The following is a 58,081-nucleotide window of genomic DNA, read 5'->3' as shown; positions in this document are numbered from 1 at the left end:
CTTAAGGGTAAGTATTGTGCCCTAACGCTGATTCAACGGCGCAAATTTTGAAATTGGATCCACTCATCTTTGCTGAAGCGCAGTCGCATAACTAAAACATATCTGCGCGTCTACGCCATTAACAGACCAATCAGAGTGTGTTAATCACTGCCATAGACAGGACGCATCCGGCGAATGACGAGATCCAATAAAAGAACTGGAGGCCAGATTCACGAAACGAACTTACGCCAAAAATGTGCGTAAGACAAAACTTAAGAACAAATCCGTATTCACGAAACGAAATTTTCGTAAGTTTTGCGCAGGTTACGACGAAATCCTACGACAGCTCAGAAGCTGTCTTACGCACTTCTTACGATCAAATCAGCATGGCCGACAGCGTCGCTCAGTTGGTCGCGACAACCAACGGATGTTTATTTTTCTACGTGCGCTTCTCACGCGTCCCGACTTCAAGCAGCAAGAAACAAGTAAAAAGTACTCGAAACAGACCACGACGAACGAGCAAGAACGCTGGATCCACAGACACCCGGGAAAAACTCCAAGGGCCACGAGTACGGACTCCGACCGATCGGCAGATAGGCCTAGCAGGCACTCCGACTCGGCGCAGCGATGATCTGACGGTCCTTGGCGAAGACCGTCTGCCCACGACCGGCTGGCGTGCTGAATGGAATATGCACGCACGACCCTTGTGAACCCTTCCCGTATTATAGTTTGATCGCTGACCTCAATTCTAGATTAAGAGGTCAATCTCTTCCTCTTGTCATCTCCTTGTTTTCCGAGGCAACGGTGACGAACGCTGTCGTCGAAAAGGGGCTCTCATCGATTCTATCTCTGTTTTGTGTGATATTAAAGGGACACTGACAGGGTATTTATGCTCGCTGAGGTTTTTAGTTGTACGTGACATATGAGAGCTCAACTACCCAGAACAGAATTTGCGGCTCGAAATTCGGTTTCTTTCCGCCCGAAAACCGCCGATCAAGAACTGGCCGGTTCGAGTCTCGCTCACTCTCTTTTTCGCGGTCACGGGCCGTTTTCTAAGGTATCGATGCGACCACCAAATTTAATCAAAGTCGTGGGTCACTGAAGGTACACAGTCAGTATTAAAAATAGAAAAAAATATGAAACCCATTTTTTGTGGCTTCTAAAAAGCTGTAAATACGTTGATTGAAAAAAAAGGTTCCACAGACAACCGGAAGCATTCTGTGCGTTCGTCGTTTCGCGTATCGTGGGACTCGCGGGGACGGCGATGGCAGCGGACGACGGGCGTGGGACCTCTATTTCAGAACTGTCGTTCGCGGTACCGGCGAATTCTGTCTACCGTTAAAAGAGAAATTTGGGACTGATCAAAAGAATTGGTATTCATCCCGTACGACACGCCCGGCCACCAAGCCGATTTGCACGAAGACGTCGCCGAGCCGTCGCTCCCTTCTCGTGGCTGAAGACAACGCTCGCGCAAACGTCAAGCACGACGTGTCTACTTCGAGTTGAATATGCACGCGTACGAGTTCTTTCCTAGGTGCGAATGTCCCCAAAGCGTGGTGCTTCCCGACTTCGACCCAGGAGTGCTTTTGCTAGAGAAAAATCGACAGCAAGCTTTCCAACTTACAGTTTACCGGCTGAATTGTTACTAAGGAAGGAAATCCTACAAAAAAACGATGCGCCAGTAGCTCAGTGGGAAAGACGTCCGGTTTACACGCGGTGGGACCGGGTTCGATCCCCCGTGGAACTTAATTTTTTTTCTTCAAACATTTTTCGATGTTTACATATGTATATATTTTTTTACCATCATCACTGAAGAAACAAACAAAAAAATAACAAACTAATGTTGTGGACGATACTTCGCTGATTTAAATCGTATGGGATTTCCGTTTCGACACCTGCGAGCTCAATGTAATCACTTTCCACAAAATGCAAGGAGCATATAAATCAGGTAACGTCCGCTTTCCGAGGTGCCCGTATATGTTCTACAGGAATTGCAGCCAGCCGTTGGTCCCGATCCCGTTGATCTTTCGGAAACTCTGTCGCACAATGCCACTTTTTTTCGGATTCAGGAAATGTGAGCCAGCTCTTCACGCAACATCTTGGGTGTATTCTTTTCGGAGCCGATCATGGAAATTCACCACGGGCACTCACTACTCATGTCCAACTCCTCAATGTACAAAACAACTCATCTTGGAGTACAGAACAACGAGCGGAACAAACATAACTGCCAAAATATCGCACGGCGAGCAGTTCCCGCACGCCCCATCGCACGCCGCATGTCCTGTCGTCTGCTACCGGAGAGGAGAAAAAAAACAAAAAAAAAACGCACGGTAGGGTGTAGCCACGTGACTTCCGCCACTCACTCTCTTCTCTCCACTTCTCCGACCTCCGTCGGGTTTCGGTTTCGGTTTCGAGGAGTTGCGTCTTTTGGCTTTATTAAAAAAATACGCTACTCTGTTGCAAAATATTAATTGGGTAGTCCTCCGACACCATAATGAAGCGCCTGGCAAAAAATAAATTTTTTTTTTGGGGGTGTCAGTGTCCCTTTAAGCTTAAATAAACGCCGTATGGATTACCTTCGCAACATGGTATGTACACTTTGTTATTAGAATTCCATTTTATTCTGACACGACTGCACCTCACTGTCGATCGCTGTAACAGTTCGTGGGTCGCAATGCCGGTCGAACCTTTCTTCGCCGGGTGTCACGTCAGCATCGAGTTGCAATTGTAAAGGATCGGTCCCGAAGCGTTAATCAATTCGCGGTCCAACAGCACAAATCCAGCACTTCGATCAAACACGCGCGTCCGCTCCGTAGTGTAAACAAGCATTTACGTGGCTCTTGCTTACACTGTCGTAGTTCAAACGTATCTTTTTTTAACGTCAGCTCGCTCCTGCATCTCCGAGGCCGCAAAAAACGCCGCGGCAATTTGTTCCCATCAACGTCGCTTTGCAAACGACTGCGGGCCGTCTTTTACCAACGATGACAGTTGTGTTGACTTGGTAGCGATCGAGTTCGTAGCAGTCAATGGGGGTGGTTACGCACCCCGGCCTCGGCATTCGGGCGAGTTTAAATCGTGTTAGCGTCGACATATCACTGCACGGATACGAACCCCAGACCAGCGGTGGCAGAAAGGCAGCCTGTGTTTGTTATGAAAAATCCACGTGCTCCGAACGGCTCCGAACGGCTCCGAACAAATGCCGAGCTCTCCGATTGGTTGTTCGTGCAGCCGAAGACGCCGTCGCCATAGCAACAGCACCGGTAAGTTTTAGTTATTCCGTACGACAACGTCGCTTTCCTCCTCTCACTTAGAACGCGTTCGTGAATACCGATTTCTCCTCTTCTTACGATGTTCTTAACTTACGAACTTCTTAGCTAGGTTGTCGTAAACTAAGAAGCTCTTCGTGAATCTGGCCTCTGGCTCCTAAAAGCGATATGGGCGAGGATAACGAGCTTGACTCTTTCCTTGCTCATTGTCCCGTTTGTGAGACAATCAATCATTCAAGTATAGATCTCGTCATTCGATGGTGTGCGTCCACTAGATTGCAATGATTGGCACGCTGATTACTCCGTTGGTAAACTCAATTTCAGCGTAACTCAGCATATTTCGAATAAACTTGCGAGATCAAATGCATGTACTAGCTGCGAGAAATGGTCGTTTAAAAGATTGTCAAAACTTTTCGAACCATCAATAAAAAAATAACGCGCGAAACAAAAAAAAAAAAAAAAAACGGAAATGTAGGGTGTTTACGTTAGGTCGTATAATAATGGGGGTCCGGGTAATTTCTTTTTTTTTATTATATATTTATGTAAAAACATTACGTGAAAGCCATGCTCTTAAGAGTAAAATTCAGCTATATGTGAACGCCGTAGCTAGTTTTCTTCGGGATATGTGAAACTTCGAAACCCGAGGCGTAGAGATTGACAAGGTTTCACCATGGTGTACTTTGCACAGCCGTCAATTTCACAGGGAAGGATGCACGTAGTAAGAATTTCTCTTACTTACGAAATATACCCTAATACTATATATTAAAAATTACAACAAAAACTTTCTATGCAAAAAAAAAAACAAAATGCTACGAAACTTTGTAAGTAAACACGTTTTAAAGACATTTACAAATTACTTACCAACTACTACTACGTATAAAATTACGCAAAATGTATCAAAATATGCATCTTTAGATGTATTCTACGAATACATAAAGATACATGCTTGGCCATTATTGCACTAATATTGATGCAGAAACGCAACTCATTTTTCTAAATGTAACCAAAAATTGCACGTCATTAAAAAAAAAAATCCATTTTATATTTTTTTGTAAACTCTCCTTAACCGTCTGCGGTGCCTCGAACCAACTTGTGATGGCAAAAATAGATTGAGCCAACGCGTGATCTCCAAAGGAGAAAAACAACAAAAAAACCTTAGTCTTCGTTTTAGCGACTTTACCGCACGACGTCGGCTCCAAAGAGACTTTTTTCGAGAACCGACAAAGACTGTAGAGCGGTGCTGCTTCATAGTAGGGTGTAGAAAGTAAAGTGCACGGGCCCTCAAGATGTACTAAATGATGACGACTAAATTAAAAAAAAAATTTAAGTTTTATGAATATTTGAAGATAAAATTACTTACCCATCGCCGTCTTGCGCGTTGATGCTTGGCCTTCGAGATCCGGTTAGAATTTCTGCAAAAAACAAAAAAAACAAAAAGTGCATTAAAAAAAAAAAGCCTACCCAATTGTTTACCTTTTAACAATGAATGTTGCGAACGTTTGCCAGGCAGTGTTGCCAACCCAAAAATTGAAAACCCGCAGTTGGAATTCCGAAAACCGCTAAATCCAAAACATAGCGCAAAAATGTCTTTTTAATAATTTGTTTTTTGCTTTAATTCTTGCCCAAATGTATAATAACAGTATAGATGATATCAAAGTCATCTAAAAGAAAGCTTTCCTTTTGTTTTGACTAGAAATCTGTCACGCCACGCCACAGTTCATCCAGGTGATCCGAAGCCAAAATTGCCGAGTGAGCGCTTACAGACATGGCAATAAGGGACCCTTCAGCAGTGCGTGACCGGTCAGACATCCGTTCAACTTGAAGAGTCGTCTGCCTGCCAGGGAATAAAAGTGCAGCGGCCGATGCACGCTTCTTTGCTGCAGCGTGCTCGACGAAACCCAGGTGCTTCGCAAAGAGTTCCGTTCTGCAATAGCGGCACGTGGCTTCGTCTGCTATCACCAGGAACCCCCAGTAGCCAGTCTTTAAGTTTGGGGTCTCGTAGCCAGTCTTTTCTAAACTTTTGAGCAGACCATTTGACGAAGCAGTGACAAAAACGTCAAAGGAACATTGGAACATTCATGCTGTTCAAACGTGCGCGCACAAAACAGGGAGGCATGTTCCGATATTCGACGCCTTAATGTTTTGATAAGACGTCACAGGCGTTACTGACCAGAGTAAGCAAAGACGACTGTGGTTGATTATGGATACGACAGGTGCATAGTTGACAGTAAATCGATGTAAGACTTATATATCTTTAAAAAAAACGCCAAGATTACATAAAACCGGCTAAAAATCCCTCCGCCAGCCAAACAATAATTTATCCCGCTAAACAGAACCAAAAACCGCGACGTTTAGCCGGAAAACCGCTAAATTGGCAACACTGTTGCCGGGCCTCAAGATTCCGACTCGTTCGACTACTTTCGAACTTAACAGCAACATTTTGACAAAGTTCGACTTACAGACAATGCATCAATAAATGTTCAACAAAAAAGATCGAATTTTTAAAAATATAATTAGTAAAGTATCTTATTTAACACTTTTTGTAAAACTATCCCTAATGTTTAAACACTATAAAAGTAAAAGTAAGCGCTTTTACTGCGTTAGTTAGTATATAAACGTGAAGCAATGAAACAATATCGCCCAAACAAAAACTGCATGTTTCCTTTGCCAAAAATTATCTATTCAACCTGTTTTTTTTTTCTTTTTTTTACGCACGGGCACATTTTTCAAACTATATACTCGAAATTTTTCCATAATTTGCAATAAAATATCGAAAACGTCGAACCTTATAAAACTTTTTTATATATACAGGGTGTTTCTTTTTAAGCTTAACAGATTTGTTTAAAAAAAAACGTGAAAGTTACACTTATGCCGCTTGTGGAAATGAGTTATACGGCCAGGGGGACATATTATAGCGGGCTAATTGTAACGATCAGTCGTCGAATTAATTAAAATTCGTTAATTAACTTTCTAATGAATGAAAATAGACATATGGTTCCACTTAGAAACTTGCTCAGCGTCATCGAAAGCCTCTAAATCAGTCATTTTCAGAAATACTTTCGGCGCGTAAGAAGCGTAGTATTCTACTAAAGTTACCACTCATGGAGCAGGTACAAGGCTGGGGCTAGATAAGAGACGGAAAGATCGCTCGGGCACCTTATCGCAACCGCTAGCTTTGTACCTGCTCCACGATAGGTAACTTTAGTGCACTACTACGCTTCTCACGCGCTCAAAGTCTTTCTGAAAATTACTGATTTAGGGGTTTTCGATGACGCTGAGCAAGTTTCTAAGTGGAACCATATGTCTACTTTCATTAATTAAAAAGTTAATTAACAAACTTTAATTAATTAGTCGACTGATCGTTACGATTAGCCCCCTATACTATGTCCCCCTGGCCGTATAGCTCACCTCCACAAGCGGCGTAAGTGTAACTTTCACGGCTTTTTTTTAAACAAATCTGTTAAGCTTAAAAAAAAACACCAGGTATATATAGACCCCTGGCCCTTCCTAAACAACATATGAAAAGGGACGGGAACAGCACAACGCGCCAAACCTCAGTAACCGTATCTTCCCGTGCAGAACCCATCGGGTACAAAACAGTGTTTTAGTGTCCCGGCATATAAAACCACGAGGCCTTGCTGTGGTGGCACACAATGACGAAACCTAGGTTGCTGTTGTTGTTGCTTTGATTTTTGTCCCGCAAAAGTAAAATACGCATCACAGAAAGCCGAAACTCTGTAAGAACGTGACCCTAGTAATGGTGATAACATGCGGCAGTTCGAGAACGTGACGTTGCGCGGGTCAAGAGACAAACAAAATTCCTGTATAAGCCGACGTCTACCTAAACCTAAAATTCATCGAGCCACAAAAAAAAAAAAAAAAAAAAAAAAGAAGACATTCTGGGCGATTGTAGCGTTAACTGCAATAAAAAAAAAGATATGTCAGCGATATTCTTTTGACAGGTTGATTTTATTAATATAAATGCTATAGTCGCTATAGTCGTGGGCCATTAAAAAAAAAACATTTTTTTTTTACCTTAATCCGTGGCAGGTTAAGAACTTCCGCATTTTGTCACCATCGCTAGGTTCACGTTCACGTCCGCATTTTGTCACCATCGCTTCACGTTCACGTGAAGTTGAAGCTCGCTGCAATGCGTAGATTTCTCTTTTTTTTTTATTGATTGAATTTTTATTCGTTTTATGCAGGCAACTCGTTGGGATACTGCGGTCAACATAGACTGGTAGATGATTTAAGAAGATTTAACTGTAAGGAAAATTGTCACATCAATATTTTCCAAGTGTGTGTGTGTGTGTGTTTTTTTTTTTATGTTTTAGACGCGCTTCGGCAAAGCTCGGAGGCACACCCGCCGGCAATATGAAGGTGAACACCTTACCTGGTTTCCTGTCTGCCTCACGGCTCCCTAAAGCTATATTAGGGAGTTGTAGTAGATCGTTTTTTCTCCTCCGCTACGGTATCCCCGAAGAAAACGCCGCAGCTGCGCATGCGCGCCGCCAGCCTTGTCTGCATAGTTGAAGGTCTTATGGCGGATTACGGAGCGCTATACGGGTGCTTAACGGGCTGCGGAAACGGTCTACTACAATTCCCTAATAGGGAGTTTTCGTAGACCGCGCTGCCCCCTCCGCTAAGCGTTCCGCAACGAAGAAGTCGCTACTGCGCCTGCGCGCCGATAGCCTTGACTGTGGAGTTCCCGCTATCGTAGCGGATTGCGGAGGGCCGTGCGGGACGGCGAAAACGATCTACGAAAACTCCCTAATAGGGAGTTTTCGTAGATCGTTTTCGCCGTCCCGCAACGCCCTCCGCAAGCCGTACACGATACGCGGAACTCTACAGTCAAGGCCATGGGTGCGCAGGCGCAGTAGCGGCTTCTTCGTTGCAGAGGGCTTAGCGGAGGGGGAAACGCGGTCTACGAAAACTCCCTAATAGGGAGTTTTAAGGAACCTTTTTTGCACATCCGATACGAACTGCGCATATGCCACCCTAAACGACTCACACATGCCCAGTTCGTATACCGGGGGGCCCATCGCACCATATGGGACGTGCAAAGACGGTTCCCTAGAATTCCCTATCAGCTTCAGAACTGAGGGAGCAAAAATTAACTTTTGGCGTTGGCGCAAGTTCCTCATATTTTGGTGAGATATGTTGCAGGGTTTTAGCAGGATAAGGAATTCAGGGCAGGTTGGCGCAAATGTCGCGGTGATCACATCCCCGTGATACCTCTTCCTGACGTGAGCAAAAGTGGAACATTGTCGTTTTATTTTTAATAACCCGAACAGTCGGGTCATTGAAAACAAAAAAATAAAAAAAAAATGGAGGGTGGAAAATATTAATTTTGGCATATGGCCCTACTATATGATATCCATCGTACGTATTCGTGACGAAATAAAACTTCCGAGTTCAAAAATTGCTTTGATGCTTCCTTCATTTCGACAGAAAAATGTTTTTAATAAATTCGATGCGCAAGTTTGCTCTCGGTCAGCTTCTTACAAATCGCCTCATACGTCGGTAAAGACTGCTAAAAAAATAAACAACAAAAAATAATAGAGCTTTTTTTTTTTTTTTTTTGCTGAAGTTTTAGTCGTCAGGGGAGCGAGGAAAATCAAACGACGGAATTCATACGACCTCCACGGACAATAACGATAAGAGAACGAATAATAACGGTAATCAAAAAGAATCCAACCCCGTAGCAGACGACGTTCGCACAGTCCGTCTGCGAAAAGCAGACGACGCGTCGCTCGCCCGCCGACATCCATCATCATCGTCTGCTATCAAAGGCGCGACCTCTTTTTGTGCATGCATTACGTCCGCTGACGTGTATCTATTGTGCGTGTAAATCCATTACGTGTTTGTTCGTCTGTTTGTTGTTGGTTCGTCGGGTTTGATCCCCGCCAACGCAGAAGAAGCAACGATCTGCCAGGGGGAACCGTGAAACGCATCTATATCCATAACGGCTGCGCACGAGGCCACAAAGCAAGACACTTCGCAGAAAAATGAACACACAAACAAACAAAGCGTGCCTGCTCGGAGTTAGCAGACGAAGCGACCCTATAGCAGACTCCCGCATTTTATCTATTACACGCACTATCGCCTTTTGTTTCTTGTTTTTCCCAGTCCACGTCAGTTTGCTTCTTTGACGGTGGAATATCAATTTCAATTTTCGGTAAAAAAGAAAAAAAAAAACAGTACGCAGTCGTCCGGTTTTTTTTTTTTTTTTTTTTTTTCTTGTTTATAATGTACGCGAGGATACGAGTATCCCACTTTTGTACCTTCTCATTTCAAGTTCATCTCACGCATCTTGAAAACCTAACGAAACAAGATATTCTTGTTCCGTATGGTTTTCGTTCTCCTCTCGTCTTAAAAACGCTAAACTGAGTTTAAAAAAAAAAAGTAAAACAAATGAAAGCGAAGGGAACACAACGGGAACAACTTACGTTTCAAATAACAGCCTCATCGTCATTGCCTCAATCATGGGACGCGGCGCACCCAGGCGGAAGAAAAACGAAGTCATCATTGCGCGCCAAGAGTGCTGTATACATTTTAATTAGGAAGGACCGGCTCGGAACAGCGGGTCAAAGCGGATTTGTCTTGATTACGGCTTTAATAATGACTACTTTCTCGTACAATCCATGTTCACATTCGAAAAAAAAACTCAAAATAATAATAATAAAAAAAAAAAAAAACAAGTGTCGAACGAATTCAGACCTCAAAATGAAACGCAGCAGACGAACAAAACTTGGAAGACAAAAACGAGGTAGAAAGTAGCAGAAGACAAAAACGGAACCGAGCAGACGGCGACCAAAAGCGCGGGACCGAAAACACGAAACGGGTGACAGCCACAAAAATATTACAAAAACAAGACCAGAAGCCTAAAACGAAGACCGAAGAACAAACGTAGAAGTGTAAATAGCAAACGTCAAATCCAGAAGTCCGACCGATCGGCGGTAACGGTCCCTTGAGATTCGGCGCGGCGTTTGAAGTCCTTATAGTACCTACCTCAATCCTCCTCTCCCAAATCTTCCTTGGGCTCGCTTTCTGTTTTGTTTTGTTTGTGAACTTCTTGCTGATTTCCATTCTCTTTGCTCTCGCGAGTGCAACTACAGACAGGAACTCTCACGAACTTCCATCTTTTTTTACTGCCTTGTATGCCCGGCTGGCGTTCGCTTCTCTATGCTTTAGTGTATGTATGTATCCGAAGCAAATCGGATTTTCTAAATGAAGCCGTCTTTCGGGATCGGCACACTTGGGCCGCATTAAATATTGACGCTATGACGTAGCACCGCCGGAAACAAAAGACGGCACGGCGCGGGAGAAAAGAAAAAAACAGGGGGCGCGGCAGTCGTAATAACGCTTATTATTAATAACGATCGTAGGAACCCCGGAAGACAACAATGGACGATTATTGTAATCGCGGCACACAAGAGGCGAAGGCGATGAACTCTTGCCACACAACAAGACGAGTTAATTCACACGCACGCACGACGTGCACATACACGCACATACACACACATGTACATATACACGTACAAGCACGCACACGCACGCATGCACGTGCAGTACACACACGCGAACACATGCACACACAAAAAGAAATACGCAAATTACGAAAATATCCGGAAGAAAAGCTGAGTCGTCTGCTAACTCAGAAGTCGTCTGCTTTCGCGCTTCTGCGTAGAGCGAGCCATTTGAATGAGTTTGCCAATTCATTACATACATTCATCAGTTACGTCGGCTGAGCGTACTGTAACATTTCGCATATCCAGCGTACTAGCTCGCACTGTACATCTTTAAAATGTCAGTGTGAGCGCAAATTGCCTAACCAAAGCGACGTTTATTTTCATGAATGAATGATAGCGGTGGAAAGCCGTGTCATTTGTCATCCAGCCGCCTTTTCGTAACGCGACGTGCGCTCAAAACATCGGGATTTCGTTGTTTTTGTTGTTTTTTACCGTAAAAAACGTCAAGACTTTTTTTTTTTTTGTTGAAGGGGTGTGTGTGTGTGTGGGGGGGGGGGGGGGGTGAGTTCGTGTCGACCCATGTCTTCCGTGCTTATCCTTTCTTTCACCTAGCTTATCGAGACTCTCAGTCATAAACAGATCCTCCTTCTGCACTTTTATGTTTGAAATATTGTTCGGAGGACAAAACTGGTAGTTGAGACGAATAGCATAAATATGAGCCTGGACTTTTTTTCTTTTTTCGTCTTTTCTTTTTTTTTTTTTTTTTTTTTTTAAGAAAAGAAACAAAAAACGGTTGTGAACATTTTTGGATCTTTGTTATGACACTAATGAACACGTGATGTGTTTATCCTCCGAGCAACAGTTCGCCGAAGTGAAAAACAAAAGCCCAGTGTCGAAACGTTCGATACAAAACTGTCAAAAATATTTTAATTTTTTTTGCACTGCTTTTAAACATTTAGGGCCGTCATAAAATAAGAACCACCTCAAAATCAAAATAGCAAGAAGAAAGACTTTCCATTAAACGCACGCTGCAAATACATAAAAAAGAAAAATCAGTTTCGACCCATAAACAATAAGTAACGAGCAAACTGCAAAAAACTTGAAAAAAAAGGGTTTCCGAGCTAAGCCTTACGGCGACCGTTGCGCCGGATATGACGTTTCGCGTGCGCCGTCGTAAAGAAACAATGGCGTCGGCCGCCGATCACTTCGCCGAGATGTCGTAAAACAAAACTTGCCGCACAGTTGTAAAAAGTGAGGAACAAAGACGTGACCAAGGAAGGGGATAAGGAAGCGAGACTATAGGGTACAGTCAACAAAAGAGTACCTATATACTCCCGGAACGAAGAGTACACACAATAAGTATACATCCGGGACATCCGGAGGGGGTCATCGGTAAAGTAGACCCTCCTCTAGGGGGAACGAGCGGCCTCGGTGTATTGATTGGGGCCTCTTATATGCCGCGGCACTGTACATGTTACACTATGCGGAGAATGTATAAATAAGTGGGTTGGAAGCTGTTGCGATCGTTATACAATAACCGAATGGGACTTGGCACAGCCGTTTAATGGAGACCGAAGACGATGGCAACTTTCCAACGACCCTAAGCTCGAGTGGTGATTTCCAGGGGGGGTGTATTAATAACTGGCCGACCCGTACGAGTGCACTTTTCACAGCGCATGCTCAGAGCGTGCTTACACTTGTAGGCTGCCAAGACTGCATGGTGTGGTATGCATATTGGAAAAGCACTGTGGAAGCTTGCCGTCAGCTCGCGCTCGGCAACTACATTGTGACCGTCAGTGAATATCCGCTCCGTACAAGCAAGTTTGGTTGGGCGGGTAGCGCTCTCTAGTGCGAAATTATCGCAGTTCTAGGTCGTTTTCGGTGTACCCGATACCAAGTTTGACCGGGAAATGCAACGTAATACTCGTATACAAATAAAGATAATCTGTTGGGCAAGGCTCACGTTCCTGTGCCTATTTTTTTTTTTCTGCACTGTAAACATTTGAGATGGAGCATAACTTTCAGGGACGGAAAACACGATCATATAAGACAAGGCCACACAAATAGTATCTAAACGAGATGAAACAGCAAAATCAACAAGATCGATAAAGGTATCAAAAAAGAAATCAATATATACTCATTACTTCAAGCACGAAGGATAGTGTACATGCGTCGCGCAGTGTTCATATACGCTGCAAAAAAATATAGTTTTTGCAAAAAAACAAAAAAAAAAATGTCGAAAAAAGAACGATGCATTGTACGGTGGAAACGCGTACGATTATAAAATTAAAAATAACTGATCCTAAATGCGCATACAAGAAAACTATTTTCCGGGCTAATATTCCCCCCCAAGGCTTATTCCGATTTAAAAAAGAAAAAAGAGAATTTTTTTTTTTTTTTCATAAGTCCGCCCTTGGTGCCTAAGACAGCGCGACAAAAAAATCATCCAAAGCCCAACTTGACAAATGCCTGCTTTATTAGCTCACAATGAAGCTTGTATAGCAAACATAAATTACCGTGAACATACTCTGCCATTCCCAAAATGCGTTCACTTCTAGTCAAAATAAAGAGAAGTGGCAAAATGATTTCTTGCAACGCCCGCGAACGCCTGACCCTGACGAACTTGTTCGCTCTGATGATACCCGTTATCACCCCGAGCACCGAAGTTAAAAAAACTCCTGCTCCCCTCGGAGCATTACTAATTTGGCCCTTTATCTGGATAATTAGGAAATACGTATGCCAATTTCAGATCAGATATATGGTATCTTATCAAGACGTATACGTTTCAAAACGCCAATACCATCGCTTGTTCCTCCGACAAACAAATCTCCTAAGAACTACTTCGCGCCGCGTATGAACAATTTGCAAAACTTGCTTTTTCTTGAGGTGAAAACGGGTAAAATAGTATATACAACTCGTAAAAAAAAAAAAAAAAATACTGCGCTTTTTTTTTTTAATAAGATAAATTACGCATTTTTGAACGCACACTTACGCCCAAATGTAGAGCTGTTGGTGCGGACCAGGCGCCAAAAATTTCAGAACTATAAGCGTCATCTTAATCCAACGTTATAAGGGGTTTTCCGAAACTTTCAATGGGAAAAATGGAGCCCGCTCCCGATCATCGACGCAATTCGTCCCCACGTATTCGTCGCGACCACCATTTTTCCACTGAAAAACTGAAAAACGACGAAACACCATGACGGTGCGCTTTTAACGTTGTCTGACGGATCCCATCAGCTCATAGCATCGGCTGCGTCTAGGCAAACGAAGTATAAACACTTTAAAGCACCTGTGCATGGGCGCCGCCATTACCGACATACAGATTTTTTTGCTTTCTCTCATTCCGTTCACTTCACTTCCATCATTCTCATAGCAGGTCATGTTATTGCCATGTTAGATTGTACCGTGTCCTTCTCCCCAGCATTGGCCTTCGTGGAGCCTCGTCGACGCCCGTTTCGGTGGCTCGGTAAGACAACGGGAAGGGCAGCCATGGCGGCTGCCTCTAATCTTGTTCGCGTTCCAATCGGCGCTGTAAAGTCGTTGTACCCTCTGCGCATACCCGGGTAACGGTTTCCAGCTCTCGATGTTTCACCGAGGGGAGTCATAATAAAGGAAGTAACCTGGAGCTCGCAGAGAGAGGGAGAGAAGACACTGTTGATGGATATATCTGCCCCAGCGTGAGACAGAAGGGCCCCTCGGGGAGGCTACGAAGCCGAGAAGAGTATTGATAGACCGACTCAGTTGTGTCTCCCTGCAACGTAGGCGCAATAACGCGATCGGTCGCTGGGGAGGCATCGACATCGCGCCAACCTCCTCCTCTCTCCTCCTCGGCCTTCTCTACCCCAAACAGGTGCGCGGGGGTGGAAACCGGGATGAAGTATCGGGAGATATCTGGGAGGAGCCCGCTGTGATCGTGCCGACGAGGGTTTCGGCGCGGCTTCCTTCCCGATCAGGATTGTAATCTGCATAAATCTCTGACGTAGTGCGGCAACCCTGAAGACGCCGCTAGGATATAGGGCTGTTGTCATAAGTACTCTAAATCTATACTGGACATGTATAAAAAGCAAGCTAACCTTTTTTTTTATACATAGAGACAGTTATTTTAAATGTTTAGTTTGGCCCTGTTAGCATGCCTTTCTCCAGAATCACCTATTGACCCCAAGCTAACATGCTTGAAGACGCAAGTCCGCTGAAGATTGCAGTGCGTGCCGAAAAAACTGTATACGGTACTGTAAAAAAGTAAACTAGGTTGTTCTTCTTACTTCTTTGGCTTCCTTGGTGCAAATATGACTGTTCATTTAAAGAAGATTAGAAAAGCCCATTTACAACATAATAGACGGTCCCACAATAAAATTTGGAGGGAAGACATCCTAGCGTCAGGAGTCTTCCCCTGTCGTCCTCCTCGTCGACCACACCTCCAGCGTGTGCCCCGACCACGGCCGGATTCGACAAACAAGGGTTCACACAAAGGCGGGCGTATCGAACTCCTCCACAGCCGTAAGGGGTACCAAGCTTGCAAGTCAGCGGGAAAAAGATTCGACAGCCGAAGGCCTGTCAGACGTGCAGGTTGAACTCCTGAGGCAGGGTGATGATCAAGGCATATGGTACATCTGAGAGCCGAGTTCTCCGCGGGCTTCTTGCAGCTGCTCATATTGAGCTTAGCAGCATTCTGGGGACCATCAAGGCGACCAATCCCATGGGCTTCTGGCAGCTGCTCATAATGAGTTTAGCACCAATCAAAAATGCTCGGAGCTTAAAGCAAACTTGAATGTCCCGAAAAGAACAACATACACAAGCTAGAAAAACAAAACATTCGAAGCCACAATTTCAAGAGAAAATACATAAACAACGAAACAAATTTATAAGGTATCCGAAGCAAACCTTAGTCAACGCGTGGCAACGATATATAAGTTCCATGAACATGGCTCGTGCCGTAGCCTCCTCTATGCTCACAAAGCCTCGTAGTTCCACCACGGAGCCATAGAGTGCCCGGTCGCAGATTTGAAGCGCGAGGATCTGGTAGCACAGAGCATCATTTTTCGGAGAACCTGGACGACAGCGCACAGCTTTTGCAGCGGCGAGGACCGGAAACACTTTTGTTCGCTCGGAAGAAATGTGTTTCGGCGTCTCGCCGCAGCGGGGCGCCAGTCACGTGGCTCTCCTCTCATCCGTTGTCTGCCGCTCCGCTCCACCTTTTCCATTTCGGCGGGCGCTTCTCGTGGCCATCTGCCAGGCTTTGTCAGTACAGAGGAGGCTATGCTCGTGCCGACGGCTAGAGCTTCAGGCAGGACGGTCCGGGTCCGTGGTCCAGGGAGCCATAAGCATTTCAAAGAAAGACACACCCCGAGTGGGGGTCTTCGTGAACCACCTCAAGGGGGAGGCCTCATCTGCCTCGCGGCGGCGACCTCCGGCGGACTCGCGAGCCCGAAAACGGGTGGAATTGATACAACAAAGCCGCGTAAGCATAACTTCGCGACAGTATATCGACCAACCAGTGTAGGTTGTTTGGTTGTCTGATGGGAAACTATAGAAAACCCGCCACCCGAAACGTCAAACAAATAAATTTCCGTACCACTTTCTGCGTAAACAATGCCCGCCGGTGAGTTCCTAGTATTCAAAAGCATCGTTCGGATTACGAAATAGACGAGAAAGCGCGCGCTCCGTCTCTAGAACAAGAGAATCAAAGCGCACGCCTGCGCCACAAACTACTCTTTAAAACGTGACCCGCGAAACCATACTCCCTCGGGCATAACACGCTTATATACATATAAACACACACGCGGGCGCAGACACACACACACAGACGCGCACGCACAGTCCCGCACATTAAGCGCGCACACGCACACATACACACAGACGCCCACACCTGACATTAACGAACCGCCTCGTGTACCAGGCTCGTTAAATTATTACTACGGGACGGGCCCCCGGGCCTTAAAAACTCGGAGTTGAGGGAACCGTGCACGCCTCATTAGCCTCCCTAAAAGTTGGGAGACGGAGGCCCTCGCCCTCCCCCTCGCTTCTTCTGCCCTCCTCCTCTCCCGCTCGTGCGAAGCGCTTCATTTGAAACAGCGGACGCGCGACCCCTGCAATTTGCATGCATCACTAACAACGACCTGCCACCTGAGCACTTTTGAATGGCGAACACCTCCATTTCCGGCTGGACGCGGCAGAGTGCGGACAACCTCCGATCGAACGGGCGTGTGACGTCAGATCGTACGTCACGCGTGACGCCATAAATGGGACACACGCGACACGTATGTCAACTCGATATAGGAGAGGCGAGGCCAGGATGCAGCCATCGTGAGCCGCCGTATTTCCAGTCCCAGACTGAGCATAATAGGCTGGGGTTCGCAGTGTGTTTATAGTATACGGGGTGTTTCTTTTTCCTATAGACTTTAGGCTTTGGAGATTTCTTTAAAACCGTGAAAGTTAACACTGATGCGGTTTGTGCAGGTGAGTCATACGGCCAGGTGCCCATGGTATGGTATCCGACTTACCGTGACGGTAAGTCGGATAATTAACTTTCTTCCTCTGTTTTGGGTGAACTAGGACGATTGGTACGGGCCTCCGGCCTTTCAGGTACACATCAAGCCTCCCGGGTTGATGCAAACTGAATACAGTGGAAGCTGTACTGTAATGAACCAACAAGTGCCCCATGACTTCAGACTGAAAGCAGTGGAAGCCACGCTGTTACACACCACTGACCGTCCCATGACTGTAGAACAGTGGCAGCTATAGGTTGTCACGCACCAACTAGTTTACCCTGACAGCAGACTGAACAGAGTGAAAGCTTCACTGTCACGTGCCAACAAGTCCCACATGACTGCAGACGGGGCACGGTGGAAGCTACGCTGTCACGCGCCAACGGCACGCTGAAGGCAGTGAGAGCCACGCTGTTACGCGTCAGCGAGTGTCCTAGCACTGTAGACTGAACACAGTGGAAACCATGCTGTCACGCGCCAACCAGTGTCCCATGACTGCAGACTCAACACAGTGGAAGCCACGCTGTCACGCGCCACTGACTGTCCCATGGCTGTAGAACTAACAGTGGAAACTACGCTGTGACACACCGAGTGTCTCATGACTGCGGTTCTGAACAGTGGAAGCAATGCTGTCACGTGCCAACGGGTTTCCTAGGACTGCAGACTGAACACAGTGGAAGCTATACTGTCACGCAGGAAGAAGTTTCCCATGATTGGAGATTGAACAGTCGAAGCAATGCTGTCAAGCGTCGTGTTTTTTATGACTGCAGGCTGAACACAGTTGAAGCAACGCTGTCCCGCGCCAACGAGTGTCCCTTGACTGCAGACTGAACACAGTGGAAGCCATACTGTCAAGCGCCAACAAGTGTCCCATTACTGCAGCCTGAACAGTGTAAGCAACGTTGTCACGCGCCAACGAGTGTTCCAATGACTGCAGACTAGACAGGGTTGACGCAACGCTGTAACGTCCCAGCAAGTGTCCCATGACTGCAGACAAAACGCAGTGGAAGCAACACTGTCATGCGACTACGATTGTCTCATGACTGCAGACCGAATGCAGTGGCAATCACGCTGTCACGCGCCACCAGTGTCCCATTACTGCAGACTGAACACAGTAGACGCTGCGCTGTCATGAACCAACGAGCGTCCCCTGACTTTAGATTGAACACAGTGGAAGCCACGCTGTCACGCGCCACTGACTGTCCCATGACTGTATAACTAACAGTGGAAGCTACACTGTCACGAACCAACGAGTGTCCGATGACTACAGACTGAAGACAGTGAAAGTTACGTTGTCTTGAACCAACGAGTCTCCCATTACTTAAAACTGAACGAAGTTGAAGCCACGCTGTCACGCGCCACTGACTGTGCCATGATTGCAGAATAGTGGAAGCTACGCTGTGACATACCAACGAGTGTCCCAAGACTTTAGACTGAATGCAGTGGAAGCCACGCTATCACGCGCCACTGACTGTCGCATGACTCTAGAACAGTGGAACCTAGGCTGTCACACGCTAACGAGTGTCCCATTAATGCAGACTAAAGACGGTAGAAGCTACGCTGTCATGCACCAACGAGCTTCCCATGACTTCAGGCTGAACACAGTGGAAGCCACACTATCACTCGTCCAGGAGTGTCGCATGACTGCAGACTGAACGCAGTGGAAGCCACACTCACACGCCAGCAAGTGTCCCATGACTGCAGACTGAATACAGTGGAAGCCACACTGTCACGCGCCGGCAAGTGTTCCATGACTACAGATTGAATACAGTGGAAGCCACGCTGTACCGCGCCAGCAAGTGTCCCATGACAGCAGACAAAACACAGTGGAAACCACGCTGTCACGCGCCAGCAAGTGTCCCATGACTGCAGACTGAAACACTGGAAGCCACGCTGACACGCGTCAGCGCGTGTCCCATGGGTGCGGACTGAACACTGTGGAAGCCACACTGTCACGCGCCAGAAAGTGTCCAATGACTGCAGACTAAACATAGTGTATGTAACGCTGTTATGCATTAACCAGTGTCGCATGACTTCATACTGAACACAATGGAAGCCACACTGTCACGCGCCAGGAAGTGTCCCATGACTGCAGACTGAACACAGTGGAAGCAACGCTGTCGCGCGCCAGCAAGTGTCCCATGACTGCAGACAGAACACAGTGGAAACCACGCTGTCACGCGCCAGCAAGTGTCCCATGACTGCAGACTGAAACACTGTGGAAGCCACGCTGTCACGCGTCAGCGAGTGTCCCGTGACTGCAGGCTGAACACAGTGGAAGCCACACTGTCACGCGCCAGAAAGTGTCCCATGACTGCAGACTAAACACAGTGGATGCAACGCTGTTATGCATTAACGAGTGTCCCATGACTTCATACTGAACACAATGGAAGCCACACTGTCACGCGCCAGCAAGTGTCCCACGACTGCAGACTAAACGCAGTGGAAGCAACGCTGTGACGCGTCAGCGAGTGTCCCATAACTGCAGACTAAATACAGTGGTTGCCACGCTGTTATGCGCCAACGGGAGTCGCATGACTTCGTACGGAGAACAATGGAAGCCACACTGTCACGTGCCAACGAGTGTCCCATGACTGCAGACCAAACACAGTGGAAGCCACGCTACCACGCGTCAGCGAGTGTCTCATGACTGCAAACAAAATATAGTGGATGCCATGCTGTTATGCACCAACGGGTGTCGCGCGACTTCGTATGGAGCATAATGGAAGCCACACTGTGACGTGCCAACGAGTGTCCTATGACTGTAGACTGAACACAGTGGAAGCCAAGCTGTCACGCGTCAGCGAGTGTCTCATGACTGCAGACTGAGCACAGTGGAAGCCACACTGTCAAGCGCCAGCAAGTGTCCCATGACTGCAGACTAACCACAGTGGATGCCACGCTGTTATGCCCCAACGAGTGTCCCATGACTTCATACTGAACACAATGGAAGTTGCGGCCACACGCCAAGTGTCCCATAACTGCAGACTAAACAGAGTGGAGGCTACGCTGTCATGCACCAACGAGATTTTTATGGCTTTAGACTGAACGCAGTGGAAGCCACGCTGTTATGCACCAACGAGTGTCCCATGACTTCATACTGAACATAATGGAAGCTGCTGCCACGCGCAAAGTGTCCCATAACTGCAGACTATACAGAGTGGAGGCTACGCTGTCAGGCACCAACAAGTTTTTTATGACTTTAGACTCAACGCAGTGCAAGCCACGCTGTCATGCACCAACGAGTGTCCCATGACTAGATGTATGAACACAGTAGAAGCTATGTGCCGCCCCGCGCCCACGACCGTTTCATTATCGTAGAACTAGCACAACTGAAGCTACGCTATGTTTAGAAAATCACAACCCAGCGAGGGATCTTCACAGCCCAGCACGCGCACGTCCCTCGCTTAGGAACGCGAGTAAAAAGAAGGCGCCACACACACGAACGCTAAAAATGGCACCGACCTGCAGCCCTTTTTGGAAACCAGGGATGGGCAAAATACGTGCAGATATGTATCGAAATACAAATACAAAATACTTCGTCCAAAAATTTATTTAATTACAAATCTAATTACATTTCCAAAAAAGCATTTAAGTTCAAGATACAAATACAACCAAATGTATTTGGTCTCCTCCAAATACTTCTCCAAATACATTCCTCAAAATTTGCGTCAGCGACTTCAGGGCACCTGCCACGGGTTTCTGGGTATCTCATTTTAATTTTGCATCGCACATTCGGGAGTTATAGGCTCTAGTAACGTAATTGAAATATAATCACAAAAATGTAATCAGCTTGGACGTAATAGATGAAAAAAGTACAGAGCTTCAAGCAGCTTTTTTTGTCGATTACATTTTAGTATAGACCGACAAAGAACCGAGACGACCAAGACGCCCAGCACTAGCTAGAGAATTTTTTATTGTTGCAACTCGCACCAGTTACGAAAATCTTTACGAGCCGCGCATTTAGAATGTTCCCGGCAAAAATATGGATGGAAATCGGGCTGGAAAGCATCACAAGTTGTCACAGGCACTTAATTATTTAGGCAGTCTGCCTGTGAACGTCAATTTCGTCACTATTCTTGCTTTGGACTAGCATCGTAATCACAAAGTTACTAAACGCTTGTGCTTGATTGAGCGACACTGCATTCGGAGCAGAACGTACTTTTCTTCCTGCCCTGGACAGTGACAATAAATTTGAAGGATGTATTTCCGCCCACGAAATTGTATTTAATTACAATTGTATTTGAAATACCCACGTTTTAGTATTAAAATACTCACGTCAAATACATAACCTAATTTGTAATTAAATACAAATGCAAAATACACCAAGTATTTGAAATACGTATTTCAAATACTTGTATTTGGAATACTGCCCATACCTGTTGGAAACTAAAGTGTGACCCCTCGACCAATCGCGGCCTACGGTCTCCATCCATATTTTTAGAGCGCAGCTCTTAGGCGCCCGTTTCCGGCTTGAGAGGCGTCGGCGTCGCCGTCGGCGTAACCGCGCGGTGCATTATGGGTAAATTTCCCCGCTAAATCTAGCCGGAAAAAAATTCCCCGCTAAATCTAGCGTAAAAATTTCCCCGCTAAATCTAGCGGAAATATTTTCCCGCTAAATCTAGCGGAAAATTTTCCAAGCTAAATCTAGCAGAAAAATTTCGCCGCTAAATCTAGCGGAAAAATTTCCCCGCTAAATCTAGCGGAAAAATTTCCCCGCTAAATCTAGCGGAAAAATTTCCCGGCTAAATCTAGCGGAAAAAATTTCCCCGCTAAATCTAGCGGAAAAATTTCCCCGCTAAATCTAGCGAAAAAATTTCCCCGCTAAATCTAGTGGAAAAAATCCCGCTAAATCTAGCGAAAAATTTCCCCGCTAAATCTAGCGAAAAATTTCCCCGCTAAATCTAACGGAAATATTTCCTCGCTAAATCTAGCGAAAAAATTTCCCCGTTAAATCTAGCAGAAAAATTTCCCTGCTAAATCTAGCAGAAAAGTTTCCCCGCTAAATCTAGCGGAAATATTTCCCCCTAAATCTAGCGGGAATATTTTCCCGCTAAATCTAGTGGAAAAATTTCTTCGCTATATCTAGCGGAAAAATTTCCCCGCTGAATCTAGCGGGAAAATTTCCCCGCTAAATCTAGCGGAAATATTTCCCCGCTAAACCTAGCAGAAAAAAGTTCCCCGCTACATCTAGGGGAAAAGTTTCCCCGCTAAATCTAGCAGAAAAGTTTCCCCGCTAAATCTAGCGGAAATATTTCCCCGCTAAATCTAGCGGAAAAATTTCCCCGCTAAATATAGCGGGAATATTTTCCCGCTAAATCTAGTGGAAAAATTTCCCCGCTAAATCTAGCGGAAAAATTTCCCCGCTGAATCTAGCTGATAAACTTCCCCCGCTAAATTTAGCGGAAAAATTTCCCCGTTAAATCTAGCGGAAAATTTCTCTGGAGGTCACGTGACCCTTGACATCACGTGACACCCCCAGGTCACGTGACCCCCACGTGATTTTGGAAGGGGGGTCACGTGACCCCATCAAGGTCACGTGACCTCAGGAAGGGGGGTCATGTGACCTTTGTGGCCTTGACTCCTCCTCCTCAAGAGCTGCGCTCTAATTCGGTGTTACAAGGAGTTGTAAACGGCTTCCATTTTTAGAGTGCAGCTCTTAGGCGCCCGTTTCCGGCTTGAGCGGCGTCGGCGTCGCCGTCGGCGTCGTCATCGCCGTCGCCGTAACCAAGGTCACCCCAAGGTCACGTGATCCCCTAAGATCACCCCAAGGTCACGTGACCCCCGAGGTCACGTGACCCCTCACAAGGTCACCCCAAGGTCACGTGACCCCCTATACTCCGTTTCAAACATAGCGTGCAACGTAGTCAAAGCTAGCGCGCCGGTTTGCACAGCCGACCGCGACTACGTTCGCTCCACAAAATAGTGCGGCCCCTGAAAAAAAAAAAAAGTCGAAGAGTGTACATCTTTGTAGCTAGTAACTAATAGTGGCGTTATGATTTCGAGGGAACACCGATTCTTTTTCAATAAAAAGGAAAAGATAATGTAAACCACTCCAAATTATTTTCCGTTTTCGTTCGTGCGGCACTCGCACTCGCTTCGGGTTTTCGGGTTGTGCGGCTGCCCCTGCCTCGCCGGTTTCGTGAAGATGGCGTCTTACGCGGGAAGCTTTCTTTTCCTGCTCGGATATTTTCGAAGATTCGTTGTGTGAAGATCTCGAAAAAGTGCAAGCAGGTGATCGCCAACGTGTACGCGAGTTCAAGAACGTGTTTCCCGGAGACGTCGGTCCGTGAGGTCCTGGAGACGGTCAGTAACGACACCGGAGTGTCTGGCAAGGTGGCGTCCCCGAAGCGAAGACCTCGCAACGTGAAAGTTCCGAGCACGCGGACAGTATTGTGAACTGCCACCTGTTGTTTCTGGTGTTGAAATCGGCCTTATGGCTTCAAAGTGAAACAAGCGTCAAGAAGGAACTGTGTCGGTGATGAATCGTGCCTACGGCTCCGTCTGCTTGGGGGACCTTACAGCAGGCGGTGCCCGTGATTGCATTCCGAAGCGTCTGGGTTCTTCTGCCTGCGGGACCGTAACCATGGTCGGCTCCGTCTGCCTGAGGCACCTTAACCTTGGTCGGCTAAGTAAACGACGCACATGCCCGTGCCTGTATTCCGAGGCCCCTGCTTTCCTCGAAAAGGAAACAACATTCGATTCTGATCTCGAGTGCCGTGTGTTGTGTACGCGTCTATTGTGAATCGCTCCCGGTTCATGGGGGCGCCGGCACCAGAGCACCGAGATACTGCCGTCTGGATGACTTCTTCCATACACCGGCGAGTATTCTGACTCTGAAGGAAACTTCCATGAAGTCACATCACGTGAGGGAATGCCAAGCCGTCTGAACAATGGCAGTGCGGTCCCCTAATCACAATATTCGTTATATAAAGGACCGTCCACCACACTTTCAAGGTACTCTCTGATTTTCACGCTACCATGTAAATAAACGGCTTTAAATAGAGACGCCCTGGATCTCGACCGTTCTTCCGTTTTGACGAGGCCGGCGCAAGTTCGAGCGGAACACCAGCCCCTAGTCTACCTTCTTATAAATAGAATCAACAAGAAAAGAGGAATTGAAATATGCACTTCCGCAATACGCACAATCTTGCACAAAAAATCGGTCGAAAAAAAAAACAAAAAAAAAAAAAAATCTTTGCGCCCTAAGGGGATTCGAACCACCGCCACCGAGATGTCGGCATCGCAAGAGCAGCGCCTTGTACCGCTCGTCCACGAAACCTCGCGGAGTAACACAATTTTGTGTGTTTTTTCATGCGCACTACTTCAGTAGCTTTCCCAGCGTTGCACACGATGTTTGAAACGGAGTATAGGTCACGTGAACCCCTCCCCCCGAGGTCAGGTGACCCCCCGGAGCATATTAAAGAATGAGGGGAGGAGGAGGAGAAGGACGAGGAGAATGAGGAGGGGTCTACCCTCCCCTCAGTACCCTTCCCTCCTCCTCCTCAAGAGCTGCGCTCCAATTCGGCGTTACAGGGAGTTGTAAACGGCTTTCACTTTTTTTTTAAAGGTTCCTCCGTAAAGAAGGTTCCGTCCACATCTCACTCGCCCTCTCGTGAACGAAGAACCAGAGGGACTGTCGGCAGGGAATGTCGGCCTTGGTGCTGGCTGTTACTGCCTGCTCTGGTCAACGCGTACGTGCCTCATATAACGGAAAAGGCGGATGAGTTAAAATAGGAATCGTTATGTTCCGCCATCGCAACTTTTTAGAATCAACCTGCTCATTTTTTCAAAGCACGTCAAGATCTCCTTCAACCGCGACAAAATCTTCTGCCCTCACCATTTCGTATTTACACCCAAATAAATTAATTTTAACGCACTGACCAGCGCCAGCGAGCAGGCGCATGGAAACTCCCGGAGAATTTATCCGCGTCTCTTCCGCCATCTTGGAGTTACCGCCCTGCCATCTGTAGGACGCTGGAGCTGCAGTGGGTCCTCCTGGGACTGCAGTGGCACTTGACGCATCGCGACGGTTCATACTGTACTATATATACTCGTATTTCTGTCCAAGAAAGTGCAAGTGTCGTTGGCGGAAGCTGTACTCATCAGTCGTCGACTTCCACCTCGCGCAGAAGAGAGCAAAGCCTGCAATATTAAAATAAAAAAAGCCAAATGTTAAAAAAAAACGAAAAAAAAAAAAGAGAAGCTATGAATAGTGATGCGACTACATCAGAGAAAAGTAGGTTAGCGTCTCTCCGATCTATATCTGTCGAGGTGAAAAAGGGCAGCTGGATCTGAGTTTCAGCACTTAAAAAGTGTTGAAACTTGACGAAGCAGCATAAAATGGGCAACCAGAAAACGTTACATATGTATAGCTCTTGCTCTCGGGTTCCTAAAAAAAATGCATCTAAGTTGTCTAAAATTTTACGTTTGTTTTTGTATTCAGTTTTAGGGGGTGACTATTCAACGTTTGTTCTAAGGAATTTTTAGGCAAAAAGTTCGGCGCACGAGCGGGAGAGTGGTCGAAACACGCAATCGTTTTCAAAGAGATGCATTCTGTACAAACACAGAAAGATGCGAAAATTAATAGACCCGAACGATCATTGAAAGAAAAAACAGTATCGATATCTCGTAACACAGGAAAAGAAGCATTAATCCCGTGCGTGTGACAAACATAAAAAGAATATTCCTTTAAAGTATTTATAGGATATTACGATGTAGCCAACTCCATTTTTAACCCCATGAGGAAACAAACGAGGATTTAAAAGCATCACTTCTACAGTTGAGTATAGCGTACTTTTGCAAGCGTGGTCTTACACCATTGTGGAATGAAATACGGCATATACAGAAACCAGTGACTCTAATGAAACCTACTCTTGTCCGTTCTCGTTTTGTACGAGTATATTGCGTCAATATTACGCATTAGTTTTAACCGAAGACAAACTTTCTACGAAAATACAGCACTTCCATTAAACTAAATGCAATTCTTTTATTTCCACGTCCATACCTCCCAGAAACAAGTCTCGAAGCTTGGCACACTCTTTCGATCGATGATGAGCGTGTTGTTGTGGCTGCATGGTACTGTTTTGTAGTTGTTGTTTTCGAAATTCTAGATTTACACTTTTTTTTTAACCCTAAACAAAGCAAACGTTTTTTGTTTTTTTTTAGTGTGTATTTGTTTAAATATACGACAAGATCCAACGTGTCGGACATTACTTCCGACATAAAAAATATAAGAAAAGAAAAAGAAGAAAAGCGTAAAGCTTAACGAAGGCGTACCGAAGCCCCGCTCTTCACAATGCTAAAAGAGGAAAAAGAAAAAAGAAGAGATAATGCACATGCCGTAATATGAAAAAGAAAGGGACAACTTTCTCTGACTTATAAAGGGAGACGAGCAGCTAATTTTGGAACATTCTTTCCCGCGAATTCGGCGTACAAAGAAAGCCACCAATCCGTACAAAAGAAACAAATTAAAAATGTCCCATTTACGCTTTTTTTATTTTTGTTTCTTCTTTGCCGCCGAAATACGATTCCTCTCTCAACTTTTGCTTTTCCTTTTTTCGTCTGATGTGTGTCAATTCGATCGCTCTTTTCTCTTTGTTTAGATTCCTTTGTTATTAAATTACTCACGCACGAGGGCACTTCCACGTATATTTCAGCGCTGACGGAAACGGCATTGCTTTTTTTTTTCTTTAAAATATTAAAGTCGTGTCGTGATTACTATTTTTTCATCTTTTTTTTTTTCTTCCAAGGGGAGGCTTTACCTTCTTTTCAAAAATAACGCACCGCTCCTCCGACCACATTAATCCCGTGCTGCGGATGAAATACAATGGCGTCCACGACGAACAGAACACACAAACACATACAGAAATAAAAAGACAAATAACAGACAATCTGGCTTTCGTGATGTCAATGGCGTAGCGGCGAAGCTGCGGCGATGGGCACGGCAGGCATGCGCGGTTGCGCTATTTTTAATCGACGGTACACTGTCGCGTTCCCGCTAACATACAAGAAAGTACGACGGCAGATTATTATTATTATTATTATTATTATTATTATTATTATTATTATTATTATTATTCACCAGTAAAGACCGTGAAATAGTTAGTGCGTAAAATTTTGCACAGCTATGGAAGTCATTTCATAGTTGTACAAAATTCTACGCACTCACTATTTACGCTCTTTATTGATGACTGATCATAATAATATTAATAATAATTTTATTTCAATTGTTACAGGTAATAATAGAGAATGGAGATCGAGAAGAAAAAAAAAAAAAAAGCCGCGCTAAACGGCTTGACTGCTTATCGACCCCCTCATACTCCGCGGCAGAAGCGTTAAAATATAGCTCGCCCACAGTCAAGCAAGTCGTAAGTATCAGGAGTCAATAAACAAACTAAATAAGCCGTAACAAAAAAGAAGCCGATTCTCTATGGAAGATTTGCTCAGATTAAACGTACAGCGATCGTGAAGTCAAAAAGGTATACAAAATAAATGATTATATCAAGATGACAAACCATACATGATATTCTGCTCAATTCGTTCATAGTCCATATATATTTGTACAAGTGCCCTCTGAACACAATACATTTAGAGGTGTTGACATTCGGTAGCTAAATATTTCTTTTCCTGTATTTAGTCGACCCAAATTGGTACTTGAAGACAATCAAGGGTCGCTGAAGAGCAGGCAATTATTTTGAGGGGGGATTGTTGCATTGTTGTTCTAGCTTAGACTGTGTGGCTAGCCCATAATTGTAGAGGCTATGAACATGGAGTAGATTATAAAATATAAACAGGTTTTCCCTGTCCGCAAGGTAACGTGGATCTGCGATTACACGGTCCACTCTACTTTTTTTTTAACCATGCATGATCAGCACTTTCTCGGTGTTTGTCGCCGTGGTTGTTCCCCAAACGAGGCAACGATATTTTAAAAGAGAATAAAACAATGATTTTATAATTATAATATCTCCGGGAGTATATATCGATGCAGGCATATCAGTCCCACACTCTTTGACAATTCTTGTTTAGATATGCATTATATGATGGTCCCAGGCGATATATTTTGTGAGAATACAACTCCGAACGTTTTGAAACCATCAATCAGTTCGATACGAACTGAATCTAAAGTAAGAAATGACATCTATTCAAAGAAATGCATTATGTTTTGAACGAGACATCTCACATACCGATTTGTTTTGATAAAAAAAAATGTTAAAGAATCTGTTAAAGTTACAAGGAACCATTTCTTCGGACGACGGAACGCGGATAGGCGACAATCTCAAAAATCGAAACAAAGTCTTCTACGTAAACATAATTAAGCGTTCTACTCAGCAAAAGCAAGAGTATAAATAACAAGGAAAACATAACTAAAAAAAAAGACTCAATGTGCGTGAAAAAATTTAATAGTCCACGTGAACCTCACTAACAAACAAACAAACAAACACACACACACAAACGCACGCACTCTCTCTTGCTCTCCTCTCTCTCTCTCTCTCTCTCTCTCTCTCTCTCTACTTTGAGGTAAAACTGCTTGGCTGCATGCATTATGCCGATTATGCTTTGGTGTCTCCCCCCGAATAGGAGCAACGAACACCACAACTGTAGAGAATGGATCACTTACAAACGGCCATAGGCGTAGACTTTGGGAGGGGAGGGGGGGGGGGGGGGGGGGGGGGGGGGGCATCGGGGCTCGTGCCCCCCTAATGAAATCCAAAGAGGGGGGGGGGAAGAGCACCCCCCTCCCCCCCCCCCCCCCCCCCCGGGCCCGGGCCATGATCCTTACCGAGACGATGTTTACGTGCCGTGTAACGAGCTTCTAGTTAGCGGCATGTAAACAAAATAACGCCCATGTTGCCTTTATTGACAAAATACATGGGAAATGGAATACCAGCTTGTTTTCGTTAGCTTCAATCTCGAGCTCTGTCAAAAAGATAACGTGCAGCACCTCCCCCCCCCCCCCCCCCCCCCCCCCCCCCAGGAAAATGGAAAGTCTACGCCGCTGCAAACGGCTATCACTTCACTTTTGGAGCAAACCCCCAGGGATTAAATATCATTTTAAGGAAACACTACACAACCAAAAAGAGGAAACAAAAATTGCTTTTTAAGTGTTTCGGTAGGACATTTATCTACATCACCATATATGGAGTGAACTCCGTAACATGCTTCTAATTTGGGGGTCGACGTCTGGAAATAAAAACGTATTTCAGAATCGCTTTTCTTTTCCTTTTTTTTTTCTTTCCTTTACTGGCGACTTGCGGGTAACGACGATATGCTTATCCTTTTGTATGTACATGCACTTCGACTGGCTGCCGGGCCCTACACACAAGCTGGATCCGCTTTCCTAGGCCAGCAAATGTGTATATACTATTTCTCATAAATAAACTCTATTCTTCTATTCTATTCAAAATGAGTACCGGAACGTAGATATTTAAAGCAATCATTTTTGTAATGACCAAGCAGAGACAGCAGCTCCAACAACAAGAAGGTTTATTTGAAGCGATAGCGCGGCTTAAATAGTTCAGCGCCGATGCTTATCGACGCTTAAGAGAAGGAAAGAGAAGGAAAGGCGCACGCTCGCCTGCCCGTCCTGCACGTCACCGCACGACGTCACTTGGCACGATATCACACCGCCGGCTTGTCGCTGGTCCTGCGCGTCACCGCACGACGTCACTTGGCACGATATCACATCCCTCCCCCCTAGTCATCTATGCCGTATCGGTGCACCGGGCGACGCTGGCGGGAAGAACGCCTCAATACGGGAGTCTCGACCGCAGGTGACCTCGCCCCCAGACTTGACGGGCCCGGAAGGGAAACCCCGGCCTCCAGAGGGCCAGGCTCCGAACCGGGCGTTCCCGGAAGGGCAAACGAAGCTGTTGTCCCGCCGGTTGGAGTTGTTGGTTCCCAGGCCCTTCGCACGTGGTTCCGGTGGCGTCGATGGATACTCCCGTCGGATGTCTGGACCTCGTACATGACGTGACCCCGACGCCGTAGCACACGAGCAGCCAACCACTTCGGACCTTGGCGAAAATTCCTTGCGTAGACAGAGTCACCGCACTGAAAGCTTTGTTCTGGAGGCTGCCGTTTGCACTCCACGTCCATCGCATCGGGGTGAAGTTTTGACAGGCCCGAGCGCAGGCTCCTGCCCAGCATAAGCTCAGCTGGGGTCTTGCCGGATTCCGAGTGCGGCGTGGAATGTTGCTTGAACAAGAAGCGAGACACCTTGCACGCTAGAGAGCCTTGCCTCTGCTTTCTCAGTGCACACTTTAGCTCCCGAACCATGCGTTCTGCTCTCCCATTACTCGCAGGGTGGTAGGGAGCAGTATACATGTACTCAATGCCGTTCAACTTCAAAAAGGACTGCATGTCCCGGCTGGTAAACGCCGTGCCATTATCTGAAACAATCAAATCTGGCAGTCCGTATGTTGCAAACATCTTACGCAGCCGCTCGATCACTGCAGATGAGTGCATTGACGTCATTATTTCCACCTCCGCCCAGTTTGAGAAAGCATCAACTGCGACTAGGAAAACCGCACCATCGACAGGACCCGCAAAATCGATATGCACTCGGCTCCATGCTCGCTCCGGTTTCGTCCAGAAATGCGTAGGCGCTTTCGGCTCACTTTGCCGGTTTTCCTGGCACGCCTTGCAGTGCCGCACAAATTCTTCGATCTGCGCATCCATCTTCGGCCACCAAACGTAGGACCTCGCGATAGCTTTCATTGCCGTCACTCCCGGGTGATTAGCATGTATCAAGATGAGGACACGTTTTTGCAGCACCTCAGGGATTACCACGCGGTTTCCCCAAACCACACAGTCACGATGCACGGACAGTTCGTTCTGCCTTATCTCGTACGCACCGTAGTCTTTCGGTACCCCTTCTTTTGGCCAGCCGTCGATGATCCATTTCCTTACTTCCGATAGCCGACTGTCTTGCGACGTGCAGCCAGCAACTTCTGCGGCGGTGACTGGCGGGTACTCAGCGGCTTCGAAAAGCAATACGTCGCCCGGCGTTTCTGCTTCCAACCGAAATGCTGGAACCGGAAGCCTGCTCAAGCAATCAGCGTTCGCATGGTCCTGAGTTTTGCGGTAGTCAAGCTGGTATTCGTAGGCCGACAGCATTAGGCTCCATCGTAGCATGCGTGGTGACAGAACATCCGGTATTTGTTTCTCTCGCCGAAATATTCCTAGCAGCGGTTTGTGGTCCGTAAGAATAACAATTTTTCGCCCGGCTAGGTACTGATGAAAGTGACGCACTCCAAACACCACGGCTAATGCTTCTCGGTCTATTTGAGCATAATTCCGCTCAGCCTTTGTTAACGTCCTTGACGCATAGGCAATGGGTTGCTCCTTTGCAGTCTCGTCACAGTGAGCGAGTACAGCACCCACACCCACCGGAGACGCATCACAGGAGAGTATCAACGGAGCACTTTCGTTAAAATGAACAAGCAAGGACTGCGATGTTAACAATTTTTTTAAGCCTTCAAACGCCCGTTGGTGCTCTTCGTCCCATTTCCAGGTAGCATTGTCATCAAGTAAACGGTGCAGCTTCTCGGCTATTTCGGATCTGCCCCGCAAAAAAATGTTGTAAAAATTCACCATACCCAAGAAGGACTGGAGTTCCTTCTTGTTAGTTGGGGCCGGGGCTTTACGTATGGCCTCGACTTTCACCTCGGAAGGGTAGATGCCACACTTATCGATGCGATGACCCAGGAACTCGAGGCTTTCCTGAAACAACTCGCATTTGTTTGCTTGCACTCTGAGTCCAGCCTTATCTAGGCGTTCGAATACATCCGTGAGCATGCGTTCATGCTCCTTGGCCGTTTCGCTAACCACCAGGATATCGTCCAGGTACACAGCTATTTTAGGTAGCCCAGCAAGGATAGTGTCCATTGCCCTTTGAAACAGTCCTGGTGCCACAGATACGCCGTACGGTAGGCGGCGAACTTTGTAGAGCCCTTGTACGGTGTTTATCGTGAGCAGTTCGGCAGTTGTATCGTCGACCACAAGCTGCTGGTACGCCTGTGCCAGATCAAGCTTCGAGAAGAACCGCCCCTTTCCTAGCTTAGCGAAAAGCTCCTTGCTGGTGGGTAGAGGATACACATTGCTCTTTACTGCCTGGTTAACTGTGCTTCTATAGTCTCCGCAGATTCTAAGCGAGCCATCCTTTTTTCGCACCACAACAATGGGTGTTGCCCATTCGGAGTATTGAGTTGGCTCCAATATTCCTAACTGCACAAGCCTATTGAGCTCGGTCAGAACATCTTTCAGCGCAAAAGGAATGTTCCGGCATTTCAGGAACTTTGGCAGGGCGCCGTCCTTCAGCTCGATGTGAATGGGCGGTAAAAACGCGCCAGGCAGAGACCCGCTGAACACCTGCGGAAATCGGGCAGCAAAAATCTCTCGGCTCCTGCTGACGGAATGAAGACCCATTACTTCTATCTTCAAAGGTCCGAACCAATCGCGGCCAAGCAAAGTGTTCCCGTCGTTCTTGACCACCAGCAGCGGCAACTCGGAATTTTGACCCTTGAACTTCACTGGCACCACGGCTTTTCCCAAAATCTCGATACCCTCTTTCGTCCAGGTGACCAACTGCGTGTCTGGCTCTTCCAGTTTTCCCCGCTTTGACACCCCTAGTTTTTTAAACTCCCTCTGGCTGATAATAGATCGCGCAGCCCCAGAATCCACTTCCATTTTCACCTTCTCTCCGCCAATCTCGACCTCAACTACGTACTTCGGTACAGCGCTTGCTACTTGGCCGATGCTGAATAGGCTGTCGTACTCGGTTCCTGTGTCACCCGTAGTCTGAGCAAGCTGATCCTGTGCTTGCGTCTTATTTGCTTTGCACGCTCTTTCTATGTGTCCTTTTCCTGAACACTTGAAGCACTTTGCATTTTTGAACCTGCACCGCACAGCTGCGTGGTTGCCTAAACACCGAAAGCAACGCCGCTCACCTTGCTCCCAGGTCCCCGCGACCCGTTGGCTTCCGTGGTTTTCCGAGTTCGGCACTTTAGCTCGCGAGCCTACTTCCGCGGTCATTTCTCGTCGCCAATGTAATGACCTTTTATTTTAAATAAAAACAAACAAGAGTAAAGTTGTTGTTGATGTTTTTATCAAGGCACATAAAAATGTTTCGGGGGAGTTCAGTGTTTCTATAACACTGAATTCACCCGAAACATTTTTAGGTGCCTAAATAAAACATGAATTAAAAAAAAAAATGGTGGAGTAGACTTTTAATTGAACGTTGCCTCTCCAGCCTTTACAATCTCACCGTCTACAGAGCACAGAAAGTCAGTTGATTGTTGATGAAATGCTCAATTATGGGACTGTTCGCCTTAAAAGACCAGCAGGAAAAATTTAAAAAAAAGGTACAGATGCAAAGAACCTTCGAAATAAGAAGTGTTTCCGCGTGGTTTATTTATACACGAACTCATGTTTACAAACAAATCGGAGCGCCCCAAGCGGACGCCACCGGCGCCGCGCATGCGCGATGGGGGTGTGGGCAAGAAGCTCGCCGTCGCCCATAAAACAAACCATTGGAATGCGATGTTGTCGGCGTCGGTGTGAGACCCCCTGCTCTTTTTCGCGTTCGAATTGTTGATTCTACGTTTTCCTGGCGATGTGTGACTACTTGGGCGGCGTTAGCGAAATTAACGAGGCTCGTTACACCACAAAACTTCGCGTGAATAATGTGACATGCGGCGATTCATTCCGCGTGGACGCCGCAGTATCTACGCTAAAGCCTGATTCGCATGATGCGATTTCGCTCGCAATTTTCAGTCGCGACGCCGCTCGGGCTGCAAAAGCGTGAACCGTAGCTGAGATAGTCGACGTCGGTACTGAAAATCGCAAGCAGAATCGGATCAAGTGAATTAGGGATAACAAGTCGGTGATGGTCACTGGAAACAAGGATCAATATCTCCTTGTATCTACTGTTTACATCGAGCCTGCTTACCAACCTTCAAATTTAAGTCTCTTGAGGCTTGCACTTACTTCTTATCGCAAGTACCGGGCCAACATTTGGTCTACGGGCCGGCGTCGTCTAAGAAAGCAGACGACAAGCAGAAACGTTTGAAAGAGCAGACGACAGTTCGAACGATCAGGCGGCCGTTTGAAATTGAAGACGCACTGAACGTAGTCTGTAGGTGGTCCGCACAACTTGACGGTTTTCTGGCGTTCATGTTGGAACAAAACAAATAAATCGGATGACCACAAGTATCCGTAAATTTAACCCAAAGTGCTTCCCGCTCAAGCATCCGTTGTCCGACGGCGTCTGTTTTTCCCTTTTCACGGCACATATCCAGATTCCCGGACGAACCGAGCACGTGAAAACTGACCTTCAAACCTTTCTCGACACTTTTGGTACGGCCCCAGTCGCGGCGTTTTGACGAGAAGGCAGGTTTTCGTCTGGTTCCTTTCAAAACAATGCAGGAATACACGTCTGGCATGGGGACTTCTGCCCGCAGCCTCAGACCGGAAGCAGGACCGACGCGCCACCACCGCGCCGTGACGTTACAGAGTTGAGTTCGTGTATAGGCCTTTTTCACAAGGGCGCCGCCATCTTCAATTATTGTCCCTTCCAGTATGGGCGAAAAAATTGTTTTGGCGTTACCACGCCAATGGAGGGCATTTAGGATATAAGTGCAACCGTCGGACATTCTCGTTTTGCCTCCCCTCTTCTTTTTACTACTTGCAGTTTGAAACGTTTTATTTTTTCTACGTCGCCCATACCGGATACGCCTATTAGGTGGCTGGGAACGTGAGTAAACAGAAAAAGTCTATAGGGGCAATCTTCCGTAATGAACAATATCAGTGATATAAAACGAAACGTATGCGAGCAAAATAATACTGCAATTGTTAGACCTCTCACCCCCCCCCCCCCCCCCCTTTCCCGGCTGAGCTATGCCTTAGAGAATAAAAAATGAAAGCCGTTTACAACTCCCTGTAACGCCGAATTAGAGCGCAGCTCTTGAGGAGGAGGATGGAAGGGTACTGAGGGGAGGGTTATACCCCTCCTCCCTCCTCCTCACCTCGTCATCCTGCCTGCTACTTCGCCACAGGGGCCATGTGGCCACCGTAAGGTCACATGACCCCTGTGACGTCACGTGACCCCCGTGACGTCACGGGGGTCCCGTGATCTCACGGTTACGCCGACGCCGCTCAAGCCGGAAACGGGCGCTAAGAGCTGCACTCTAAAAGCACAGACCAAATCAATTAAATAAGAAATTAGGGTCACATTTACGGAAGTATTTATTTATATCGTGGAGGGTCGTGCCACGCTAAGACTTAAAAATAAGATAATCAATCGGCCGTAAGCATTATTTTCAACTTAAATTCAGCGTTAACTTATTAGTGCGCAATTAGCAACGACTGCCCGAGAACCCCCATCTGAACATCAAGCTAATTAACATCCACGCCAAATGTTCATCTCAAGTAATAAAAACAAGAAAATATAAAAAAAAAACTTCAATTAACGAGAGAACAAAAACATAGTCCAACGACCAGAATAGGTTGTACCAAGAACCAGCCAGCCGACAGCCCTACACCCCCCGTTCCCGAGGGAAACCGGCTGTTGCGGCAACTCCCATCACTCCCCGAAATAATAATAAAAAAAGAGCTTACATTTGAAGAAACACTTCGTGGAAGCGTCGCTGGCTTGTTCAATTTTATTAGCGTTATTGTCGACGCAGTCTCTTCTGTTACTTTAATGACTCCAACTGCCTTAACGAGCAAGCGGCGCGCATTAAAAGGACGAGTAACACAGCAAAAAGTACGAAACGGCGGGCGGAAAACGCAAGCCCAATGAGTACGTGTCGTCTGCAACGTTTGTCTGTCGTCTGCTAGCACACCTCAATTTTGCCTCCTTTCTTTTTCTTTTATCTGTCAACGAAGGCACATAAAACGAACTCGCAGACGATACTCTTTTTTTATTATTATTAGCTTCCGCTGTAACGTTGTACCGGTAACGGCCGACTTCAGGTTGTAAAAATACAGACAAAAGTGCCGCACGGTTCTCATATAGAGTTCGCTCGCAGCAGTTTATTGCTTTAGTCACGTGTGCTATGGTTGTAGATTACATTAGATTACTAGAAGAAACACCGGTTATTCGTGCTGCTCTTGTGTGTCTGTGCGCGTTCTTTTTTTTTAATATTTTAATACGAGTATGGAAAACCCGTTAAAGAACATACGTAATAGAATTCTCTGCGTGAAAAAAAAGTACCAGGATTTTGCCGTGTTGGAAGAAATCCTACGCATGTTGGAATGAGCTATAAAGTTAGTCACAATGCCATGCTTCGTTGGTCCGCGTTCGCATAGCTGTTTACAACGTTTTTCCATACTCGGGTGTGGGCAGCGCGCATGCGCAGAGACGAGGTTCGTGCGAAACTTCCGTGCAGGCACCGCACCAACACAGCGGCGTCACGTAAGAGTCGTGCCTAAAAAAATAAAAAAAGAACAGACAATTTACCTACAGAGTAACAATAACCAAATTCATTTGGTAAAAAAACGCATGTACGACACATTTTGTTTTGATGGTGGTGATATAATGATGATGATGATGATGATCGCCCAAACACAAAGCCGTCAAAAATATTTACAACTATCTTCTCGCAAACCACAAACATACAGAAAAAAATTTCTGAGTAGCTAAAACAGGGAGCTGTCAAAAATATGTCGGCAAAATAGAGCTTGAGTTGTGTCATTCGTATGAACTCCACAGTACGGCAGGTAACTCAGCTACATACTGCAGACCCCTATTTTATATCTGTACTGGCATACGTTCCACTTATTCAATATCTACTCATTCCACATTAACCTTAAAGTCACCTCGATGTTACACCATGGGAAAATATTTGAAGAGATGGGGATTTCTCCCGGTAGAGATTTATTAATGCACGGAGAAATTTTATTGTCTCAAAATTTAAAAATAAATTAACACGATTAACAGAAACTTAGTGAAGCAATGTTTCTCGCGGATGTAAGTAATAGTAGCAATAATATTAATTTTGTTTTTATGGAAAGATAAATTTATACACGTCGAGTGTGTAGGTCCACCAAATCCACCAAGGCTCGTATGAATGCATCCAACAGTCACCGTCAAAAGCACGAGTCAAAATAAAAGTTCGTGTGTTGATCGCTGAAATACACACGCAACCGCTAGCTACGAAGAAATCGTGCGCTTCTCACATAATCTCACAAAGACGTGAACCAACTAAAATACAAAGAAGGAAAAAAAAAAAAAGAAGTTCAAGTAACACTTTGAGGACCAAGGTTACTGGAGCAACCTCAGTTTCACAACACCGCCTGCGAAGTGGGCTCAGTGGCAGTCACGGGAACTAACAGCGCTGCAGTCGAGTCTTCTGGATTGTCTAGCCAACCAAGTTTGAATAGCAATACCTGAGCTTGGCCGAGTTGTTGATTCATGCAAACACTTCACAGCGCAAGGAAACAGACGCACACAAAATAGATTTCAAACACTCAAAGAAAGAACACTCACACTGCGCCGACTCTCAACATTGTGGTGTATTACATTTCACCTTCATCATACTTTTTGCTGTTATACATAAGGAAGTAAATTAAAAAAAAGGAGGAAAACAAAAAGAAAAGGAAGCTCTCAACGCGGTGGTAGCAGGCGACGCGCGAGACAGGGAAGTAAGATCCGACTGCAGCGCTGCTAGTTCTCGTGACCGCCACCTGGGCCACTCGCCTCTGCAGGCGAGAATAGGAAGCTGCGAAACTGAGCTTGCTCCTGTAACGTTGTTAAGGACCAAGAGCGCTGAAAAAATTTCAAGACAAAGACTCACTTTTCTGTGTGTTTATTTCATCAAAATCAGATACGGAATCTGGGTACTTAAAAATTGCGGATTAATAAAGAGTGGTTCGTTCACACAGCCTCGTTTTCTTAAGGTAAGAAAACCAACGTTACTACAATACTCAGTTGGGAAACTGCCATAGGAGCCTGCTTTGAAAAAGTGGCTTCGATCCGTACTCGAGAACCGAACTAATGGCGATTGCAACGCTGCCATTTCTTCCGCAGCGGCCACTTCGCGAACTGCACAGCTGCACGTATTGGTTCTAAAGCCAGGATAGAGGGGCTTTGATTGGTTCAGGTCGAGTCACGTGAGGGCCGGTGGCACCCTCTCGCACGGCCATCTCGCAGTATCTATATAAAGCATCTTTCATGTTTTGACTCGTGGCTAAAGGGTGGCGCTGTTATCGTATTTAGTTTGGTCTCGGTGGACGACAGCGGTCCAGGTTTCAAGGGTGAGTTTCCCAACTGAGTGAACGTTGGAAAACGTAAGAATACTGAATATATTTCAGAACCACTATTTATTTAAATAATGTACAAAAGAACGGGAGACCCAATACGCTGAAAAATGTGCTTTATTCTTGCTTAAGACTTGAATCGTAGACAGACAACATATTTAATTGTAACGCATTGCACAAATGTGCAGAACCCATCTTTGTGTTTCGTTTATTCCCCTAATTATGGCTGTTACAACAAAAAAGAACGCGATTTTAAAGTGTCATGAATGATGTGTAAGGGATCGGAAGCAGAAATCGATCAGTTTCACACGAAATCAGAAAAAAAAAAAAAAAAGAAAGAACCATCAAAATTCCAAGAAAGCGAGAGCTACTGAATAAAAAATCAGCAACCGCTCTTCTGCTCGATGAACGCTTGCATTATTAAAAAGCGTCCGTCTTCCCCATCTAAGCTTCAACTAAATAAAACCGAAAAAAGGTAAGGTAGAATAGCTATTATTAATCACGACGAATTCGGTAATTGTTCTTCATTAATCATGGGTCAAAACGCGTTAAAACAACGGGAAAAAAAAGTCAAACCACGATCAGCGGCGAAAAGAAGAGCCATAATGCTATACCGAAGATCGATTAATTAGGAACAATTAGCCGAAGCCCGATCCAGAGCCCGTTTAACCTCTTCTGCTGCCCCTGCCTGCAAGGATCATTTGTTCGGCGCCTACTGCAGAACCTGTCGTCGCGATGGTTGATTAGCTCGCCATTAATTAATTAATGGCGTGCTTTTTCACCACGGCTGTGTATACAGCACGACGCGTTGGCTCGCAGACAACGGCTTGTCGCTCTACAGCCAATCGGGGGTCGAGATTGTGGCGCGTGACTGGGTTATTCCGTGAATCTGATAGTCTTTTCCGCCGCTTCCTATATATATTTTCACTGTAATTATACATACAGAGCTGTGTATGTACTTTTTATGTGCGTCTGCTGTGTGTCTCTGTGACTGTGCGAGCGTACCCGTTCCCATGTGCTGGCTCGTGTGTGTGCGTGTTTTGTATGTGCATGTTCATGTGTTTGTTTCTATGTGTGTTTCGTGCATGCATGTTCGCGTGCTTGTCTGTCGAACACGTTTTGTTTGTCTGGTTGAGTGCCTGGAACGCTGTTGTGCGCTCGGGGGGTGAAGGCAGAACCCTTTTCTGTTTTTTGTCTGTTTGTGAGAGTTGAACGCTGTTTATGGTGTGTACTCCTTTGTTAGTGTGAGCATGCATACGAGTCACTGTGTTTGTGCGTACGTGCGGAATGCTGCTTGCTTACTGTGTGCGCCAGTAAATGTATCAGTCGTGACGTAGAACACTCACTGACGTCGTATTTGAATCTGACAACTGTAAGTGGATTTGAATATTGCTTGGCTTCACACAGCACTTAAACGAACAGTCCCTATTCGTTTAACTGTATACTAAACACGCGATAAAAGGAGCACGCGTGTACGCAAAGAAAGTAAAGGCAGTGACTATCTCGACGTCCACCGCCAAAATGTCACAAATTATTTTGACGTCTGTAACGTGACTTTCGTAAAACTTCAAAGTAGAGAGAGAAATGACTTTATTGTAAAGGGCTTGATTATTTTGACATCCCCCGTCAGTGCCGCCGTCCCGCCGTCGCAGTGGTGTAGCGTGGTAGCCGTTTCGTGGTTTCGTCAGTTTAGTTCTGTAGAAAAATGAATCGCCATACGAGCTGACCCACAAATAAATGCGATGGGCCTAATCCTCATAATAAAATAGGACGGAAGAAACGGTTTCTTCTCATTCGCTCTCAGTTTGATTTCCAGATGATTTTGGCCCATATCCTATAATTTTTCTTCATACCACTTCGAGCACAATGTAACACTTGAAGGACATACATAAGCCTGCCAACAAGAAAGATGTTGCAGGCCGTTGCTCCAGCAAATTGGCAGGTCGCGGTTTGGCCACCGTGATATCCTCGCTTTCAATTCAGCTATGGCTATGCGTTGCGGTGGTGCACCGCGGTATCTTGGAGGCGTTGTGCTCCACCTGATCCCTTCAAACTCGGTGGGCTTTGTAGCCAATGCACCGTGCCAAAGCCCTGAAAATGTGTCTAGATTTACAGCGGCAGCCATAACAGCACAAAATGTTTAACAAAAGCAATAACGTTGTTTACACTTTTTTTTTTGTCTCTGCGAAAAACTGCTTCATCATCAGCATACGCCAATACCTTCACTTCGAAGGAATTAAACGTAAAACCATGCATGTTCCTACTGTTAGCGACACTAAAAAAGAAAGGCTCAAGATAAAGTGCAAATAATAATGGCGAGAGCGGGCAACCCTGACGTATACTGAGGACAGTACGGGGATTCTGCAAGTTACGCTACGATTTACAATTAGTCGCGTCGAACAGCCATCATATGCCATTGGTACGCTTTCAAAGAGAACATCTCCAATGTTGATATGCCGCAAAATGGCCCAAAGACATTTCTAAAGTACGGGACCGAATGTTTTTTTCTAAGTCAATCTGTAGCATGGCAATCTGTTCTCATCTGTTCTCTTTCAACATTCTAAAATGCTTCTGGCTACGTGAGCGTTTCTTTGGGTCGTCCTGCCCTTAATGCCCCACGTTTGATGGTACCCCACCAATTGGCAAAATATGAGCTGTAGCCTTCTGTTCACTATTTTTACTAATATTTTATAATCGACATTACATAGACTTATTGGTCGATAACCTTCTACTCGGCGTAACTTGGCGGTGTCCTCTGATTTTGGAATTAGCACAGTGTTTGTTCTAGAAAATGGTGCTAATGATTTTCTTTTATAAGATTTTTTTTATGACAGCGAGCAGACTGGGAGAAAGTACTTTTTTTTTATTTCTTGTAAAAACTTAAGCAATGCCCGTCTGGGCCTGGCGTTTTACCCCCGGGCAGGTCACCTATTGCCTTTTCGACGTCTTCCAGGATGATGGGTTCCTCCAGTAAATTCCTTTATTCTGTCACCAAGCTTCGGCATTAAGGACAAAAGTTAATCAGTTCCACGTTCTTGTCGCTCTGGGGCGAGTTTATGAAAGCCGTCGATAATGTTCCAGGCCACGCAGACACACTTGGGAACGAGCGGGAGTTTATATTTAGCTATCGCGTTTCACTCTTGAAGGCAAAGCTTAAGCGTAATGCTGTAATTTTTTTTTTTTTTCACCGACTCAAATGCTGTGGCATAGCCTCCTATATACTGACAAAACCTGGCAGATCGCCACGAGAAGCGTCCACCGAAATGGGAAAGGTGGAGCGGCCGCCCGAAGGAAAAATCCATCAATGTAACCCTGTTTGGCAGTCAATGTTTTCTAGTGGACCGCTGACTGTGCCTGACTGTACGTCAAGCATGTCTGATTGGCCAACAAGTTAATCTGACCTACAGTCAAACTCCGGTCAGACCCCGCTTGTCGGCTTTCTGATGGTTTCCTGGTGGCAGTCGGCCGCCGCGAAATGCCATCAGGATGTCCTGGTGGTGATTCTGAGTGTACATCGATTGTCTCTGACTGTACGTCAGAAAGCTTTGACGTCCAGACAGACGTACGGTCAAAGGACGTAAAGTTCGTTCGGATACCACTATTTCGTCAAATCTATGAATACAAAAAGTAATCTATGCACGAGAAAACGATTTTGGGACGTGAGCCCATAAAACCGCTGACGTTAGATATATGACACGCAACCGACCGACAACCTTGATCAGAAGCCCGCCGAAGCGCCGAACACGACACTTCGCACTTCGCTTCGCCCATAGAGGCTTCGCCGAGCTTTCATGAACGATCGCTCTCGACTCGTTTTGTTTGCCCGCTCGCTCCAACCTGTCGATCCTGCCCGGGCTCTACAATGTCTTATGTTTTAGTAGAATTCCTACTCGACAAGACCCAGCCTGTTGTGAGTTCCGACGATGTAAGGGACTTTAGCGGTGTAGTTGCAGACGACAATGTGTACCAGGTCTACTGGGCCGGTGATGCGCGAACAAAAGGATCGTTCTACGACGCGAAAGTACTCTACATGGCAGGTGAGTAGAACTGAAGTACGGCGAGTGATGTACGAGTGCTTTGCATAACATGCTGACGGCTTAACTGCATTTACAGCCAAAGCATTTCGTATAAAACGAATAGTCAAATCGAGTTTCTCTAACGGTCGCGCAGCATAGCGGTTAAGGTGTCCGATTTGTACGCATGTGGTCGCGGGTTCGATGCGCGGTGGTGCTGCTTTTATTTTTTTTTTTTCTTTTGAACATTTTGTTTTATCGAGGCATTTGGCGATATTTATGAGTGCGTATAGCTTTACTCTTATATAAATGCTGCCCTTGATGAAATTCCCTTGGCAGTGGCAGTCAGACGTCATCTGATGGACCATCAGATGACGTCTGATGGTCCATCACGTTCCACCAACGCTGCTGACTGGCAGTCAGTGTCCCAAATTACGTAGCTTGATGGAATTTTCAATAGGGAGGGACGAGAGGAGAGCCGCGTGACTGGCGCCCCGCTGCGGCGAGACGCCGAAACACGCTCCTCCCGAGCGAACAAGTGTGTTTCGGGTCCTCGCCGCTGCCAAACCTGTGCGCTGACGTCCAGGTTCCCCGAGAAGTGGCTCTTTAATGTTCTGTGCTACCAGATCCTCGCACTCCAAATCTGCGACTGGGCACTGGCTCCGTCGTCAACCTGCCAGGCTTTGTGAGTATAGAGGAGGTTATGGTTGGTGGATGTGAGCTCTAAGGGTAGGCGTTCGCGCACCTCGAGAGTCGACCAAAGCTGTGCGTAGCCACTCTTCGGTTCCGAAATCCCACAGAAAGTTGATCCCGAGGATAGAAGTGTCGTCGATCGTCACCAACCTCATTCGACGCGGTTGTGGTACTCCCTCAGAAAGAACCACTGAACCCGCGGAGCTATTGGGTCGTCTGCTAGCAACGCAAACCCGGTTGTGAAATGTTATTACGGGCTTTGTCATCGCTTTATTCTACTCAGGCGATAGAATAAGCCTTCATGATTAGAAATTGAAAAGTCACAATGCTTTGAAAAAAAAAAATATATATATATATATAATTTCTAAACTCACGTCGAGCTCCTATGCATTTGTCCATAACAACGGCCCTAGCAAATGTTTGTTTGGAGCGGAGCGCCATGTTGTGACGCCATCACTTACATCTGCTGTTTACAAACATCAACTGCCGCTGGCGTCCCAAGCGACTTCCGGTCCCTCTGTCTTTGCAAGCCTGTCGAGATTGCTTATGCCACCAGTGCTTGAAAGCATAAATGCTACATGAACCCCGAAGTTGAACATTTAACGAGTGCCTCCAGCTGTACAATTTAACGTCTTGGAGGAGGTAAGTTGAATAACAAGAATATTCAAAATCTCGCAATTATTTTTTTTATTTTTTTTGCGTTCAACTGGAGAGTCGGTGGTTAAACGCTTTATCGACAATTGACTCCGTAAGCGTGACGTCATGGGTCCAAACAAACCGTTGCTAGGGTCGTTGTTACGGACAAACACATGTGGCAAGGTTTCGCTACGAAAACCCCACCGTTCAAAATTCAGGAGTAGGATTTAAACTTTTAAAATCACAGATATAGAAAGCTTGAATGTCATTTATGTTTCGACAGAACTGTGCCGGAAATCGCTTGCGTCTAAAATATTTACGACCGCAACTTCCGGTCCTCAAGATGCCTGCAGCAGACGACGAATGCAAGAAGAATGCCGTCTGCCACACGCCGGCCGGCCAATCCGGCGCCGTCGTTTGAATCGTGTGAATGAAGACAATATTCTGATATTGCATTTGTCTGAAATATAATGAGTTTCAGACACTTATAAGAATTCATAGTGGGGTGCGATGCAACATATGGTTTATCGAAAGTCCGGGCGTCGATCAAGATGATCGTCTGCCAAAAAAGATCGCATTGCACCCGTGAGAAAAGCACTTCAGGCAACCGGTTGAGATCCCAAATTTTGTTTTTGGACTCGCCTATAGGAGCATGCTTCGTACCTGGTTGTAACCATAGCGTGGAGAAAGATTCTTGCAATTTGTTCAGATTTCCGCAAGACCCCAAAGCGCGAAAGAACTGAATAGAAAACATAAGGTGAGTACATGTAGCACTGGCGGACAGTTGCCCTGATGTAAACAAAAAAGGCCATGTCCGCGGTCATGTCTTAAAATATGGCGCTATATTTATACAATATTACTATAATATTAATAAAGTGGTTGCTCGCAAGTATTAGTGAGAGTAAAATCGAGCTCAAACATGCAGTAGTCTTACATTGCTATGGTAAAACAGCGTTGAAAAGCATATGCCTGTGTCCATGCGCTATCCGGTTATTTTGTTTATGCTTTTATATCTACCTTTGGTAATGTTTTTTCACCGTGCTCTTCACGTATTCTCCTGTTCAGACTAGCTTTTTAATATAGTATGTAATACAAGCCTCAATAATAATAATAATAAACGACTTACCTCGACGGCGTATACCATTTGTTTATCACGCTGACCTGCACTACGCCGTTAACGCACTTCAGGTCGTCGTCGTAACTAATTTGCATGACGTGGTTTGATTTTACGGCATTTCCACCTCTCTAAACTAAGCTGGGTTCTTCGCACTTCGAAAACGCACATTGCGGAGGCCTCTACAGCCATGGCGATGCACTAGTTTTTTGTCGCTCGTTCACCGACGCAATTCAATGAAGACGCCCGCTGCAACAGAGGCCAGCAAATCTGTAGTGTCGTCTGCTACATAAGCAAAGCGGAGTGTAATACTTCAGAAATGGCTTTCCTCGTTGCAATACGACACAGAGACGGCAAGAACATCTTCATCATTAGATATCAAGAAGTTAGGTTGCTTACAAAAAATTATTGACTTACTTGTAAGCAAAAATCTAGCCTCATCTGGAGTCTCCATGCATCAGTCCATAGCAACGCCCCTAGCAACGGTTTGTTTGGACCCAGAGGCCATGTTGTGACGTAGTCACTTACGGGGTCAATTCAAGCGGCGATATTATATGGTGGGCGCTTTGTTCACTCTTCTTGTGAACCGGCAGTTATCTGTGACGTCAAAGAATGGAGCATCGCCTGGTGGCGTTTGTCATGAAAAGGGCCTATATAAAACACGTGAACTATATCGTGAGAAGTCACGGTGCCGCATTCTGTAATGTTTAGCACAACCAAGCGAACGTTACATGCCGCTGTCCTTTGAGATATCTTTATTTATTTTTATTACCGCATTGCTTAAAAAACACAGCAAAAAATTTTTTTCAGGTACAAAAGGTGGAGGTTGCAGCCGGCATAACCCCGCCCCGTGCTTACAAGGTGCTTACATCTCTCATTGGCTAGAGAGATAAATTACGTGTGAAAGGTTGGTTGTAAATTTGTATTTCCGTGCCGTAATACTACTTTAATAGACTTTCTTTGTTTAATGTTTGAGAAGCAAATAATTATGATAGAGTCATTATCGTTTTCAAATGTATTCTGAAATTGCTTCTCCCGCTTTGGTTCGAAAAGTTAACAAACATGGTTGCCGGCGTTTGAGTGCGGAGTGCAAAACGAGTGTAGCTCGTTGAGCTCGTCAGTTTTTGAGTGAGAGTCGTTTTGAGTTCCCAGAGGTGTTTAGAGGAAGAGCTCATCAACCAACATAGTTTGCAGCAAACAACTGCCGCAAGCCTTCGGAAGCGCTTGCGGATGCTTGTTTTTGTAGCGGAACTGGCCTAAGCCTGCATGGCGTTCCACGTCAACTATTTTGATCAACCTGGCTTGATTTCTTCCTTTGCGCCTGCTGATTCTGAATAAAGATGTTGGTTCCCGTAAAAGCGGCCCCGCTGCTCTGTGAATTGTGTAACCGTCGTGACTGTGACCATGGTTTCAATATCGATAAAATACCTACACAGGTAACAATTTGCGAGACATTTGGTTGTAGGCAATCGGCCTTCGGTTCGCATCAAGTTTGTCTGGGTATGTTCCCGTCATTGCGCCTCTAAAGGCAAGCTTTCAAGTTTTGCAGTGTACCTGGCCTACCAAAGCAAATATTCTTACGTCGCGTCTTATTTCTGCGTCATAACGCTCACCCACATTGCTCGCCGATGGCAGACGCTTCTATTGCACCGTGGCTCGCGCCATATCCACCTATATACCGACAAAACCTGGCAGGTCGCCACGAGAAGCGGCCGCCGAAATGGAAAAGGTGGAGCGGCAGACAATGGATGAAAGGAGAGCCACGAGACTAGCGCCCCGCTGCGGCGAGACGCCGAAACACACTTCTCCCGAGCGAACAAGTGTGTTTCGGATCTTCGCCGCTGCAAAAGCTGTGCGCTGACGTCCAGGTTCCCCGAGAAACGGCTCTTTGATGCTCTGTGCTACCAGATCCTCGCGCTACAAATCTGCGACCCGGGTACTCTATGGCTCCGTATAGAGGAGGCTATACTCACGCATGATCAAACGCTAGAACGCCGCTTTCATGGTCACGTCTTGTGAGCGTTGCAGAAGTTTTTAGACGGGGGATCAATTGCAGTCGGACGGAGGCGAAAACCATATAGTTACTAATGTACGCTAGAGGTTCAACTGGCGCTAGTGTCTATGCGACTTCCGTGACGCAAGTTGAAGCAGACAGCCAGTCTACTTTTGCGGGTGCTACTGTGCATTCCTATGGGAAAACGTGCGTATATTTTCTCTTCGCCGGAAAATAACATGGAACGCTTTGGGTATTTGGGTCGTACCGAATGGTATGTACTTTGATTAACAGTGTAACTGCTTCAGTTAGCGCATTTTTATTGATCAGTGAATGATGTTTAACTTCGCTATATTACAGGCCCAACCCCGTGTTCCAGAGCAGGTGTGTAAAGCGACGATGTTAAGCAAAATAACAATTGCAAGGAATATAGAGTGTTCAAGGTTCGCCAGCATTCCCGTGACGCTTATATATTGCTAATATGGCAGCCCTCTCACTATGATAAATTACCCCGTCTAGCATCTTTACAAGAGGTTAAAAACATTCAACACGTAAAGAATAAAGTACGCGGACTATGAAAGGTGTATTTTTATTTATTATTTTTTATGCCGGGCAGCTGTTATCGGGCACATGTTTTCAAACATTTCGAGCGTGCGGGTGATGTTTTGAACGTAGAACGAGCACCTTCGCACGAAGCAGCAACAATGAAGCGGAACTTCTTGAAAATCTGAATATATTACGTGGTCTTCAATTTATTTTGATCGTACATGTACAGGGAGTTACTCATCCAGTGTTACTGCGTACTTCTTGCCGTGTTTCGTAGTTTTCCAGACGCCCTTCGTTCGTTTGACACGTATATCGTCCATTCTAAAAAGTGCCGACGCCGTGTTCGCACCAACAGTGTCCGAGAGTGCACATAAACACATGTACAAAGCCGTTTTAGCACCGTTTTTCATGCGATGAATTTGTAAGAAAACGCCGTAACTAATCAATTATTTCGTCTGCATACGTACGAATTATTCGGGATATTTTCTCTTATAATCGGGCGCAGGAAGAAAATGCACTCACTCTTTCCCATAGAAATGCATTACGGGTAGTCAGTTTTTGACTGGTTGCTGTTTGTTTCAATTTGCGACAGCACACTAGCGCCAGTTGAACCTCTAGCGTACATTATAACAATTCTATGGCGAAAACGGACGTTGACGCGCAGCTTTCGTGTCCGCGTCTCACGGCATTGCAGACGACGATCGACGGTGGTGAAATAGCAGATGATGCCGGAGGCTGCCACTCGTCTGCTCCTCGCACGACTAGCAGGCGGTGTCAGACTTCCAGACTTATAGACGCACCGGATGGCGCGAAAGGGAGACACTACGCTTCTTAGCCTGTTCGGTCGAGCAACCAAGCCAGCCAGTGGTAATGGGCGGGGCCACTGATCTGTGGGCAGGGCTTAGACCGGGCTGTGACCTCCATTTAAATTGCGCCTAAAGGCGTAAATATTGCGCTTTTTTTTTTTTTCGTGAACAAATCATTTAAAAAGATACGTGTTCTATTTATGCCTTTTCAAAAAGAAAAAAAAAACTTTTTTTTCCCCTTTTCGCAGTGTTTCTTTAACTATGTTATAAAAACTGCAGTCGACTGGACGCCATTTGTTTTCGGAAAATCTTGAATCGCGACGCCGCCTGCGAGCAAGGCGATAGTCTTTGACCGCCATTTTCAACCACTTTCCATTCCGGGCTCCGAATCTCCAAAGTTCTAAATTAAAAACGTCAAAACAACGAAAAAAAAAAAATTGGCGGGGGACGTCAAAACGGTTTTCAAATATTTTCACGTCTTCAGGAAGTTGCGTCAGAGATGTCAAAATAATACTTCAAATTATTTTGAACGTGGACGTCGAAACAGTCACTGCCAAAAGAAAAGCAATGACGGCGGAAAATATATTTAAAAGAATATAAACAAAAAAGTTGCGACAAACAGAAATCGTTCGAAAACATACAAGCACCCCCTCTACGCCACCACATCGACAACATGGCCCGCCAAAAATGACACGAAGAGCGCCCCACCGCACCAAAAGCCCATCCCTGTCCACCCAAAAGGCAAAAAAATATATATATTTGCACAAAAAAAAAACAAAAAAACATGAACAAACATCGCCACACCCGTAAAAAAAGTGGGGTTCCTGTAAGAAGAGAACCACCCAAAACTTCCCTTCCTCTCCACCAGCGGGGGTACATTGTCAACCCTGCCGCCCTCATTCCAAGCAGACGACGCCACCAGGCGCGTCGCAGACAAACACCGCGGTGTTATTTATATATTTTTTGCTTCTTTTTCTTTTTTACCGGGTAACGAAAAACAAAAATAAGTTAGGCGTCTGTTTTTGGCGGATTCACTTCACCGTCCCAACATGTGTTTCCGTACGTTTCCGCTATTACCATTATTATGATTAGGTATCGCGAAACCAGAAGCCTGTTGTTTCCCTTAAAGCTCGTGAACTCCCTTTTTTTTAATTTATATTTACGTACTTTTCGAGCACACCCGGTACCATAAACATAATGGACGAGAAGCAGACGGCAGTGTCAACAGCACGCATACCTCCGCCCAGTCTTCCAACACTCGCTCCTCTAGGTAGATGGAGATATTTTCTTTCTTTCTTTTTTCTCCACATTTAACCGACGTTTTGAACACTCTTAGAAACTTTCTTTAACGAGATAGACAGAAAGAGAGAGATAGTGGAAGAGAGAGATATATCTGTTTGTGTTTTTCGATTTCGAGCAAGTTTGCAGGCGAGAGTATTCCTGCGCTACCCCAATGGCGTGCATTTAATCCCCTTTCCCATTTCGGCCGCCAGGACGCGCGCAGTTTTTGTTGCACACTTGGACAGGCGCTAGCTGCCCGCTTCTTTTTTTTTTTTACGCCTTTTCCGCTGGGTGGCGCCGCGTCCTCTGGAGTAGCGACTACTTTGACCGCACTGTCTGTGAAGCGAGACTTTTCGAAAACCAACTGGACCGAAGCGCCAAGTTCTTTGATTGTTTTTGTTCTTTGGGAGAACAGAAAGTTTAACGCGAACGAGATGGGAACGACTACCGGGCAAGCCTTCCCTGCCTCGACGTAACCAGAGCACTTATGAAATTTGATGCGGTGGTTAAGGTATCTTCGTAAATGTCAGCTGGGCAGTAATGCAAGCGCCCTGACACGTTGCAGAGAAGTCACGGAGCCTGCATCTTGTCAGTGCCATGGAGCATCGTACACGTGGATCCCTCAATTGGGGTCGACTTCTTGGAAGTGGACGGCGACTTGCGGCAGTTAACCAACCAGTTTATTAAAAACAGATTTTTTTTTTTTTTTTGCAATAAGGTGTTTTGTTTTGTACAATACGGATTATTTGTTCTTGATTCTTGAGCTTTAAAAGACATATGCGTAGGGGAAAAATTGGTTTAAACAGTCTAGATAAAACAAGGATGTCGTAAAATAGATTTGCAACGAAAAAAAAAATTAGAGATATATTTACGGCTTGAAACAAATTTATAGTTGGCCCCCGCCGGCTCGTCGAGAAATGACGCCGCTTTGAAGCAACCGACATCTTAGAAATTAAAACATATGACGCCGCGCCCCTTCGAACAAAAAATGGCGAAGCTGTTAGTGATCGGATGAGTCAAAACAGAAGTGACAATTTTCTCATACTCGTTGTTTCTCCAACATCAAAATATATTGTTAAAAAAAGAAGTGCAACAAAAAAAAAAAAAAAAACGAAGATTAAGAAGTAACTTGTAGAGACCTTAGGAAGCTCCCGAATAAGCCCAAGTACCACGTGACTAGTGGCCAGTCAGGTGACTTCTAGTTGCCATTTCTCCGCGGGCTCTAGCGGGCGCCAACTACAAATTCGTTTCGCGCCGTAACTATAGCGCTAATTACTTTTTGTTGTTGTTGTAAAGTAATTTTATGATATCCCTTTCCTATCCAAGCTGTCTAAAAACGAAAAAAAAAACATATTTTTTCTTAGCAAAAATAAACAGGCAGGAGCTGCGTTTTAACAATCGGATGGTAAACACTCCTCAAATAGACCGTCATGGTGAGAATAAAAATATATTAATCTTTCTTTTGTTTTAATCCATCAGTCAGATAATCAGTGCTTTTTAATCTGTTCATTCCCTGCGATAAAGGTCGCCCCACGAGACCCAAGACATTTCCTTTATACCTAGTTACTAATTACTAAAAATCTCACTTCATTTCTATTAGAGAAAAAAGAGGGTAGGGTGCTGCTGGTTTCGGTTTAAATTTTTACTTCAAACGCCGACGTACAACCTCGGTTTTCTGCAGGGCAGATAATCCTGTTAACGCTCCCCTCTCCTAATCTGCGAGGGGAGCCAAGTTGGGACAAGCTTAAAAGTGGAGAGGATATGGGAAAGGAGGGGGTGTGCAAAAGTGGGAAGCGCGAAGTGTACGTCGGCCTTTAACGTACCATCTAGATCTGTCTCCTGAAGGAGCGCCTAAACTTCCATGTATGGATAAAAGCTTCAAAATTCAAAAGCGCGATTTCGTTCCATACCAACAAAAAGCTGGAAAAAAAAAAACGCCACTTATTTTTTTTTTTTCCATTTAAGAGAGTATTTTATGTTGGATTCCCGTTACAGTGAAATGTTTAGCACCGGTAATGTGACGTGAAATTTATTATGAGTAAATAATACACAAATTTCCTTTCATTCTCTTTACTCGAAAGATGCGACTTTTTTAAATGAGGGGGCATACACCTGCCGAATGAGCAGAGACAGCACCGTTATAGACTGATATAAAACAAAAATACAAGGAAAAAGATGAAGAAACACGGCATTACATATGAAATTCCTCTCTGTGATGTAACTAAAAACTGGGCCCTTCCAATGAGTTAGGGAAAGACGAAAGGCCACACCTACGAAACTACAGCCCGGCTCTACGAATCTCCAGCGGGTCTTTCCCGTTTCTCAGAAGTTTTCATTTGTTCATTTTAAAAACGGATGTCTTTGTGCAGACTGACAGTCCAACCAGCCCTCCCACGCTTCAACAAAACGCAAAAAAAAAAAAGGCAGTCCAATCCATCATTTAATTCACCTAACAGCTCAATATACTCACGGTTCAGTTATCTAACAAGATGACATGAAGTCAAAACGAACGTAGCAAAAGAATTTCCACGAGGCCCGTACTCGACAAACTTGAGAAAACTAATCACCACCTGCATCAATCATTTGAAGAAGTGTTGGCTTCACACTAAGAAGCCCAAGCCTTGTACGTAAACAACTACCAACAAAACCAAGGTTCCAAAGATGTTTCGGTGGTTCTTGCACCAAGTAGAACATTTTTTTTTATTTTGCACACGACCAAAATGCTTAGTTCGGTTACTTCACAAGGTACGCGCACGCTCTCCGAGAGAAGCCAACCCCTCGAGACAGCTGACGTCCCAACTCCCGCGCATGCGCAAACACGGGCACGTGACACCACGCGTGCCGCACCCAACAAACACAAACTTTGAAACGTAGTAATTTTAGACAGCAAAAAGGGGTCCTGTACGAAACTCCGGTGCAAGGTCTTCGTACTCCCGAGGGAACGGGGATGGGATCTCTAAAAATAAACCCTCTAGCGCTCTTCATTTTTTTGTTTTTCCTTCTTTCTATCTGTGCATATTTACCGTTCTGCTCATCGCAAATCCCTAGCTTCAATATTTACGATAAGTCGCGGAAAACATCCGCCTCTTCCCTGAGCCCAAGACTCAAATAGGACAAAAATAAAAGAAGAGTTCGCCTTCTGCCAAGACAAACAGGGCGGCTACGCAGCATGGGATAAAATAAAAACGAATTTAAAGAAAAATAAAAGCGCGGGAGGACTTACTTTTGGGCGTTCTGGGTGTGCGGCTCTTAGAGAGGATCTTGAGTATGGTCGAAATATCCTCCGTTTTGACGGCTTGAAACAGCTCCTGCTCTCGTGAAGTCGCTGATGACGACGACAACATGCTTCCCAAACACGAGAACGAGGGATGACACTCACTGTCGTGCCCGCAAAAACAGCAGATTTCAGCCACCAAAAACAGGGCCGAAACGTCGCATTTCCGCCTTGCTGCAACGCCGCCTCAAGCCATGTTTTCAAAACAGCGATGGCGGAGCCCGCCGGGCGCCACTTTTAAAACAAAACAAAGACACAAAACGCCGCCAAACTTTAAGGAGGCGCGCTGGAGCGCTGAAACTGGACACACGTCTCACCACTGCAATCCTCACACTGCATGTCGAAGCACACGCGAATCGAAGCACGACAACGATCGAAGCCGAACACACTTTCGAACAGATGATCCAAGGCGTGACCCGGAGCGGGCGTTGATCAACGCTTGTTTACAGGTTTCTCGAGCGCGCCGCAGGGCGGCGCCAGGGAGGAGGGGGTCGTTGACCAATGAGAGCGCTCGGTTCCGGCGCGACGGGATCGAGAGTATTTTAGCAGACGACAGGGAAGACGCGAAGAGCTGTCTGCTACGGCTGCGATGGGCGAGGAACGCGAGCAAGGAGAAAATCTAGACAAAAAACGGCCCCGCTTTATTTATTTTTTTCGGCGTTCACTTTGCGCGGTTAGCTTTCTGTCGCTCTCCCTCCTTGCTCGTTCGGGTTCGGAGGTTCGGGGAGGGAGGGGGGTTGTTCGTTTTCTTCCGTACAAACTGGAGCGCTGCGGCCTTGGGATATCTATGATATCTACTTCCTAGATTTCTGTCGCATTTGTATATCTTGGTTAGATCTTTCTTTTCGTCAGAGGTGAAAAAGGTTGCTCAAGTTGTTGTTGTCTTTTTGGGGCGGGGCTTTTTATACCCAAGAAACAAGAAAAAACTTTCTATGATTCTATCTGAAGTCGCCTTGTGAAGTAAAAAAGGAAGAAAGAAAATCTCCGTCACCGCGTCGTCTGCTATTCAAAGATGGAAAAGAGCTCCCGTTATTCCGACGACGAAAGCGGCCAAGGTAGCAAAAGGGCAACAAAGGAACGGGCGCGGAGTAAACTAGGCCTAGTAAACCGTAAAAACGAAGCGTAACGACCAAACCTAACTGCAACGACTGCGGTCAAATTCTAAGGAAGAAAGAAAACATTATCAGACGAAACACGGAATCAATTTGGTTCCGCCATTTCGCGAGGATAGCAGACAACTTCCCCGCGCCTAGCCGCGAACAATAAGAGCAGAAGGGGAAGAAAATGGCATGCAGAAGAACTGGAAAACCACTTTATCGCGGCCGCACAGAAAAAGAAATCACCGCCGCGATTACATTTGCTAGATGGGGGCCAGAAGAAATTCGCGCCAAGTTTATTAGATCAAAGGGGCAGCTGCGTGCCTTTGTTTCGCAACCGATCGCGTTGGCCACCGCCACATAATCGTTCGTCTGATTCTCATTTTCCTTAATGCATCGCAGCACTGGGATCTCCAAGAGCAATCAAGATGCTGGATCACACCCAGGCCTAAAACGAAAGAAAACATAACGTTTAAAAAAAAAAAGTGCAAATATGCGACTAAAACAAATACCAGAAGGGGCTCAAAAATGAAGAACCCAAAATGGGCGCATAAAGATAAATGGCCGACTCGCCGCACAAGCGACGGGTGTGTGTGTACGAATGTTATTTTATAGAGGGCATATACAGCGAAGAGAAGAAACAAAGAAAGATACTTGACAGAATACAGATGCCACTGCGGGTTGGCTTGCATGGATGGTTGGCACAAGCGCTGCGGTTATACACTCCGAGTAATAAAAGAAATCGTAGAAGGGAAGCGAAAACTAATAAACAGAAAACGATTCTGAAACTGGAGCAAATGAAACCGATCTGGAAAGCGCGGAAATGATAAAAAAAAAAAAAAAAGAATATATATATATATACAGCCTGTGTAAAGTAGGGGAGTAACAAAAAGGAGCACGAGGAGTGTTTTCCCATGCCGCTTTTGCAGCAAGGACATGAGGGGTTGGGCAATTCGGTTATGTTTATGGATGTAACGAACTTTTCTTGGAACAGAGGTTCGACTGTTTCGTCGAATCTTCGATCCTTTGACAAAATCCGACAAAGTTCGACTTACGGTCAGTGCAGCCCGACTTCGACACAGTCAATTCATTGACTCCTCTCCACCCCACTGACTCATTTGGGAGTTTTCGCAGATGGTTTCCGCTGCAACGTTTTCCACAACCGGCAACGAGATCCGGGGCCCTGCGGGCAAGGCTAGCGCCGCGCATGCGCAGTAGTGGCGTCTTCGTTCCGGAAGGCGTAGCGGAGGTGGGAAGGCGGTCTACGGAAACTCCCTCATGACTCATTGACCCATTGACTTTCCCGTCGGGTAGGTCTCCGTCCACAGACCATGGGAAATGAGGGGTAGCGCGTACACTGTATTTATGTGTAGGTCACGTGATGCCAATTTCCCCGCTAAATCTAGCGGGGAAACTGAATTCGCGCATAGGTCGAGTGAAATTGTGCCACATGACGTCAATTCTTTATGCTAAATTTAGCGGGGAAACTGATTTATTATTGAGGTCACGTGGCGTCAATTTTCCCCGCTAAAATTAGTGGGTAAACTGAATTTGTGTGTAGGTCCCGTGACGATGTCACGTGAACATGTCCCGTGACGTCAATTTTCAAACCAATTTTTCCGCTAAATTTAGCGGGGAAACAATATTTATGTATAGGTCACGTGATATGAAGCCGCGTGTCTTTATTTTCCCCGCTAATTTTAGATTCGCGGTTACGCTTTTTGAGGGATCACTTCACCCTGAAAACCTAGCCGGTACAGGTTTCGCGTTAATAATTTATAAAGTAGTTGTCTTTTTTATGTTTGATGAAATGGGTGCTAATGTTTACGAAAAATAAGATCAAACGCGCATGCGTGTACGATAGGATACGAACTTTTTTTTCTCACAGCACATACAAGTGGTGAAACGGAGGCAGGACAAAATTCTACAGAAATCTAGTTTGACGAAGCTCCAGACCACCCCTCTCAGAAGCTACGACAAAACGTAATCAATATACAGGGTGTCACAAAAGAAAATTTTTACGGTCTTTTTTACTGCAAAAATAAACTAGGCATCGCCGAACGCTCATTCTCCGCCCAAAGGTAGAGCTAGTGGTCACAACCAGATGCCAAAGTTTCAGCCCGACCCGATAACTTAATCAAAAGTTATAAGTGATTTTCTGAAAAGTTCAATGGCAAAATGGAGCTCAATTTTGCCTGTTTTCAGTTTCTGGTGCTATAGAGCCCCCATATGTTCGAAAACTCCGTCGGCCGCGAGTTTCCCATTGAAATTTTCAGAAAATCACTTATAACTTTTGAATAAGGATATCGGATCGGGCTGAAACTTTGGCATCTGGTTGTGACCTCTATCTCTACCTTTGGGCGGAGAATGAGCGTTCGGCGATGCCTAGGTTATTTTTGCGGTAAAAAATACCGTGTACATTTTCTTTTGTGACACTCTGTACATAGTACAAAAATATTACATGCTAAAAAAAAATGAAATTCGCGCTTAATAGTGCGAAGAACAAGGTCAATAAACAAGTCCAATATGCTGCTCTTGGATGGTTGCATCATATCAAGATTGCGATCAAAACACTCATTCAGTAGAACAAAAAAGCCTAGCTAATTTTCTGCCTTCGTTAATTGTATTCCAAACTTTGGAAGTTGCCAGGGTAGTTGATATATACTGCTTATTTTTTTTTCTTAATAAAAAAAGTGAAACAACTGTATGGGAGCGCCCATATGCAGCATACTTACACGCAATCTAGTTAAAAGATAATGAAAGATATGGAGTACGTTAAGGATTTCATATAATTTAAACAATGATTGTGTTGGGTACCTATGTAGGAAAACATTTCCCCAGGAATCTCTTCGCCTTTTTTTTTTCGTCGTAAAACAGCGAAGCAATCTTGAATTTTTCTTCAACAAAATAAAAAGTTAGCTCTTTTTTTTTTTTTTTTTGAGCATGCTTACAAGAGTTAAATTTCAGCCGAACGTTTGGTCGAACTTGGCGTTAGAAGTTCGCCAAAGTCGAACTTAAACGAATTCGAAACCCAGCGTATTCTCGACGTCCCTAGTTATGTCGACTGAGCCGGCAACTCGGAACTAAAAGGCAGTGCCTTAGCGCTGTTTCCAAACAAGTCGTGCGCAGAACCGAAATCCCCGTGAAGTGTAGTTTTCTGCGCATGCGCTGTTGCCGACAACAGCGGCGCCGCAGTGCCGTGTCGTCAGAGGTGGGCGTTGTTGTTTACACAGATGTTGAGAGCGCACTTATCAGGGAAATACGCCACTCAAGTCTGATGCAATGAATGCGAACATTCGGTGTGAATAGAGCCAAAAAAAAAAAAAAATAAGCTACGCTTAAAGTAGAGGCACTCCGTTCCCCAACCTGTTAGTGGGCGCCGCCATGTTGGTGCTTAATGCAAAGCAAACGCAACTGTCATTCGTCAAAAAAAAAAAAAAGCGACTTTGTTAGCTTTAGATGCACGGGTTAGGAAGCTCGTGTGATATTGTTTTGCTCTGTTGCGAACTTTTTAATGTTTCTGGAGGAAGAAAAAGCGTTTCCTGCGACTTGAGATAAAGTTTCAGATCACTGGCGACCATGATTCTAAGCACCAAGATGGCTGAACTGTCGTTACTTCTGAAGCGTATATAGCTGTTAGCTTTAGATGCACGGGTTAGGAAGCTCGTGTGATATTGTTTTGCTCTGTTGCGAACTTTTTAATGTTTCTGGAGGAAGAAAAAGCGTTTCCTGCGACTTGAGATAAAGTTTCAGATCGCTGGCGACCATGATTCTAAGCACCAAGATGGCTGAACTGTCGTTACTTCTGAAGCGTATATAGCTCATTTAGTGACTCGAGGTGCGAAGCGACACGCTTCGCGATTCTCACGAACGCCATGATACAAACGGGCATTTGACGGAAGGTTCATCACACGATTGCCCAGTGTCGCGGCCGACGTGAGTCTTCAGGATGGACCAGGCTCGGCTGGGGTCCAGATCCGGACGGAGCTCCCGGCAGGAATCTCAGCAGGCGACGATGGTTAAAACTCTCCTTTATTTACATGTCAGGGAAGCAATGAGCTCTGGCTATACAGCAGCTAGCCGCAGCTATGAGCCTCGATCTCGGTGAGCTTTTGCATGCAGTCGGGCGGAAACCAATCGCGGAGGTGCACCAGTTTCGTCACCC

General features: G+C 45.7%; 1 protein-coding gene across 1 annotated transcript; it reads right to left on the bottom strand.

Annotated features, from left to right (window-relative positions):
• Positions 1-29,780: 29,780 nt before the first annotated feature.
• On the bottom strand, positions 29,781-31,370 carry LOC121048527 (uncharacterized protein K02A2.6-like). Its single transcript, XM_040504973.2, has one exon. It carries the CDS (start codon positions 31,336-31,338, stop codon positions 29,899-29,901), a length of 1,440 nt encoding a protein of 479 aa, XP_040360907.1. The 5' UTR covers positions 31,339-31,370; the 3' UTR covers positions 29,781-29,898.
• Between the last annotated feature and the right edge of the window lie 26,711 nt (positions 31,371-58,081).

This window comes from Ixodes scapularis, unplaced genomic scaffold (assembly GCF_016920785.2).
Source record: "Ixodes scapularis isolate PalLabHiFi unplaced genomic scaffold, ASM1692078v2 PGA_scaffold6__148_contigs__length_123643588, whole genome shotgun sequence".
NCBI lineage: Eukaryota > Metazoa > Arthropoda > Arachnida > Ixodida > Ixodidae > Ixodes > Ixodes scapularis.
The sequence above is the reverse complement of the archived record's forward strand: the minus strand, read 5'-3'. Positions and strand labels throughout refer to the sequence as shown.

Bases quoted from the DNA above. Each gene is read 5' to 3' on its own strand.
- LOC121048527 (XM_040504973.2), bottom strand. From the start codon at position 31,338: ATGCTACGATGGAGCCTAATGCTGTCGGCCTACGAATACCAGCTTGAC.